Here is a 72,089-nt window from a genome sequence, read left to right on the forward strand (position 1 = left end):
GTTCCTTCAGTCTCTGGTGACCTCGGGGAGTGCAGTGTGGGGGCTGGGGTGGGAGAATAGGTGTGAATGACTCCATGTCACCTGCACATCCCCTAGAAGGTTCTAGTCTCTGGTTACCAGAGGGAGAGCAGTGTGAGGGCTGGGGTGGGGGCTATAGGTGCGAGTGACTCCATGTCTCCTGTTCATCCCCTATGAGGTTCCTTCAGTCTCTGGTGACCAGAGGGAGTGCAGTGTGAGTGCTGGGGTGGGGGGATAATTGTGAATGACTCCATGTCACCTGCACCTACCCTAGGAGGTTCCTTCAGTCTCTTGTGACCTCAGGGAGTGCAGTCTAAGGGCTGGTGTGGGGGGATAGGTCTGAATAACTTTGTGTCACCTGCAATCCCCTAGGAGGTTCCTTCAGCCTCTGGTGACCAGAGGGTGTTCAGTCTGAGGGCTGGGGTGGGGGAGGGGATAGGTGTGAATGACTCCATGTCACCTGCACATCCCCTAGGAGGTGCCTTCAGTCAGTCTCTGGTGACCAGAGGGAGTGCAGTGTGAGGGCTGGAGTGGGGGGTATAGGTACAGGTGACTCCATGTCACCTGCCATCCCCTAGGAGGTTCCTTCAGTCTCTGGTGACCAGAGGGAGAGCAGTGTGAGGGCTGGTGTGGGGGGGGAGAGGTGTGCATGACTCCATGTCACCTGCACATCCCCTAGGAGGTTCCTTCAGTCTCTGGTGACCTCAGGGAGTGCAGTGTGGGGGCTGGGGTGGGGGAATAGGTGTGCATGACTCCATGTCACCTGCTCATCCCCTAGGAGGTTCCAGTCTCTGGTGACCAGAGGGAGAGCAGTGTGAGGGCTGGGGTAGGGGGGATAGGTGTGAGTGACTCCATGTCACCTGTTCATCCCCTAGGAGGTTCCTTCAGTCTCTGGTGACCAGAGGGAGAGCAGTGTGAGTGCTGCGGTGGGGGGATAGGTGTGAATGACTCCATGTCACCTGCACATCCCCTAGGAGGTTCCTTCTTTCTCTGGTGACGAGAGGGAGTGCAGTGTGAGTGCTGGGGCGGGGGGGATAGATGTGGATGACTCCATGTCACCTGCACATCCCCTAGGTGGTTCCTTCAGCCTCTCGTGACCAGAGGGCGTGCAGTCTGAGGGCTGGGGTCGGGGAATAGGTGTGGATGACTCCATGTCACCTGCACATCACATAGGAGGTTCCTTCAGTCTCTGGTGACCAGAAGGAGTGCAGTCTGCATGCTGGTGTGGGGGAGGGGATAGGTGTGAAGGACTCCATGTCACCTACACATCCCCTAGGAGGTGCCTTCAGTCAGTCTCTGGTGACTAGAGGGAGTGCAGTGTGAGGGCTGGGGTGGGGGGTATAGGTACAGGTGACCCCATGTCACCTGCCATCCCCTAGGAGGTTCCTTCAGTCTCTGGTGACCAGAGGGAGTGCAGGGTGAGTGCAGGGGTGGGGGGATAGGTGTGAATGACTCCATATCACCTGTACATCCCCTAGAAGGTTGCTACAGTCTCTGGTGACCTCGGGGAGTGCAGTGTGAGGGCGGGGGAAGGGGGATAGGTGTGAATGACTCCATGTCGCCTACACATCCCCTAGGAGGTTCCTTCATTCTCTGGTGACCTCAGGGAGTGCAGTGCGGGGACTGGGACGGGAGGACAGGTGTGAATGACTCCATGTCACCTGCACATCCCCTAGGAGGTTCCTTCAGTCTCTGGTGACCAGAGAGAGTGCAGTGTGAGGGCTGGGGTGGGGGGATACGTGTGAATGACTCCATGTCACCTGCACATCCCCTAGGCGGTTCCAGTCTCTGGTGACCAGAGGGAGAGCAGTGTGAGGACTGGGGTGGGGGGATAGGTGCGAGTGGCTCCATGTCACCTGTTCATCCCCTAGGAGGTTCCTTCAGTCTCTGGTGACCAGAGGGAGTGCAGTGTGAGTGCTGGGGTGGGGGGAATATGTGTGAATGACTCCATGTCACCTGCACATACCCTAGAAGGTTCCTTCAGTCTCTGGTGACCTCAGGGAGTGCAGTGTGGGGGCTGGGGTGGGAGAATAGGTGTGAATGACTCCATGTCACCTGCACATCCCCTAGAAGGTTCCAGTCTCTGGTTACCAGAGGGAGAGCAGTGTGAGGGCTGGGGTGGGGGCTATAGGTGCGAGTGACTCCATGTCTCCTGTTCATCCCCTAGGAGGTTCCTTCAGTCTCTGGTGACCAGAGGGAGTGCAGTGTGAGTGCTGGGGTGGGGGGATAGGTGTGAATGACTCCATGTCACCTGCATATACCATAGGAGGTTCCTTCAGTCTCTGGTGACCTCAGGGAGTGAAGTCTAAGGGCTGGTGTGGGGGGATAGGTGTGAATAAATTTGTGTCACCTGCAATCCCCTAGGAGGTTCCTTCAGCCTCTGGTGACCAGAGGGCGTGCAGTCTGAGGGCTGGGGAGGGGGAATAGGTGTGAATGACTCCATGTCACCTGCACATCCCCTAGGAGGTGCCTTCAGTCAGTCTCTGGTGACCAGAGGGAGTGCGGTGTGAGGGCTGGGGTGGGGTATCAGTGTGAATAACTCAATGTCACCTGCACATCGCCTGGGCGGTTCCTTCAGTCTCTGGTGACCAGAGGGAGTGCAGTGTGAGGGCTGGGTGGGAGGATAGATGCAGGTGACTCCATGTCACCTGCCATCCCCTAGGAGGTTATTTCAGTCTCTGGTAACCTCAGGGCATGCAGTGTGAGGGCTGGGGTGGGGATATAGGTGCAGGTGACTCCATGTCACCTGCCATCCCCTAGGAGGTTCCTTCAGTCTCTGGTGACCAGAGGGAGTGCAGTGTGAGGGTTGGGGTGGGGGGATAGGTGTGAATGACTCCATGTCCCCTGCACATCCTCTAGGAGGTTCCTTCAGTCTCTGGTGACCTCAGGGAGTGCAGTGTGAGTGCTGGGGTGGGGGGTATAGGTATGAATGACTCCATTTCACATGCACATCCCCTGGGAGGTTCCTTCAGTCTCTGGTGACTTCAAGGAGTGCAGTGTGGGGGCTAGGGTGGGGGAATAGGTGTGAATGACTCCATGTCACCTGCACATCCCCTAGGAGGTTCCTTCAGTCTCTGGTGACCAGAGGGAGTGCAGTGTGAGGGCAGGGGTGGGGGGATAGGTGTGAATGGCTCCATGTCACCTGCACACCCCCTAGGAGGTTCCTTCAGTGTCTGGTGACCAGAGGGAGTGCAGTCTGCATGCTGGTGGGGGTGGGGGGATAGGTGTGAATGACTCCATTTCACCTACATATCCCCTAGCAGGTGCCTTCAGTCTCTGGTGACCAGAGGCAGTGCAGTGTGAGGGCTGGGGTGGGGTATAGGCGTGAATAACTCAATGTCACCTGCACATCGCCTGGGAGGTTCATTCAGTCTTTGGTGACCAGAGGGAGTGCAGTGTGGGGGCTGGGGTGGGGGGATAGATGTGGATGACTCCATGTCACCTGCACATCCCCTAGGGGGTTCCTTCAGTCACTGGTGACCTGAGGGAGTGCAGTCTGAGGGCTAGGGTGATAGGTCTGAATGACTCCATGTCACCTGCACATCCCCTAGGAGGTTCCTTCAGTCTCTGGTGACCAGCTGGAGTGCAGTGTGGGGGCTGCGGTGGGGGGATAGGTGTGAATGACTCCATGTCACCTGCACATCCCCTAGGAGGTTCCTTCAGTCTCTAGTGACCAGAGGGAGTGCAGTGTGAGGGCTGGTGTGGGGTATAGGTGTGAATAACTCAATGTCACCTGCCATCCCCTAGGAGGTTCCTTCAGTCTCTGGTGACCAGAGGGAGTGCAGGGTGAGTGCTGGGGTGGGGGGATAGGTGTGAATGACTCAATGTCACCTGCACATCCCCCAGGAGGTTCCTTCAGTCTCTGGTGACCTCAGGGAGTGCAGTGTGGGGGCTGGGGTGGGGGAATAGGTGTGAATGACTCCATGTCACCTGCACCTCCCCTAGGAGGTTCCTTCAGTCTCTGGTGACCAGAGAGAGTGCAGTGTGAGGGCTGGGGTGGGGGGATACGTGTGAATGACTCCATGTCACCTGCACATCCCCTAGAAGGTTCCAGTCTCTGGTGACCAGAGGGAGAGCAGTGTGAGGGCTGGGGTGGGGGGATAGGTGCGAGTGACTCCATGTCACCTGTTCATCCCCTAGGAGGTTCCTTCAGTCACTGGTGACCAGAGGGAGTGCAGTGTGAGTGCTGGGGTGGGGGGATAGGTGTGAATGACTCCATGTCCCCTGCACATCCTCTAGGAGGTTTCTTCAGTCTGTGGTGACCTCAGGGAGTGCAGTGTGAGTGCTGGGGTGGGGGGTATAGGTGTGAATGACTCCATGTCACCTGCACCTCCCCTAGGAGGTTCCTTCAGTCTCTGGTGACCAGAGAGAGAGCAGTGTGAGGGCTGGGGTAGGGGGGATAGGTGCGAGTGACTCCATGTCACCTGTTCATCCCCTAGGAGGTTCCTTCAGTCTCTGGTGACCAGAGGGAGAGCAGTGTGAGTGCTGCGGTGGGGGGATAGGTGTGAATGACTCCATGTCACCTGCACATCCCCTAGGAGGTTCCTTCTTTCTCTGGTGACCAGAGGGAGTGCAGTGTGAGTGCTGGGGCGGGGGGGATAGATGTGGATGACTCCATGTCACCTGCACATCCCCTAGGTGGTTCCTTCAGCCTCTCGTGACCAGAGGGCGTGCAGTCTGAGGGCTGGGGTCGGGGAATAGGTGTGGATGACTCCATGTCACCTGCACATCCCATAGGAGGTTCCTTCAGTCTCTGGTGACCAGAAGGAGTGCAGTCTGCATGCTGGTGTGGGGGAGGGGATAGGTGTGAAGGACTCCATGTCACCTACACATCCCCTAGGAGGTGCCTTCAGTCAGTCTCTGGTGACTAGAGGGAGTGCAGTGTGAGGGCTGGGGTGGGGGGTATAGGTACAGGTGACCCCATGTCACCTGCCATCCCCTAGGAGGTTCCTTCAGTCTCTGGTGACCAGAGGGAGTGCAGTGTGAGGGTTGGGGTGGGGGGATAGGTGTGAATGTCTCCATGTCACCTGCACATCCCCTAGGAGGTTCCTTCAGTCTCTGGTGACCAGAGGGAGTGCAGGGTGAGTGCAGGGGTGGGGGGATAGGTGTGAATGACTCCATATCACCTGTACATCCCCTAGAAGGTTGCTTCAGTCTCTGGTGACCTCGGGGAGTGCAGTGTGAGGGCGGGGGAGGGGGGATAGGTGTGAATGACTCCATGTCGCCTACACATCCCCTAGGAGGTTCCTTCATTCTCTGGTGACCTCAGGGAGTGCAGTGCGGGGACTGGGACGGGAGGACAGGTGTGAATGACTCCATGTCACCTGCACATCCCCTAGGAGGTTCCTTCAGTCTCTGGTGACCAGAGAGAGTGCAGTGTGAGGGCTGGGGTGGGGGGATACGTGTGAATGACTCCATGTCACCTGCACATCCCCTTGGCGGTTCCAGTCTCTGGTGACCAGAGGGAGAGCAGTGTGAGGACTGGGGTGGGGGGATAGGTGCGAGTGGCTCCATGTCACCTCTTCATCCCCTAGGAGGTTCCTTCAGTCTCTGGTGACCAGAGGGAGTGCAGTGTGAGTGCTGGGGTGGGGGGAATATGTGTGAATGACTCCATGTCACCTGCACATACCCTAGAAGGTTCCTTCAGTCTCTGGTGACCAGAGGGCGTGCAGTCTGAGGGCTGGGGAGGGGGAATAGGTGTGAATGACTCCATGTCACCTGCACATCCCCTAGGAGGTGCCTTCAGTCAGTCTCTGGTGACCAGAGGGAGTGCGGTGTGAGGGCTGGGGTGGGGTATCAGTGTGAATAACTCAATGTCACCTGCACATCGCCTGGGCGGTTCCTTCAGTCTCTGGTGACCAGAGGGAGTGCAGTGTGAGGGCTGGGTGGGAGGATAGATGCAGGTGACTCCATGTCACCTGCCATCCCCTAGGAGGTTATTTCAGTCTCTGGTAACCTCAGGGCATGCAGTGTGAGGGCTGGGGTGGGGATATAGGTGCAGGTGACTCCATGTCACCTGCCATCCCCTAGGAGGTTCCTTCAGTCTCTGGTGACCAGAGGGAGTGCAGTGTGAGGGTTGGGGTGGGGGGATAGGTGTGAATGACTCCATGTCCCCTGCACATCCTCTAGGAGGTTCCTTCAGTCTCTGGTGACCTCAGGGAGTGCAGTGTGAGTGCTGGGGTGGGGGGTATAGGTATGAATGACTCCATTTCACATGCACATCCCCTGGGAGGTTCCTTCAGTCTCTGGTGACCTCAAGGAGTGCAGTGTGGGGGCTAGGGTGGGGGAATAGGTGTGAATGACTCCATGTCACCTGCACATCCCCTAGGAGGTTCCTTCAGTCTCTGGTGACCAGAGGGAGTGCAGTGTGAGGGCAGGGGTGGGGGGATAGGTGTGAATGGCTCCATGTCACCTGCACACCCCCTAGGAGGTTCCTTCAGTGTCTGGTGACCAGAGGGAGTGCAGTCTGCATGCTGGTGGGGGTGGGGGGATAGGTGTGAATGACTCCATTTCACCTACATATCCCCTAGCAGGTGCCTTCAGTCTCTGGTGACCAGAGGCAGTGCAGTGTGAGGGCTGGGGTGGGGTATAGGTGTGAATAACTCAATGTCACCTGCACATCGCCTGGGAGGTTCATTCAGTCTCTGGTGACCAGAGGGAGTGCAGTGTGGGGGCTGGGGTGGGGGGATAGATGTGGATGACTCCATGTCACCTGCACATCCCCTAGGGGGTTCCTTCAGTCACTGGTGACCTGAGGGAGTGCAGTCTGAGGGCTGGGGTGATAGGTCTGAATGACTCCATGTCACCTGCACATCCCCTAGGAGGTTCCTTCAGTCTCTGGTGACCAGAGGGAGTGCAGTGTGGGGGCTGCGGTGGGGGGATAGGTGTGAATGACTCCATGTCACCTGCACATCCCCTAGGAGGTTCCTTCAGTCTCTAGTGACCAGAGGGAGTGCAGTGTGAGGGCTGGTGTGGGGTATAGGTGTGAATAACTCAATGTCACCTGCCATCCCCTAGGAGGTTCCTTCAGTCTCTGGTGACCAGAGGGAGTGCAGGGTGAGTGCTGGGGTGGGGGGATAGGTGTGAATGACTCAATGTCACCTGCACATCCCCCAGGAGGTTCCTTCAGTCTCTGGTGACCTCAGGGAGTGCAGTGTGGGGGCTGGGGTGGGGGAATAGGTGTGAATGACTCCATGTCACCTGCACCTCCCCTAGGAGGTTCCTTCAGTCTCTGGTGACCAGAGAGAGTGCAGTGTGAGCGCTGGGGTGGGGGGATACGTGTGAATGACTCCATGTCACCTGCACATCCCCTAGAAGGTTCCAGTCTCTGGTGACCAGAGGGAGAGCAGTGTGAGGGCTGGGGTGGGGGGATAGGTGCGAGTGACTCCATGTCACCTGTTCATCCCCTAGGAGGTTCCTTCAGTCTCTGGTGACCAGAGGGAGTGCAGTGTGAGTGCTGGGGTGGGGGGATAGGTGTGAATGACTCCATGTCCCCTGCACATCCTCTAGGAGGTTTCTTCAGTCTCTGGTGACCTCAGGGAGTGCAGTGTGAGTGCTGGGGTGGGGGGTATAGGTGTGAATGACTCCATGTCACCTGCACCTCCCCTAGGAGGTTCCTTCAGTCTCTGGTGACCAGAGAGAGTGCAGTGTGAGGGCTGGGGTGGGGGGATACGTGTGAATGACTCCATGTCACCTGCACATCCCCTAGGAGGTTCCAGTCTCTGGTGACCAGTGGGAGAGCAGTGTGAGGGCTGGGGTGGGGGGATAGGTGCGAGTGACTCCATGTCACCTGTTCATCCCCTAGGAGGTTCCTTCAGTCTCTGGTGACCAGAGGGCGTGCAGTCTGAGGGCTGGGGTGGGGGAATAGGTGTGAATGACTCCATGTCACCTGCACATCCCCTAGGAGTTTCCTTCAGTCTCTGGTGACCAGAAGGAGTGCAGTCTGCATGCTGGTGAGGGGGAGGGGATATGTGTGAATGACTCAATGTCACCTACACATCCCCTAGGAGGTGCCTTCAGTCAGTCTCTGGTGACCAGAGGGAGTGCAGTGTGAGTGCTGGGTTGGGAGAATAGGTGCAGGTGACTTCATGTCACTTGCACATCCCCCAGGAGGTTCCTTCAGTCTCTGGTGACCACAGCGGTTGCAGTCTGAGGGCTTGGGTGGGGTATAGGTGTGAATAACTCAATGTCATCTGCCATACCCTAGCACGTTCCTTAATTTTCTGGTGACCAGAGGGAGTGCAGGGTGAGTGCTGGGGTGGGGGGATTGGTGTGAATGACTCCATGTCACCTGCACATCCCCCAGGAGATTCCTTCAGTCTCTGGTGACCTCACGAGTGCAGTTTTGGGGCTGGGGTGGGGGAATAGGTGTGAATGACTCCATGTCACCTGCACATCCCCTAGGAGGTTCCAGTCACTGGTGACCAGTGGGAGAGCAGTGTGAGGGCTGGGGTGGGGGGATAGGTGCGAGTGACTCCATGTCACCTGCACATCCCTAGGAGGTTCCTTCAGCCTCTGGTTACCAGAGGGCGTGCAGTCTGAGGGCTGGGGAGGGGGAATAGGTGTGAATGACTCCATGTCACCTGCACATCCCTAGGAGGTTCCTTCAGTCTCTGGTGACCTCAGGGAGTGCAGTGTGGGGGCTGGGGTGGGGGAATATGTGTGAATGACTCCATGTCACCTGCACATCCCCTAGGAGGTTCCTTCAGTCTCTGGTGACCAGAAGAAGTGCAGTCTGCATGCTGGTGTGGGGGAGGGGATAGGTGTGAATGACTCCATGTCACCTACACATCCCCAGGAGGTGCCTTCAGTCTCTGGTGACCAGAGGGAGTGCAGTGTGAGGGATGGGGTGGGGTATAGGTGTGAATAACTCAATGTCACCTGCCATCCCCTAGGAGGTTTCTTCAGTCTCTGGTGACCAGAGGGAGTGCAGTGTGAGTGCTGGGGTTGGGGGATAAGTGTGAATGACTCCATGTCACCTGCACATCCCCTTGGAGGTTCCCTCAGTCTCTGAAGACCTCAGGGAGTACAGAGTGGGGGCTGGGGTGGGGGAATAGGTGTGAATGACTCCATGTCACCTGCACATCCCCTAGGAGGTTCCTTCAGTCTCTGGTGACCAGAGGGAGTGCAGTGTGAGGGCTGGGGTGGGGGGGATAGGGGCGAGTGACTCCATGTCACCTGTTCATCCCCTAGGAGGTTCCTTCAGTCTCTGGTGACCAGAGGGAGAGCAGTGTGAGGGCTGGGGTGGGGGGATAGGTATGAGTGACTCCATGTCACCTGCACATCCCCTAGGGGGTTCCTTCAGTCTCTGGTGACCAGAGGGAGTGCAGTGTGGGGACTGGGGTGGGGGGATAGGTTTGAATGACTCCATGTCACCTGGACATCTCCCAGGAGGTTCCTTCAGTCTCTGGTGACCTCAGGAGGTGCAGTCTGAGGGCTGGGGTGGGGGCATAGGTGCAGTTGACTCCAAGTCATCTGCCATCCCCTAGGAGGTTCCTTCAGTCTCTGGTGACCAGAGGGAGTGCAGTGTGAGTGCTGGGGTGGGGGGGATAGGTGTGAAGGACTCCATGTCACCTGCAGATCCCCTATGAGCTTCCTTCAGTCTCTGGTGACCTCAGGGCGTGCAGTGTGAGGGCTGGGGGTGTAGGTGCAGGTGAGTCCATGTCACCTGCCATCCCCTAGGAGGTTCCTTCATCTCTGGTGACCTCAGGGAGTGCAGTGTGGGGGCTGAGGTGGAGGATAGGTGTGAATGACTCCATGTCACCTGCACATCCCCTAGGAGGTTCCTTCAGTCTCTGGTGACCTCAGGGAGTGCAGTGTGGGGGCTGGGGTGGGGGAATAGGTGTGAATGACTCCATGTCACCTGCACATCCCCTAGAAGGTTCTAGTCTCTGGTTACCAGAGGGAGAGCAGTGTGAGGGCTGGGGTGGGGGCTATAGGTGCGAGTGACTCCATGTCTCCTGTTCATCCCCTATGAGGTTCCTTCAGTCTCTGGTGACCAGAGGGAGTGCAGTGTGAGTGCTGGGGTGGGGGGATAGGTGTGAATGACTCCATGTCACCTGCACCTACCCTAGGAGGTTCCTTCAGTCTCTGGTGACCTCAGGGAGTGCAGTCTAAGGGCTGGTGTGGGGGGATAGGTGTGAATAACTTTGTGTCACCTGCAAACCCTAGGAGGTTCCTTCAGCCTCTGGTGACCAGAGGGTGTTCAGTCTGAGGGCTGGGGGGAGGGGATAGGTGTGAATGACTCCATGTCACCTGCACATCCCCTAGGAGGTGCCTTCAGTCAGTCTCTGGTGACCAGAGGGAGTGCAGTGTGAGGGCTGGAGTGGGGGGTATAGGTACAGGTGACTTCATGTCACCTGCCATCCCCTAGGAGGTTCCTTCAGTCTCTGGTGACCAGAGGGAGAGCAGTGTGAGGGCTGGTGTGGGGGGGAGAGGTGTGCATGACTCCATGTCACCTGCACATCCCCTAGGAGGTTCCTTCAGTCTCTGGTGACCTCAGGGAGTGCAGTGTGGGGGCTGGGGTGGGGGAATAGGTGTGCATGACTCCATGTCACCTGCTCATCCCCTAGGAGGTTCCAGTCTCTGGTGACCAGAGGGAGAGCAGTGTGAGGGCTGGGGTAGGGGGGATAGGTGCGAGTGACTCCATGTCACCTGTTCATCCCCTAGGAGGTTCCTTCAGTCTCTGGTGACCAGAGGGAGAGCAGTGTGAGTGCTGCGGTGGGGGGATAGGTGTGAATTACTCCATGTCACCTGCACATCCCCTAGGAGGTTCCTTCTTTCTCTGGTGACCAGAAGAAGTGCAGTCTGCATGCTGGTGTGGGGGAGGGGATAGGTGTGAATGACTCCATGTCACCTACACATCCCCAGGAGGTGCCTTCAGTCTCTGGTGACCAGAGGGAGTGCAGTGTGAGGGATGGGGTGGGGTATAGGTGTGAATAACTCAATGTCACCTGCCATCCCCTAGGAGGTTTCCTCAGTCTCTGGTGACCAGAGGGAGTGCAGTGTGAGTGCTGGGGTTGGGGGATAAGTGTGAATGACTCCATGTCACCTGCACATCCCCTTGGAGGTTCCCTCAGTCTCGGGAGACCTCAGGGAGTACAGTGTGGGGGCTGGGGTGGGGGAATAGGTGTGAATGACTCCATGTCACCTGCACATCCCCTAGGAGATTCCTTCAGTCTCTGGTGACCAGAGGGAGTGCAGTGTGAGGGCTGGGGTGGGGGGATAGGGGCGAGTGACTCCATGTCACCTGTTCATCCCCTAGGAGGTTCCTTCAGTCTCTGGTGACCAGAAGGAGAGCAGTGTGAGGGCTGGGGTGGGGGGATAGGTATGAGTGACTCCATGTCACCTGCACATCCCCTAGGGGGTTCCTTCAGTCTCTGGTGACCAGAGGGAGTGCAGTGTGGGGACTGGGGTGGGGGGATAGGTGTGAATGACTCCATGTCACCTGGACATCCCCCAGGAGGTTCCTTCAGTCTCTGGTGACCTCAGGAGGTGCAGTCTGAGGGCTGGGGTGGGGGCATAGGTGCAGGTGACTCCAAGTCATCTGCCATCCCCTAGGAGGTTCCTTCAGTCTCTGGTGACCAGAGGGAGTGCAGTGTGAGTGCTGGGGTGGGGGGGATAGGTGTGAAGGACTCCATGTCACCTGCAGATCCCCTATGAGCTTCCTTCAGTCTCTGGTGACCTCAGGGCGTGCAGTGTGAGGGCTGGGGGTGTAGGTGCAGGTGAGTCCATGTCACCTGCCATCCCCTAGGAGGTTCCTTCATCTCTGGTGACCTCAGGGAGTGCAGTGTGGGGGCTGAGGTGGAGGATAGGTGTGAATGACTCCATGTCACCTGCACATCCCCTAGGAGGTTCCTTCAGTCTCTGGTTACCTCGGGGAGTGCAGTGTGGGGGCTGGGGTGGGGGAATAGGTGTGAATGACTCCATGTCACCTGCACATCCCCTAGAAGGTTCTAGTCTCTGGTTACCAGAGGGAGAGCAGTGTGAGGGCTGGGGTGGGGGCTATAGGAGCGAGTGACTCCATGTCTCCTGTTCATCCCCTATGAGGTTCCTTCAGTCTCTGGTGACCAGAGGGAGTGCAGTGTGAGTGCTGGGGTGGGGGGATAGGTGTGAATGACTCCATGCCACCTGCACCTACCCTAGGAGGTTCCTTCAGTCTCTTGTGACCTCAGGGAGTGCAGTCTAAGGGCTGGTGTGGGGGGATAGGTGTGAATAACTTTGTGTCACCTGCAATCCCCTAGGAGGTTCCTTCAGCCTCTGGTGACCAGAGGGTGTTCAGTCTGAGGGCTGGGGTGGGGGAGGGGATAGGTGTGAATGACTCCATGTCACCTGCACATCCCCTAGGAGGTGCCTTCAGTCAGTCTCTGGTGACCAGAGGGAGTGCAGTGTGAGGGCTGGAGTGGGGGGTATAGGTACAGGTGACTCCATGTCACCTGCCATCCCCTAGGAGGTTCCTTCAGTCTCTGGTGACCAGAGGGAGAGCAGTGTGAGGGCTGGTGTGGGGGGGGAGAGGTGTGCATGACTCCATGTCACCTGCACATCCCCTAGGAGGTTCCTTCAGTCTCTGGTGACCTCAGGGAGTGCAGTGTGGGGGCTGGGGTGGGGGAATAGGTGTGCATGACTCCATGTCACCTGCTCATCCCCTAGGAGGTTCCAGTCTCTGGTGACCAGAGGGAGAGCAGTGTGAGGGCTGGGGTAGGGGGGATAGGTGCGAGTGACTCCATGTCACCTGTTCATCCCCTAGGAGGTTCCTTCAGTCTCTGGTGACCAGAGGGAGAGCAGTGTGAGTGCTGCGGTGGGGGGATAGGTGTGAATGACTCCATGTCACCTGCACATCCCCTAGGAGGTTCCTTCTTTCTCTGGTGACCAGAGGGAGTGCAGTGTGAGTGCTGGGGCGGGGGGGATAGATGTGGATGACTCCGTGTCACCTGCACATCCCCTAGGTGGTTCCTTCAGCCTCTCGTGACCAGAGGGCGTGCAGTCTGAGGGCTGGGGTCGGGGAATAGGTGTGGATGACTCCATGTCACCTGCACATCCCATAGGAGGTTCCTTCAGTCTCTGGTGACCAGAAGGAGTGCAGTCTGCATGCTGGTGTGGGGGAGGGGATAGGTGTGAAGGACTCCATGTCACCTACACATCCCCTAGGAGGTGCCTTCAGTCAGTCTCTGGTGACTAGAGGGAGTGCAGTGTGAGGGCTGGGGTGGGGGGTATAGGTACAGGTGACCCCATGTCACCTGCCATCCCCTAGGAGGTTCCTTCAGTCTCTGGTGACCAGAGGGAGTGCAGTGTGAGGGTTGGGGTGGGGGGATAGGTGTGAATGACTCCATGTCACCTGCACATCCCCTAGGAGGTTCCTTTAGTCTCTGGTGACCAGAGGGAGTGCAGGGTGAGTGCAGGGGTGGGGGGATAGGTGTGAATGACTCCATATCACCTGTACATCCCCTAGAAGGTTGCTTCAGTCTCTGGTGACCTCGGGGAGTGCAGTGTGAGGGCGGGGGAGGGGGGATAGGTGTGAATGACTCCATGTCGCCTACACATCCCCTAGGAGGTTCCTTCATTCTCTGGTGACCTCAGGGAGTGCAGTGCGGGGACTGGGACAGGAGGACAGGTGTGAATGACTCCATGTCACCTGCACATCCCCTAGGAGGTTCCTTCAGTCTCTGGTGACCAGAGAGAGTGCAGTGTGAGGGCTGGGGTGGGGGGATACGTGTGAATGACTCCATGTCACCTGCACATCCCCTAGGCGGTTCCAGTCTCTGGTGACCAGAGGGAGAGCAGTGTGAGGACTGGGGTGGGGGGATAGGTGCGAGTGGCTCCATGTCACCTGTTCATCCCCTAGGAGGTTCCTTCAGTCTCTGGTGACCAGAGGGAGTGCAGTGTGAGTGCTGGGGTGGGGGGAATATGTGTGAATGACTCCATGTCACCTGCACATACCCTAGAAGGTTCCTTCAGTCTCTGGTGACCTCAGGGAGTGCAGTGTGGGGGCTGGGGTGGGAGAATAGGTGTGAATGACTCCATGTCACCTGCACATCCCCTAGAAGGTTCCAGTCTCTGGTTACCAGAGGGAGAGCAGTGTGAGGGCTGGGGTGGGGGCTATAGGTGCGAGTGACTCCATGTCTCCTGTTCATCCCCTAGGAGGTTCCTTCAGTCTCTGGTGACCAGAGGGAGTGCAGTGTGAGTGCTGGGGTGGGGGGATAGGTGTGAATGACTCCATGTCACCTGCACATACCATAGGAGGTTCCTTCAGTCTCTGGTGACCTCAGGGAGTGAAGTCTAAGGGCTGGTGTGGGGGGATAGGTGTGAATAAATTTGTGTCACCTGCAATCCCCTAGGAGGTTCCTTCAGCCTCTGGTGACCAGAGGGCGTGCAGTCTGAGGGCTGGGGAGGGGGAATAGGTGTGAATGACTCCATGTCACCTGCACATCCCCTAGGTGGTGCCTTCAGTCAGTCTCTGGTGACCAGAGGGAGTGCGGTGTGAGGGCTGGGGTGGGGTATCAGTGTGAATAACTCAATGTCACCTGCACATCGCCTGGGCGGTTCCTTCAGTCTCTGGTGACCAGAGGGAGTGCAGTGTGAGGGCTGGGTGGGAGGATAGATGCAGGTGACTCCATGTCACCTGCCATCCCCTAGGAGGTTATTTCAGTCTCTGGTAACCTCAGGGCATGCAGTGTGAGGGCTGGGGTGGGGATATAGGTGCAGGTGACTCCATGTCACCTGCCATCCCCTAGGAGGTTCCTTCAGTCTCTGGTGACCAGAGGGAGTGCAGTGTGAGGGTTGGGGTGGGGGGATAGGTGTGAATGACTCAATGTCCCCTGCACATCCTCTAGGAGGTTCCTTCAGTCTCTGGTGACCTCAGGGAGTGCAGTGTGAGTGCTGGGGTGGGGGGTATAGGTATGAATGACTCCATTTCACATGCACATCCCCTAGGAGGTTCCTTCAGTCTCTGGTGACCTCAAGGAGTGCAGTGTGGGGGCTAGGGTGGGGGAATAGGTGTGAATGACTCCATGTCACCTGCACATCCCCTAGGAGGTTCCTTCAGTCTCTGGTGACCAGAGGGAGTGCAGTGTGAGGGCAGGGGTGGGGGGATAGGTGTGAATGGCTCCATGTCACCTGCACACCCCCTAGGAGGTTCCTTCAGTGTCTGGTGACCAGAGGGAGTGCAGTCTGCATGCTGGTGGGGGTGGGGGGATAGGTGTGAATGACTCCACTTCACCTACATATCCCCTAGCAGGTGCCTTCAGTCTCTGGTGACCAGAGGCAGTGCAGTGTGAGGGCTGGGGTGGGGTATAGGTGTGAATAACTCAATGTCACCTGCACATCGCCTGGGAGGTTCATTCAGTCTCTGGTGACCAGAGGGAGTGCAGTGTGGGGGCTGGGGTGGGGGGATAGATGTGGATGACTCCATGTCACCTGCACATCCCCTAGGGGGTTCCTTCAGTCACTGGTGACCTGAGGGAGTGCAGTCTGAGGGCTGGGGTGATAGGTCTGTATGACTCCATGTCACCTGCACATCCCCTAGGAGGTTCCTTCAGTCTCTGGTGACCAGAGGGAGTGCAGTGTGAGTGCTGGGGTGGGGGGATAGGTGTGAATGACTCCATGTCACCTGCACATCCCCTAGGAGGTTCCTTCAGTCTCTGGTGACCAGAGGGAGTGCAGTGTGGGGGCTGCAGTGGGGGGATAGGTGTGAATGACTCCATGTCACCTGCACATCCCCTAGGAGGTTCCTTCAGTCTCTAGTGACCAGAGGGAGTGCAGTGTGAGGGCTGGTGTGGGGTATAGGTGTGAATAACTCAATGTCACCTGCCATCCCCTAGGAGGTTCCTTCAGTCTCTGGTGACCAGAGGGAGTGCAGGGTGAGTGCTGGGGTGGGGGGATAGGTGTGAATGACTCAATGTCACCTGCACATCCCCCAGGAGGTTCCTTCAGTCTCTGGTGACCTCAGGGAGTGCAGTGTGGGGGCTGGGGTGGGGGAATAGGTGTGAATGACTCCATGTCACCTGCACCTCCCCTAGGAGGTTCCTTCAGTCTCTGGTGACCAGAGAGAGTGCAGTGTGAGGGCTGGGGTGGGGGGATACGTGTGAGTGACTCCATGTCACCTGCACATCCCCTAGAAGGTTCCAGTCTCTGGTGACCAGAGGGAGAGCAGTGTGAGGGCTGGGGTGGGGGGATAGGTGCGAGTGACTCCATGTCACCTGTTCATCCCCTAGGAGGTTCCTTCAGTCTCTGGTGACCAGAGGGAGTGCAGTGTGAGTGCTGGGGTGGGGGGATAGGTGTGAATGACTCCATGTCCCCTGCACATCCTCTAGGAGGTTTCTTCAGTCTCTGGTGACCTCAGGGAGTGCAGTGTGAGTGCTGGGGTGGGGGGTATAGGTGTGAATGACTCCATGTCACCTGCACATCCCCTAGGAGGTTCCTTCAGTCTCTGGTGACCTCAGGGAGTGCAGTGTGGGGGCTGGGGTGGGGGAATAGGTGTGAATGACTCCATGTCACCTGCACATCCCCTAGGAGGTTCCTTCAGTCTCTGGTGACCAGAGGGAGTGCAGTGTGAGGGCAGGGGTGGGGGGATAGGTGTGAATGACTCCATGTCACCTGCACATCCCCTAGGGGGTTCCTTCAGTCTCTGGTGACCAGAGGGAGTGCAGTCTGCATGCTGGTGGGGGTGGGGGGATAGGTGTGAATGACTCCATTTCACCTACATATCCCCTAGGAGGTGCCTTCAGTCTCTGGTGACCAGAGGCAGTGCAGTGTGAGGGCTGGGGTGGGGTATAGGTGTGAATAACTCAATGTCACCTGCACATCACCTGGGAGGTTGATTCAGTCTCTGGTGACCAGAGGGAGTGCAGTGTGGGGGCTGGGGTGGGGGGATAGGTGTGGATGACTCCATGTCACCTGCACATCCCCTAGGAGGTTCCTTCAGTCACTGGTGACCTGAGGGAGTGCAGTCTGAGGGCTGGGGTGATAGGTCTGAATGACTCCATGTCACCTACACATCCCCTAGGAGGTTCCTTCAGTCTCTGGTGACCAGAGGGAGTGCAGTGTGGGGGCTGGGGTGGGGGGATAGGTGTGAATGACTCCATGTCACCTGCACATCCCCTAGGAGGTTCCTTCAGTCTCTGTTGACCAGAGGGAGTGCAGTGTGAGGGCTGGTGTGGGGTATAGGTGTGAATGACTCCATGTCACCTGCACATCCCCTAGGAGGTTCCTTCAGTCTCTGGTGACCAGAGAGAGTGCAGTTTGAGGGCTGGGGTGGGGGGATAGGTGTGAATGACTCCATGTCACCTGCACATCCCCTAGAAGGTTCCAGTCTCTGGTGACCAGAGGGAGAGCAGTGTGAGGGCTGGGGTGGGGGGATAGGTGCGAGTGACTCCATGTCACCTGTTCATCCCCTAGGAGGTTCCTTCAGTCTCTGGTGACCAGAGGGAGTGCAGTGTGAGTGCTGGGGTGGGGGGATAGGTGTGAATGACTCCATGTCCCCTGCACATCCTCTAGAAGGTTCCTTCAGTCTCTGGTGACCTCAGGGAGTGCAGTGTGAGTGCTGGGGTGGGGGGTATAGGTGTGAATGACTCCATGTCACCTGCACATCCACTAGGAGGTTCCTTCAGTCTCTGGTGACCTCAGGGAGTGCAGTGTGGGGGCTAGGGTGGGGGAATAGGTGTGAATGACTCCATGTCACCTGCACATCCCCTAGGAGGTTCCTTCAGTCTCTGGTGACCAGAGGCAGTGCAGTGTGAGGGCAGGGGTGGGGGGATAGGTGTGAATGACTCCATGTCACCTGCACATCCCCTAGGAGGTTCCCTCAGTCTCTGGTGACCAGAGGGAGTGCAGTCTGCATGCTGGTGGGGGTGGGGGGATAGGTGTGAATGACTCCATTTCACCTACATATCCCCTAGGAGGTGCCTTCAGTCTCTGGTGACCAGAGGCAGTGCAGTGTGAGGGCTGGGGTGGGGTATAGGTGTGAATAACTCAATGTCACCTGCACATCACCTGGGAGGTTCATTCAGTCTCTGGTGACCAGAGGGAGTGCAGTGTGGGGGCTGGGGTGGGGGGATAGATGTGGATGACTCCATGTCACCTGCACATCCCCTAGGAGGTTCCTTCAGTCACTGGTGACCTGAGGGAGTGCAGTCTGAGGGCTGGGGTGATAGGTCTGAATGACTCCATGTCACCTACACATCCCCTAGGAGGTTCCTTCAGTCTCTGGTGACCAGAGGGAGTGCAGTGTGGGGGCTGGGGTGGGGGGATAGGTGTGAATGACTCCATGTCACCTGCACATCCCCTAGGAGGTTCCTTCAGTCTCTGTTGACCAGAGGGAGTGCAGTGTGAGGGCTGGTGTGGGGTATAGGTGTGAATAACTCAATGTCACCTGCCATCCCCTAGGAGGTTCCTGCAGACTCTGGTGACCAGAGGGAGTGCAGGGTGACTGCTGGAGTGGGGGGATAGGTGTGAATGACTCCATGTCACCTGCACATCCCCCAGGAGGTTCCTTCAGCCTCTGGTGACCTCAGGGAGTGCAGTGTGGGGGCTGGGGTGGGGGAATAGGTGTGAATGACTCCATGTCACCTGCACATCTCCTAGGAGGTTCCTTCAGTCTCTGGTGACCAGAGGGAGTGCAGTCTGAGGGCTGTGGCGCAGGGATACCTGTGAATGACTCCATGTCACCTGCACATCCCCTAGGAGGTTCCAGTCTCTGGTGACCAGAGGGAGAGCAGTGTGAGGGCTGGGGTGGGGGGATAGGTGCGAGTGACTCCATGTCACCTGTTCATCCCCTAGGAGGTTCCTTCAGTCTCTGGTGACCAGAGGGAGTGCAGTGTGATTGCTGGGGTGGGGGGATAGGTGTGAATGACTCCATATCACCTGCACATACCCTAGGAGGTTCATTCAGTCTCTGTTGACCAGAGGGAGTGCAGTGTGGGGGCTGGGGTGGGGGATGGGTGTGAATAACTCCATGTCACCTGCACATCCCCCAGGAGGTTCCTTCGGTCTCTGGTGACCTCAGGGGTTGCAGTCTGAGGGCTGGGGTGGTTGGATAGGTGTGAATGACTCAATGTCACCTGTACATCCCCTAGGAGGTTCCTTCAGCCTCTGGTGACCAGAGGGAGTGCAGTGTGAGTGCTGGGGTGGGGGGATAGGTGTGAATGACTCCATGTCACCTGCCACCCCCTAGGAGGTTCCTTCAGCCTCTGGTGACCAGAGGGAGTGCAGTCTGAGGGATGGGGTGGGGGGATAGGTGTGAATGATTCCATGTCACCTGCACATCCCCTAGGAGGTTCCAGTCTCTGGTGACCAGAGGGAGTGCAGTGTGAGGGCTAGGGTGGGAGGGTAGGTGCAGGTGACTCCATGTCACCTGCACATCCCCTAGGAGGTTCCAGTCTCTGGTGACCAGAGGGAGAGCAGTGTGAGGGCTGGGGTGGGGGTGGTGAGGTAGGTATGAATGACACCATGTCACCTCTTCATCCCCTAGGAGGTTCCTTCAGTCTCTGGTGACCAGAGGGAGTGCAGTGTGAGGGCTGGGGCGCGGGGATACGTGTGAATGACTCCATGTCACCTGCACATCCCCTAGGAGGTTCTTTCAGCCTCTTGTGATGAGAGGGCGTGTAGTCTGAGGGCTGTGGTGGGGGAATAGGTGTGAATGACTCCATGTCACCTGCACATCCCCTAGGAGGTTCCTGCATTGATGGGGCCCCAACAGGCAGAAGCCGTCACCTGAATACAAAGTGCTGTGAGGACCTTCTCCATTCCCGCCTCCCTACAAGGCCCTGTAACTCCCCCCCACTCCATGAGAGGCCCTGGCAACTCCCCCCTAACACTCCCTGAGAGGCCCTGACAACTTCCCCCCCTCCATGAGAGGCCCAGGCAACTCCCCCCGAACACTCCCTGAGAGGCCCTGACAACTTCCCCCACTCCCATAGAGCCCTGGCAACTTCCTCCACTCCCTGAGAGGCCCTGGCAACTTCCCCCTCTCCCTGAGAGGCCCTGACAACTTCCCCCACTCCCTGAGAGGCCTGGCAACTTCCCCCACTCCCTGAGAGGCCCTGGCAACTCCATCAACACTCCCTGAAAGGCCCTGGCATCCCCCCATCCCCCCAACACTCCCTGAGAGGCCCTGACAACTTCCCCCCACTCCCTGAGAGCCCTGGCAACTTACCCCACTCCCTGAGAGACCCTGGCAACTCCCCCCCCAACACTCCCTGAGAGGCCCTGACAACTTCCCCCCCTCCATGAGAGGCCCAGGCAACTCCCCCCGAACACTCCCTGAGAGGCCCTGACAACTTCCCCCACTCCCATAGAGCCCTGGCAACTTCCTCCACTCCCTGAGAGGCCCTGGCAACTTCCCCCACTCCCTGAGAGGCCCTGACAACTTCCCCCACTCCCTGAGAGGCCTGGCAACTTCCCCCACTCCCTGAGAGGCCCTGGCAACTCCATCAACACTCCCTGAAAGGCCCTGGCATCCCCCCATCCCCCCAACACTCCCTGAGAGGCCCTGACAACTTCCCCCCACTCCCTGAGAGCCCTGGCAATTTACCCCACTCCCTGAGAGACCCTGGCAACTCCCCCCCCCCCAACACTCCCTGAGAGGCCCTGACAACTTCCCCCACTCCCCGAGAGCCCTGGCAACTTCCCCCACTCCCTGAGAGGCCCTGGCAACTTGCCCCCACTCCCTGAGAGGCCCTGGCAACATCCCCCACTCTGTGTGATGCCCTGGAGACAATAGCTCTCTACTCCACCTACCCCTGCCCCACCCATTGCCCCCCACATACTACCAGCAGAATTTACACTGCAGGCCCCTCTTGGGCATCAAGATACTTACCAATCTCTTTGTTATGGAAAGAACATTTAAAAGGGGACACTGTGGGCTCTTTGGAGTAACTGCTGTTTCCGGCAAGACCCAATTACGTTTCAACACATGCGACAAGAAGTGTCTGATGGGCGCAGGTTTCCTTGTTTAAAAAAAGCATGCCAAGCTCAATTTAGCTTCCCCAACCTGTGCCTTCACTCAAATACTATTGAAATTGGTCACAAAAAAACATATTCTCCCTAAATTTCATGTATCCTTATTTAAGACACCAAACGCATTTGCTTTCTAGTGGAACTTCACATGTTCTTCACATCATGTATGTAGCATGTCTCTATCGAACACAACTGCAACCAGGTCACCTTGTGACACAGCATGTTTTGCTGTATCGCTTTAAGTCTTGAAAGTACATTTGCAAACTACCAGTACCATGGTTTTCAACTAAGGCCACTTTGCATTCTGGAGTTTGTAGTCTTCCATTGAAGAAAACATATCTATATTGGCCAGAGGGGTTTATTTCATTTGTGGATTTGTGAAGGCATGACTTGAGAAGATATGTGGTCAAGTGTCTAAGTTGCCAACTGGTCTTAAATCCTAGCTTCACCCCCTACAAGTCTGACCCTGTGCAAACCATTCTATCTAACCTTGCAGTACCTGCAAAAGTGACTAGAAGTGATTGAGTTCACACTGTGCACTGTTCACAAAGCACCACTGGTGATATTGCTCCATAAATAGGAACAGTGACTGCTTATATCCTGAACATCACACAGTGTTTCTCTTTGCTTAATCATGGCAGCTTCTTGTAATGCTACTTCCCATGATCCCCTTGAGTCTGAACGACTCATGTCACTCCCTGTGACATCATTTCCTATGATGTCATGGTGATCTGTTTGGGGACGTAGGTCTTTGGCTGCACGTGGCCTTGCAAATCCTAGGACCGACCCTGTAACGCACCTGACAAGTATCTGTGTATTGCGAGCCCAGGACAGGTGATGTAGCGCCCCCTGACATGGAGTCAGCTGATCCCGCCTCCCTTTAGGTTGAGGGGTCACGGGTCATGTTCCTCAAAGTGTTAATTGCACTGAGGGGAGCCTCAATTTGCGTTTCTGGGCTCCTCTTTGGAGTGTGCCTAATTTCCATCACATAGTGGAAATGGTAAGAGTACAACAGATTAAATAGCGCTTACTCTGCACTTTTCCACTCAGCATTCATAGAAAAGCTTAAATGCCTACCGCAATCTCACGATTGCAGGCGGCATTTAAAGTGGTTTCCAATGGAATCCACCTGCTTATACCAGGTGGTAATTTCAGGCAGAGTCCAGGAAAATCCATTGCATTACTGTCAGCTTGAAAATACATGCAGGCGGTAATGCAGGCGTATTTGCCTTGCAGAGTTGGTGCAGAAAGCGTCCGCAGAATTTCACTTTCCCCAACTGAGGGCCCGATTCTGAGCTCATGATGAAAAGAGTGTGGATATCCAACATGCTCCCCTGCAGTCTCCAGCACCATAATTCTGAGGTGGGTGATGAAGAGTGTGGAAATACGACATTCTCCCCTGCAGTTTCCAGCACCATCATTCTGAGGTGGGAGATGAAAGAGTGTGGACATCCAACATTCTCCCCTGCAGTTTCCAGCACCATCATTCTGAGGTTGGACATCTGACATTCTCCCCTGCAGTTTCCAGCACCATCATTCTGAGGTGGGTGATGAAAGAGTGTGGACATCCAACATTCTCCCCTGCAGTTTCCAGCACCATCATTCTGAGGTGGGCGATGAAAAGAATGTGGACATCCAACATTCTCCACTGCAGTTTCCAGCACCATCATTCTGAGGTGGGTGATGAAGAGTGTGGACATCCAACATTCTCCCCTACAGTTTCCAGCACCATCATTCTGAGGTGCAGAGGCGTTGCTAGGGGGGGGGCTAAGGGGGCTAGAGCCCCTGGTCTTTTGGTTGTAGCCCCGGATAGAATCTCAGGAGCTACAGCCAAAAGGCTCTCTAGCCCCCAGTCCCGACAGTTGCGACATTAGCGTAGCCCCGGGTCTTTTCCAGACTTAGCAACACCCCTGCTGAGGTGGGTGATGAAGAGTGTGGAAATACGACATTCTCCCCTGCAGCTTCCAGCACCATCATTCTGAGGTGGGTGATGAAAAGAGTGTGGACATCCGACATTCTCCCCTGCAGTTTCCAGCATCATCATTCTGAGGTTGGACATCCGACATTCTCCCCTGCAGTTTCCAGCACCATCATTCTGAGGTGGGTGATGAAAGAGTGTGGATATCCGACATCCTCCCCTGCAGTTTCCAGCACCATCATTCTGAGGTGGGTGATGAAAGAGTGTGGATATCCGACATTATCCCCTGCAGTCTCCAGCACCATCATTCTGAGGTGGGTGATGAAGAATGTGGACATCCGACATTCTCCCCTGCAGTTTCCAGCACCATCATTCTGAGGTGGGCGATGAAAAGAGTGTGGAAATAAGACATTCTCCCTGCAGTTTCCAGCACCATCATTCTGAGATGGGTGGAAATATTGGAGGAGATGTCATGCCTTCCTGCAGCAAAAGCTGCTCAAATCTCTCCTTGTGGGGGAAACATGTGCTCCAGTGGCAGTGCGAGCATTTCTTGAAATACTGCCACTTTTCTAATTTAAGAAAATGTTCTTAAACTTTAAATACACTAGAATAGTAGATCTGCCGCATAGGCAATGCTACTTTTATAAGGGGGAAAAGTGTGCAGTGCAGTTTAACGGCACACCTCAAAGGTGCAGTATTTTAACTCCTTTTTGTCGTGCTAAACCAGTGCAGCTTGGAGGAGAAGCCCCTCCATCTGGCTGCTCTGCTCTGCACTCCTGATGGTTGCTAGGGCTGTCCTGCACTCCTGATGGTTGCTAGGGCTGCTCTGCACTCCTGATGGTTGCTACGGCTGCCCTGAACTCCTGTTGGTTGCTAGGGCTGCTCTGCATTCCTGATGGTTGCTAGGGCTGCTCTGCACTCCTGACGGTTGCTAGGGCTGCCCTGCACTCCTGATGGTTGCTAGGGCTGCTCTGCATTCCTAATGGTTGCTAGGGCTGCTCTGCACTCCTGATGGTTGCTATGGCTGCCCTGCACTCCTGATGGTTGCTAGGGCTGCCCTGCACTCTTGATGGTTGCTAGGGCTTCTCTGCACTCCTGATGGTTGCTAGGGTTGCTCTGCACTCCTGATGGTTGCTAGGGCTGCTCTGCATTCCTGATGGTTGCTAGGGCTGCCCTGCACTCCTGATGGTAAAAGCGCACCCATGTGAGATGTGGGGGCGGGGGAGGGGCTGATCCTGCCCTGTTGTCTTTATGGCAGCAGTTCTAGGAACTCTGCAACACAAAAGCCACACTAGTGCTTATAACTAAAGTGGACTGTCAGGTGCCCCCGCCCAGCCCCCACTTGCTTCTAGCAGATTCTGCCTGTGCTGTCAATCATGGAACAGCGCTTCCCACAATGCTTTGCAGCGGGAGTGAAACTGGAAGCAGTCATTATGAAACAGAAACAGGGGCACGCTTTGCATTTCCTAGCAGGCACCGTGCACTAAACTCTGATGATGCACCGTAACTCCCACGTGACTGGAAAGCCCTCACCCGCCCCAAGCGCCCCCCCCCCGCCCCAAGCGCCTCCCCCCCACTGCAGCACCTCGGCGCCCTTTCTGGGAAATCAGGCCATCTCCCGGCAGAGATGCGCGTCCTGTCCAGCAGAGGGCAGCAGAGCCCTGCAGATGGGCCACAGGGGGCGCTGTGCCAGCAGCAGGGGCGGGCAGGGGGGCCTGTGCCAGCAGCAGGGGCGGGCGCAGTGCCAGCAGCAGGGGCGGGCACAGGGACTTTCCAAGCACCACAAACAGTGCACTTTGACCAACAACACAGGAGCCAAGAGCAGCACCAGAGAGGGTGGGGGAGGGGAGAGGGCGCTGGAGATGTGCAGCCTGCACTGTAGAGCCGCAGCAGTGAGAGCAAGCATTGCCAAAGCCAACGCAGGAGCCAAGAGCAGCACCAGAGAGGGTGGGGGAGGGGAGAGGGGCTGGAGATGTGCAGCCTGCACTGTAGAGCCGCAGCAGTGAGAGCAAGAATTGGCAAAGCCAATCATTCTGGTTTTTGTATAGGCATGGGCAGTGGATTAAGGATGCTAAATCGAGGGGGACGGGGTCCCTCATTAGGGGCGTGGCCTTAGTATGTGTGTACTTAATGTGGTGTCACGTGACCTGCGGCATGACGCGTAACATCATGACGTGGGGCCAAGAATAAAGAGGCCAATTTCACGCCCGGAACCGGGACAGTCAACCACCAACATCGTGTCTGTGTCTCATTGTGCATCATGCTGCGCCACGTGCCCAGGCCGCACAGAGCCCCAAAACACTTAGGCCACACCCCCCTGATCAATGGGGGAGGGGGCCTGGTGAAAGCTGGGGCGCACTGGCATTGTTACCTTTGCTACGCCCTGGTCGAGTAATTGAAAGGACTGCCTGCTACACATCTAAACATATGGAGAGCAGCTCATTAGGATGATCAGACTTGAAGCCAAGCTACACGTCTAAATGTCTGCAGAGCAGCTCATTATGATGATCAGACTTGAGGCCAAGCTACACGTCTAAATGTTTGCAGTGCAACTCAGTAGGATGATCAGACTTGAAGCCAAGCTACACATCTAAAAGTCTGCAGAGCAGCTCATGAGGATGATCTGAGTAGAAACCAAACTACGCATCTAAAATTCTGCAGAGCAGCTCATGAGGATGATCCGAGTAGAAGCCAAGCTACACATCTAAAAGTCTGCAGAGCAGCTCATTGGGATGATCAGACTTGAAGCCAAGCTACACATCTAAAAGTCTGCAGAGCAGCTCATTAGGATGATCCGAGTAGAAGCCGAGCTACACATCGAAAAGTCTGCAGAGCAGCTCATGAGGATGATCCGAGCAGAAGCCGAGCTACACATCTAAAAGTCTGCAGAGCAGCTCATTAGGACGATCAGACTTGAAGCCAAGCTACACATCTAAAAGTCTGCAGAGCAGCTCATGAGGATGATCCGAGTAGAAGCCAAACTACGCATCTAAAATTCTGCAGAGCAGCTCATGAGGATGATCCGAGTAGAAGCCGAGCTACACATCGAAAAGTCTGCAGAGCAGCTCATGAGAATGATCCGAGCAGAAGCCGAGCTACACATCTAAAAGTCTGCAGAGCAGCTCATTAGGTCGATCAGACTTGAAGCCAAGCTACGAATCTAAAAGTCTGCAGAGCAGCTCATGAGGATGATCCGAGTAGAAGACAAGCTACGCGTCCAAAAATCTGCAGAGCAGCTCATAAGGATGATCCGAGTAGAAGCCAAGCTACGCGTCTAAAAGTCTGCAGAGCAGCTCATGAGGATGATCCGAGTAGAAGCCAAGCTACGCGTCTAAAAGTCTGCAGAGCAGCTCATTAGGATGATCAGACTTGAGGCCAAGCTACATGTCTGAATGTCTGCAGCGCAACTCATTAGGATGATCCGAGTAGAAGACAAGCTACGCGTCCAAAAATCTGCAGAGCAGCTCATAAGGATGATCCGAGTAGAAGCCAAGCTACGCGTCTAAAAGTCTGCAGAGCAGCTCATGAGGATGATCCGAGTAGAAGCCAAGCTTCGCATCTAAAAGTCTGGAGAGAAACTCATTAGGATGATCACACTTGAAGCCAAGCTACGCATCTAAAAGTCTGCAGAGCAGCTCATTAGGATGATCCGAGTAGAAGCCAAGCTCTGCATCTAAAATTCTGCAGAGCAGCTCATGAGGATGATCCGAGTAGAAGCCGAGCTACACATCGAAAAGTCTGCAGAGCAGCTCATGAGGATGATCCGAGCAGAAGCCGAGCTACACATCTAAAAGTCTGCATAGCAGCTCATTAGGACGATCAGACTTGAAGCCAAGCTACGAATCTAAAAGTCTGCAGAGCAGCTCATGAGGATGATCCGAGCAGAAGCCGAGCTACGCATCTAAAAGTCTGCAGAGCAGCTGATTAGGATGGTCAGACTTGAAGCCAAGCTACACATCTAAAAGTCTGCAGAGCAGCTTATCAGGATAATCAGACTTGAGGCCAAGCTCAGTCGAAGTGTACGAAAAGAAGTAGTGGAACTATGTTCCCTGCTAGCCTACACCCCCTCCCCACAAACCCCATTACCACAACGCCTCCCACGCACAATACACACCCCCAAACACATGCCCCTGCTGTTTAAGGGAACGTTCAGTTCAGCGAAAGTGCAAGTTTCAACCGCTTCCTACACTTTTATTTTAAAACGAAACCATTCCGGAATGGTTTTAAAAATAAATAAAAGTATAGGAGCAGCAAAACTTAATTTAAAAAAGTAGAGAAGCACCGCTCCCAACCGCTCCCACTCACTTCGACCACTGGCCAAGCTACACATGTAAAAGCCTGCAGAGCAGCTCATGAGGATGATCCGAGTAGAAGACAAGCTACGCGTCCAAAAATCTGCAGAGCAGCTCATGAGGATGATCAGACTTGAGGCCAAGCTACATGTCTAAATGTCTGCAGCGCAACTCATTAGGATGATCAGACTTGAAGCCAAGCTACACATCTAAAAGTCTGCAGAGCAGCTCATGAGGATGATCCGAGTAGAAGCCAAGCTACGCGTCTAAAAGTCTGCAGAGCAGCTCATTAGGATGATCAGACTTGAAGCCAAGCTACACATCTAAAATTCTGCAGAGCAGCTCATCTAAAAGTCTGCAGAGCAGCTCATGAGGATGATCCTAGCAGAAGCCAAGCTACGCATCTAAAAGTCTGCAGAGCAGCTCATTAGGATGATCAGACTTGAGGCCAAGCTACGCATCTTAAAGTCTGCAGAGCAACTCATTAGGATGATCAGACTTGAGGCCAAGCTACACATCTAAAAGTCTGCAGAGCAGCTCATGAGGATGATCCGAGTAGAAGCCAAGCTACATGTCTAAAAGTCTGCAGAGCAGCTCATGAGGATGATCAAACTTGAAGCCGCCCAGCTACACATCTAAAAGTCTGCAGAGCAGCTCATGAGGATGATCCGATTAGAAGTCAAGCTACACGTCTAAAAGTCTGCAGAACAGCTCATGAGGATGATCAGACTTGTGTCATGACCTACAGAACACTCTCTTTTGGACTTCCTGGTCCTTGTCTCAACGGGGCTTACACTCCCTTGTACTCCCAATATGGCCGTCCACTGTGAAACATCTTCCTCGCTCTACACGTTGGACGTAGCGTGTTCTATTAATAGACCACGCCTCCCGCGGCTCCGCACGTCTCAATGCTATTGTGAAGTAGCGACCAGACGTGTGCTCCATAGCTCGCGATATTGTTTTCCTTGGTTCTTTCCAGCCAACCCCATTCCTAGTCCCTTTCCTTCCTTTCTTGATTCCTGGACTTGTCTGCTAGTAGCGCACTCTGTATATTTCCGGGATTCCTGGATCTTTGCATCCCGGAACTTTGAACACACGCTGGAGTCGAAAGAGACTCGTGCAGCCTTATTCAAGACCTGATCCGTCCGCAAGAAGGCATCGACCAAGAAATCCAGCAAAGATCGAACTCAGGTGAGAAGGGGGGAACTCCTTGACAGTTTGAGACGCCACCCGACCGAACTCGATATGGACATGGAAGCGGCCACCCAGGACCTGATGCGTGGCATGCAAGAGCTATCAACCGAGGTGCAGAATCTAAAGGCGGAAAATGCCGCTCTCAAACAATTAGTTCTATCCCGTGATTCTGCCACAAAAGAAAGTGGCCCTCATTACGACCCTGGCGGAAAGGGGTTTACGCCGGCGTAAACCATGGCGCCCCTTTCCGCCTGACTACGAGTTCCCGTAGCGCCATGGTGATTTTTACGCCTGCTTTTTGCAGGCGGAAAAATCCATGGCGCTACGGGACTTGTTGTTAATTACGCTACCGTAATTTACGGTGGCGTAATTAACGCCTTCCCCACTCCCATTATACCCTATGGGGCAAAAATGGGAATGGGGAAGGGTAAATGGGGATTGGGGACTTACCGCCCCGCCAAGGTCGGAATGGGGCGGTAAGTCCGCCAACCACCATGGCGGAGTTGGCAGCTTAGCGCCATGGACCATGATGCAAATTGCACCATGGTTCTCCGCCAGGGTCGTAATGAGGCCCAGTGTGTTGTTGGGCGGCATAGTGGATAAATACGATGGGTCGGCAAAAACCCTTCGCGGATTCCTGGATTCATGTTTGGTCCACTTTACTTTTAAGCCCTACTACTTTTCAACTCCCAGGGCTAAGGTGGGGTTCATAATTTCCCACCTTTCAGGAAACGCCTTAACCTGGGCTATGCCCCTCGTTAATTCCGGCGATGCTCTCCTAGATGACTATGAGGGCTTCATACAAGCCCTTGAGACCATTATTTGACCGTCCAGAGCAGGTCTATAGTGCTCAGGAACACCTGGGAGACTTTCAGCAAGGATCCCAGGATATGCTCACCTATGTTACCCGATTCAAGCAATTAGTCAAGGAAGCTGATTGGTCCCCTGAGGCGAGTTTTACCCTTTTCAGGAGAGGACTGAATGAGGAGATGAAGGATGAGTTGGCCAGAGTGGCTTGCCCAAACTCATTCCAGGCACTAATGGACATTGCCATGCAAATAGATTTCTGTATCCAGGAAAGGAAGGCAGAGAAGAAGAAATCCAGAGGTAATCCTCCGAAAGTGTCCTTTGAGAGTACCACCAAGACGGACACAAACCCAGGCTCAGTCTCTGAACTAGAACCCATGCAGATAGGAGCCTTCCGTGGACCTATATCCCAGAAAGAAAGGATGAGAAGGATTCATACGAGGTTGTGCATGTATTGTGCCTCAGACAAACACTTGGTTAGGGAGTGTCCTCTAGCCCCTCCTCTGCGTTCGGGAAACGCCAGCTCCCGATCCTACATGGAGCAGAGCTTCGGTAGAGATATGTTTGCTGCACATCAATTCCATCCTTGAACGCTCCTGGACAAAACAATCTGGTGATACTACAGGCCTTCCTGTCGCCCTCCAAGAATAAGACCTATCCCATTCTGGCCTTGGTAGACTGCAGAGCTATGGGAATTTTCATTGATCAAGACTAGGTTGTTAGTCATCATATTCCATACGAGACACGAAGCACCATGCAGCCGGTGGACGCAATCGACGGAAGACCCCTCACTTCAGGACCCATAAGCCTGCAGACAAAAGAGATCCAGCTTTCTATAAACCATCACCAAGAGCGGATTACATTCGACATCATTAAGTCAGCCCATTACCCCATGGTATTGGGTATGCCCTGGTTACAGAAGCACAATCCGTATATCAATTGGACAGCAGGATCACTATTCCTAGGCTCAGAGTTTTGTATGTCTCACTGTCTATTCCTGGATCCCTCCTCGACACCCCCTAAAGAACCACTAAGAGACCAGCAAACACCACTCATGGTTTCCAATATCATACAAGTCCCAGAGGCCTATCAGGGATATGCTGATATATTTTCAACTGCTATAGTCCAGGCCTTACCCCCTCACAGACCTGAAGACTGTGCCACAGATACAGATCCCTCAGCAGTGATTCCCTTCGGCAGAATGTTCATCCTTTCTGAACCAGTGAAAAAGGCCCTCCGAGAATACCTGGATACCAACTTTGAAAACGGCACCATAAGACCCTCAAAATCTCCAGCGGGTGCTTTGTTGTTCTTTGTTCCGCAAGAAGGACACCAAGGAACTCAGACCTTGCCTCGACTATCGTGGCTTAAATCAATGCACCCTCAAAGATCGGTACCCACTGCCCCTGATGTCGGATATCCTGGAAGCTGTGAGAGGTGCCGTAATATTCACAAAGTTGGATCTCCGGGGTGCCTACCATTTGATCCGTGTCCGGGAAGGAGATGAATGGAAAACAGCCTTTAGAACACCCTTTGGTCACTATGAATATCTAGTCATGCCCTTTGGACTAGCTAATGCCCCCGCAGTTTTTCATCGTTTTATGGATAGGGTGTTTTCTGACATGCTATTCCTCTTTGTCATTGTCTATCTGGACGACATATTGATCTTTTCCAAGGATCATCTAAAGTATGAAGAACATGTAAAGGCAGTATTACAACGACTCCGTGAACACAAACCTTTAGCCAAACCCGAAAAATGCTTGTTTCACGTTACTTCTGTTCATTACCTAGGATTCATCCTTAGCCCAGAAGGAATTGGTATGGACCCTTCAAAGGTAAAGGCCATACTGGCATGGCCCGCTCCCACGTCCGTGAAACAAGTTCAATCCTTCCTGGGGCTTGCCAACTTCTACCGGAAGTTCATTTCTACCTTTTCCGAGATCGTTCAGCCGATCGTTGCCCTCTTGAAGAAAGACACCCCCTTTATCTGGTCTACACCGCAAGATAAGGCATTCCAACGTTTAAAGACAGAGTTCACGCAAGCCCCCATCTTGGCCCAACCCGACATAAATCGGCCATTCCTAGTGGAAACGGATGCCTCTAACTACGCCATAGGAGCGGTCTTGAAGCAGGAACTTGAGGATAAACTGGAACACCCCATTGCTTACTTCTCACGAACCCTGGCTCCCAGTGAGACACATTACTCTGTCCTGGAAAAGGAACTGTTAGCCATCCGCCAAGCCTTCACTGAATGGCGACATCTACTTCTGGGTGCTAGATATCCAGTTCAGGTCCGCACGGACCATCGGAATCTTCAAATTCTACAGTCATTGGAGTGCAGGAACAGTCATCAGGCGCGTTGGGCCTACTTCTTTGCCCAGTACCAGTTCCACATCACTCATGTTCCCGGATCACAAAACCTGATTGCTGACGCCTTGTCTCGACGTCCTGACTATGTAGCTGCTGAAGACAGGGCCTATCCTAAGATGTTTCCCCACACGATCTTTGTAGCTCAAGCAGCCAACCTCCTGGAAGAAATTTGAGTGCAAACCCAATCCTCAGACCTCTGGAAGGATATTTCAAGGAAGAATCCATGGAACCTAAGAGTTAAGGAAGGATATTTATTCAAGAACAATGCACTGGTCATTCCTACACAGAAATTACAACAAAGAATAATAAACCTCTGTCATGATACCCTTCACTTCGGACATCGTGTCAGGAACGGAGAATGGAAGGTTTGGAAGCGCTGGAAGCATTGACTTGCGAGCGCTCTAGTCCTCATTCAATATGGTGGCCGTAACTTTAAATTCTGACTCCTCCCCCAAACCGGTGCTTTGTATCTGTACACATCGCTCCGGTTCGTGTGGAACTTCGTTCTTGGATATTTCCTCCTTGTCGACCATCCTTGCAGCTACCTTTTGCCTTCCTTGTGCCTACCTTCTGTGCTCTGCATAATTTCTTCCCTTGTTACCTGTCTCCTGGGTCTTGCTACTTCTGCGAGTGTTTCTTTGCCTCTCCTCGTCTGTTCTACAGCTCCGCCTCGCTTGAGCTTCTATACTACACCTCTTGGTTTCCGCCGAAGCATTTCAGTTTAGTTGTTCGGTGTTTTCTGCCTTTCGTCTTCTCTGCACTCTCGTTTCTCGTTTGCAGACTTACTGCACTCTGCAGGCGTAATTCTACTTTCTTATGGTTACCTGCACACAATCTCTTACTTAGCACTGTCATTTACGGGCATTTCTATCTGTTCTGTCTTCGCCCTACTGTCATCGCAGAGCTTAACTGCTCTCTCCACCGGAGTTGTTGGTCAACTTCATTAGTCGTCAGCTGCAGCCAGACTTCAATTACTTATGAAAGGAATTCTCAACTCCTTATTAGAACCCATCTGGAAACAGGGTTTTTTCTGCCTTCGTGCTTTTTCCCTGATCTAGGTCTGACCCCCTGGGGGTCCCTGCGGACAGGGTTCTATCTCTGCCACGGTGGCCTCCGGAGGGGCCCGACCCTATTTGCACAAAAAGAAAGCCAAGACATCAAAGGACAAGACTCCTGTAAGGAGGAAGGACCGTAAGAAGACAGAGTCGAATCCAGAGGAATCCGCCACAGAAGATTTTGGTGAGGAGGAAGGGGATAAGGCCTCCAATCTTGACAGTATACAACGCCCAATATCTATCATGGCATCGTTAGAACAATATCAAGAATTGGTAGCAGCGATGCAGAACATTACTATGGAGGTCCAGGCTTTGAGAACAGAGAACATAGCCCTCCGACAACAGGTTGTGTTGCATCGTGATGACAGGGGAGACCTGCCTACAATGCCACTCTCCTTTGGCAAATATGATGGTCACCCGGGAGGGCTGAAGGACTTTCTTGACGCATGTAAGGTGTATTTTGCCTTTCGACCTCATGCTTCTGAGACTGCTAGATCTAAGGTCGGGTTTATCATTGCAAACCTAATGGGTAATGCACTCTCATGGGCTACACCGTTTGTCACCGGAAACGACCCGATTTTGGGTGACTATGATCGTTTTACGGAGGTGTTTAAAGAACGTTTCGACCGACCAGAAGTCTTCTATTCCTCTCTAGAAGCTATCCTAGATGTCAGCCAGGGAAACAATGACGTACAAACCTATCTGTCTCGTTTCCAGAGGCTGGCAGCCAAGGCAGATTGGCCTGATTCCGCTCAGCAAATCATCTACAGATGTGGCCTTCGTGATGAAATCAAGGATGAGCTGGCCCGAGTGGCGAGACCTGCGTCCTTTCAAGATCTGGTTACATTATCTCTTCAGATTGAGTTTCGTCTACAAGAGAGACGATTAGAAAGAAGACGAACCAGAGGCGTTCCACAGCCAACCGGCCTCCCCTCTCCTGTCCCTCCCACCAGAGCTACTCATCCTCCTGAAGAACCTATGCAGATAGGGGCGGCCCGAGGACCTCTAACTCAAGAAGAAAAAAGAAGAAGAAGAGAGGCTGGACTGTGTATGTATTGTGGCTCCTCGAAGCACTTATTGAGAGACTGTCCTGAGGTGCCACCTCGAAGACAGGGAAACTTCAACACCAGATCTACAGCAAGGGAGGTTTCGGGGGAAGTAACAAGCACCCTTGCAACTACACAAGAGCAGTAACCACTCCGGATGACAACAGTCTAATGGTGTTTCGAGTTGACTTATGGCTGTCTGATGCAGGTCCCACAGAGGTACTCGCCATGCTTGACTGTGGAGCAGCAGGGAATTTCATCGACTCCAAGTGGGCTGCAGAACATTTTGTTCCCACAATATCTAAGGCCACTCCCATTCCGGTGGAAGGGGTGGACGGAAGACCCTTATCTTCGGGACCGATTACCAAGGAGACCACTCCGTTGAGAATGAGGTTAGGCCATCACGAGGAGTTCCTGGTATTTGACCAAATCAGAGAAGCTCATTTTCCGTTGGTCATTGGCATTCCTTGGTTAAGGAGGCACAACCATCAAATTGATTGGACGGCTAACAAGGTAGTCTTCAACTCTACATTTTGTAAATCACACTGCATGAGCTTGTCCTCGACGTCCAACACTCTAGCATATGACCGAAACAGTACTCCAGTTCCAATCACAGTGGCATCAGTTCCCATCCATTATCAAGAATTCTCAGAGGTGTTCCTGGATGCCGTTCCCCGTCAACTCCCGCCTCATAGAACAGAGGATTACGGTATAGACTTGATACCTGAGGCGGTGGTTCCCTTTGGGAGGATGTACCCGTTGTCTCTACCAGAGAGGAAGGCTCTGAGACAATACCTCGACGCAAATCTTCAAAACGGACTCATCCAAGAGTCCAGATCCTCCTGTGGGGCTTCCTTGTTCTTCATTCCTAAAAAGGACTCAGCAGAGCTATGCCCTTTTATAGACTACAGGGGGCTCAACAAGGTTACCATTCGAGATAGGTATCCTATGCCTTTGATCCGGGACATCTTGGAGGCCGTACATGGGGCGGTGTTCTTTACCAAGCTTGACTTGAGAGGGGCGTACCACCTCTTGAGGATCAAGAAAGGGGACGAGTGGAAGACAGCGTTCCGTACCCCTTTTGGACTCCTCGAATACCAAGTGATGCCATTTGGTCTTGTGAATGCACCGGCCATTTTCCAAAGGTATATGGACAAGATATTCACAGATATGCTGTTTGTGTCGGTGGTAGTGTACCTGGACGACATCCTCATTTTTTCCAAGACTCTATCGGAGCACAGGTCACTGGTCAGACTAGTCTTACAGCGTCTGCAATTCCATCAACTACTGGTAAAGCCGGAGAAATGCTCATTTGAAGCTACGTCTGTGTCCTATCTAGGATATATCTTATCCAAGGAAGGTATCGAGATGGACCCCAGTAAGGTGAAGGCTATCAGAGAATGGAGAAATCCTGGCAATGTCAAAGAACTCCAAAGCTTCCTAGGATTGGCCAATTTTTATCGAAGGTTCATTCCCAACTTTTCTAACAAGGTACTTCCACTGACCTCTATATTGAAGAAAGGAGTCAAGTTCGTATTTGATGAAGGGCCCCAAAAAGCCTTCTGTTTTCTAAAAGAATGTTTTTCCACAGCCCCCATTCTGGTCCAACCGGATCAGAATCGACCCTACATTCTGGAAACAGACGCTTCTACAGGGGCGGTGGGAGCAGTTCTGCTTCAAAGGTCAGATGACGACTATGAACATCCGATAGCTTATTACTCCAAAACACTTACCTGTGGTGAACGCAACTACTCTGTGATAGAAAAGGAGCTATTGGCTATCAAACTGGCCTGTCAAGAGTGGAGACATCTTTTACAGGGAGCTACTCATCCGTTTACTATTCGAACAGACCATCGTAACCTTCGGGTTTTACAACAGTTGGAATGTTCCAACGCCAGGCATGCCAGATGGGCATAATTTTTTTTACAATATGATTTTGTAATTACATACTTACCTGGTACAGAGAACATGAAGGCTGATGCCTTGTCAAGAAGTCGCGGGGATACCTCTGGCTCCTACACGGGACACAAATTGGTTTTCCCTAATCTCAAGGTATTGGCTTCAACTGTTTCATTTCTTCAAGACCTAATTCCACAGTATCAGATGGGCACCGAGCTTCCGTCAACTGTCATTCAAGATAAGGACGGATTGTATTATCATGAAGGAGCTCTCTATGTTCCCACTAAGAAGCTACAAATTCAGATAATTTCCTGGTGTCATGACACTCCTTTATCTGGACATCCCGGAATCAGGAAGACATTGGATCTGCTACGGAGGGGTTTCTGGTGGCCGACCTTAAGAAGAGACGTAAGCCAGTACGTTTCCACTTGTTCGGTTTGTGCTTCTAACAAACACCGAACGGGAAGACCTCTGGGGCTACTGCAGCAAGAACCCTTACCGGACAATCCTTGGGAACACATCTCTACTGATTTTATTGTAGACCTCCATCCATCATATGGCATGACTACGATTATGGTGACAGTTGACTCATTTAGCAAGCTCGCCCATTTTTCGGCCTTTAAACAGGTTCCTTCAGCCTCCGAAATGGCCGCAACCTTCCTTCAGGATATAGTCCGTCTACATGGTTTGCCCAGGACCATAGTGTCGGACAGAGGACCCCAATTCACCTCCAAGTTCTGGGCTTCTCTCTACCAAGTTCTAGGGATTCACAAGGCACTCTCTTCTGGATACCACCCACAGAGCAATGGCCAAACTGAAAGATTAAATGCCAGCCTAGAACAGTACCTCAGGTGTTTTTGCAGTCCGCAACAAGAAGAATGGTATGGTTTCCTCCCACAGGCAGAATTTGCCTACAATAACTCTCTCCATACCTCGATCCAGATGAGTCCTTTCTATTGTACCTACGGATATCATCCTCAACCTTTACCCTGGCTCAATCCTCCTTCTACCAAAATTCCGGCGTTGGATGGGGTTCTACAGGACCTACAGGAGATACACAGACTCGCTAAGGAAGCACACCAAGCGAGTCAACTTTCACACAAGAAATGGGCAGACAAGGGTCGTACTGCCAATCCGAGCTGGAAGATAGGGCAGCTTGTCTGGTTGTCCACCAGATTTCTACCCAGATGGGTTCATGAGGGGAAGTTCTCCTCTCGTTTCCTTGGGCCATTTCCCATTCTTCAACAGATCAACCCTGTTGCATATAAGATCAAGCTACCACAATATCTCAGAAAGGTACATCCCGTCTTCCATGTCTCCCTTCTCAAGGAACATAAGGAGGACCCTTTTAAGAGACCTGTGTTCAAAATGCGTGCTCAGGTGAGTCCTACGCCAGAAGAATATGAGGTGTCTCGTCTTGTTGATTCCAGATACCACAAGGGACGGTTGCACTATTTGGTTCATTGGAAGGGTTATCCAGTGGAAGAGAGGACATGGGAACCTGTGAGCCATATACATGCCAAACGCCTTGTGCAGAGGTTCCATCGCCTTCATCCGGGCAAACCAGGGAGTCCCCCGAGAAGACGGGGGTATACTGTCAGGAACGGAGAATGGAAGGTTTGGAAGCGCTGGAAGCATTGACTTGCGAGCGCTCTAGTCCTCATTCAATATGGTGGCCGTACCTTTAAATTCTGACTCCTCCCCCAAACCGGTGCGTTGTATCTGTACACATCGCTCCGGTTCGTGTGGAACTTCGTTCTTGGATATTTCCTCCTTGCCGACCATCCTTGCAGCTACCTTTTGCCTTCCTTGTGCCTACCTTCTGTGCTCTGCATAGTTTCTTCCCTTGTTACCTGTCTCCTGGGTCTTGCTACTTCTGCGAGTGTTTCTTTGCCTCTCCTAGTCTGTTCTACAGCTCCGCCTCGCTTGAGCTTCTATACTACACCTCTTGGTTTCCGCCGAAGGATTTCAGTTTAGTTGTTCGGCGTTTTCTGCCTTTCGTCTTCTCTGCACTCTCGTTTCTCGTTTGCAGACTTACTGCACTCTGCAGGCGTAATTCTACTTTCTTATGGTTACCTGCACACAATCTCTTACTTAGCACTGTTATTTACGGGCATTTCTATCTGTTCTGTCTTCCTCAAAATTTACTTATTGGTTATTTGGGTTCCTGTATCTTTCCTCTGTGTGTTTCGCCCTACTGTCATCGCAGAGCTTAACTGCTCTCTCCACCGGAGTTGTTGGTCAACTTCATTAGTCATCAGCTGCAGCCAGACTTCAATTACTTATGAAAGGAATTCTCAACTCCTTATTAGAACCCATCTGGAAACAGGGTTTTTTCTGCCTTCGTGCTTTTTCCCTGATCTAGGTCTGGCCCCCTGGGGGTCCCTGCGGACAGGGTTCTATCTCTGCCACGGTGGCCTCCGGAGGGGCCCGACCCTATTTGCACGAAAAGAAAGCCAAGACATCAAAGGACAAGACTCCTGTAAGGAGGAAGGACCGTAAGAAGACGGAGTCGAATCCAGAGGAATCCGCCACAGAAGATTTAGGTGAGGAGGAAGGGGATAAGGCCTCCAATCTTGACACATCATGGCATAACCAACACCCTCCGTCTCATACAAAGACAGTTTTGGTGGCCTGGAATGAAGACCAACCTACAGCAGTACATCAAAGCTTGTACTATCTGTAGTCAAAATAAACATGATAACAAGAGACCGGCGGGTCTTCTACTGCAACCTACACTGCCAACAAGGCCATGGGAATTCATTGCTACAGACTTCATTGTGGAATTACCACCTTCCCGAGGATACACGACCATCATGGTTACCATAGACTTGTTCACTCATATGGCTCATTTTACACCCCTGTATAAACTACCATCCTCGTCCGAGCTTGCTGGAATCTTCCTGGAACACATATTCCGTCTGCATGGACTTCCTTCAAAGATCATGTCTGATCGAGGATGTCAAGTTTAATAAGGAGATAGGGTTTCAACCCCCTCTCCCGAACCACAGAAGCCGAATAGATCGACCCTCCCGCCGTGGTTGGCACGGGCCTCTCAATGGAAATACACAGATAACCACGTGGCAGCCAATGGGGGGAAGACGGAGTTAGGGAAAGGGGGTGGAATGACAAAGGAAAGGTAGGGAACAGACAACATGCATTTGCAATACAATACTTAATCCTGAACCAAAAAATATAGTCTAGTACTTCCTACTTGATACTACCTGTTTTACTAGCCTCCTAAGCGCTTAGGGTTCTTAATTACCCTATACCATGACCATACTTATGACCGTGTAATATAACATGTAGCTAACACATAGCGAACAAGAGCGATACGAACTACATGGCACATACAAGAGAAACTCCCTTACATGAAGTCAACATACACATGGCCCCAAGGGCTGACAATGAACATGAGCAAACAGAAGCAGTAACATAACCCAGGTTTTCCCTTCAGAATCGAAATGAACAGTTTTGCCCTTAATCTCTCAGGAGAAATGTTCCTGCGGTAAGTATTGCCTCATACTTTTCCAGGAGATAATGTTACAAACAACTTGTGGACTTGCCAAACTTAATTGAGTATTTTAACGTATCAAGTAAACATAATTCTTGCCAATATAAACAAACACTTATCAGGATACTTATCTTCGAGTCCGGGTGACTCACAAGTACACCCGGACGATCTGATATGATGCCGTGAAAACACCGCCGCCCCGTGGAGCAGCTGCCGCGTATAGAAGCGAAGGCAGCAGTCTGACAGGAAGGAATTGTTCACCGCTGCGTCCCGAGAGGTATGGGGAGAGCTGCGCAAATGCTCGCGTTGCCTCCCAAATTAACCAGCAAGGTTAACCATGCTCGGACCAGACGCTCTCCTTACTGCCGAACGCCTTCGTCCGCCTTCCTGGACATAAATCATTCGCTCTTCCTCCTGCGTTCCTCACACACGCCAACATGGCCGCCCGTGCTGCACAACATTAATTATCAGCACCTGTGCCAGGGCGGTTAATGGCTAAATACACCAGTAATGAACTCCAGCTGTCCCTTAGCGCGAATCCAGGACTACATTGCGCCTCTAAGCATGCTGGGAATCGTAGTCTTTTCCCTATTTCCTACAATATTGTCGTCTAGGCTTGCCCCAGACCCTATTCCTGACAGAGGACCTCAATACGTCTCTCAATTCTGGACACATCTCTGTCGCATTTTGGGAATCCAACGCGCCCTTTCATCTGGTTATCATTCCCAAACCAATGGGGCCACAGAACGTGCTAATCAGACCCTGGAGCAGTATTTTTGATATTTCGCCACCAAGGTTTAGGATGACTGGTCGCTCTTGATACCCGTGGCTGAATTCGCCTACAACAATTCCGATCATTCAGCACTTAAGACCAGTCCCTTTTATTGTAGCCAAGGTTTCCATCCATCGGTTCTACCCTCTGTTCTCCCTACACCAGTACCTACTGTCGACTCCTGGATAGAAACCCTCATCAACGTACACCAGGAGGCCAAAGAAAACTTAGAGAAGGCCAGAACACAGACTAAGAGGTATGGGGATTCCAAAAGAAGACCAGGTCCTTCTTATGCAATTGGTGATCAAGTCTGGTTGTCCTCGCAATTACTACCCCGACATCTACGGCCAAACAAGTTGGCCCCTCGGTACTATGGTCCATTTCCCATCAAGGAAATTATCAATCCAGTTTCACACCAGATCAGACTACCAGACTCCTGGAAGAAAATCCGCCCAGTATTTCACACATCCTTATTAAAACCCTACACCCAATCCTCCCGGAAATCCTGCCGGCTTCCTCCTCTGCTGGTCGACAACCAATTGGAATATGAAGTATCCCGAATATGTGACTCCAGGTATACAGAGGATCAGCTTCAATACCTGGTTGAATGGAAAGGATATCCTCCTAGTGAAAGAACCTGGGAACCACTTTCTAATCTCAAGGCCCCTCGACTGCTCAGAAGATTTCACTTTATACACCTGGGCAAACCCAGAGGAACGGGTCTTCGGAGGAGGCATGCTGTCATGACCTACAGAACACGCCCCTTTTGGACTTCCTGGTCCTTGTCTCAACGGCGCCTACACTCCCTTGTACTCCCAACATGGCCATCCACTGTGAAACACCTTCCTCGCTCTACACGTTGGACGTAGCGTGTTCTATTAATAGACCACGCCTCCCGCGGCTCCACGCGTCTCAATGCTATTGCGAAGTGCGACCAGACGTGTGCTCAGTAGCTCGCGGTATTGTTTTCCTTGGTTCTTTCCAGCCAACCCCATTCCTAGTCCCTTTCCTTCCTTTCTTGATTCCTGGACTCGTGTGCTAGTAGCGCACTCTGTTAAATTTCCGGATTCCTGGATCTTTACATCCCGGAACTTTGAACGTGCGCTAGTGTCGGAAGAGACTCGTGCAGCCTTATTCAAGACCCGATCCGTCCGCAAGAAGGCATCGACCAAGAAATCCAGCAAAGATCGAAGTCAGGTGAGAAGGGGGGAACTCCTTGACAACTTGAAGCCAAGCTACGCATCTAAAAGTCTGCAGAGCAGCTCATGAGGATGATCCGAGTAGAAGCCAAGCTACACATCTAAAAGTCTGCAGAGCAGCTTATGAGGATGATCCGAGTAGAAGCCGAGCTACACATCTAAAAGTCTGCAGAGCAGCTCATTAGGATGATCAGACTTGAAGCCAAGCTACGCATCTAAAAGTCTGCAGAGCAGCCCATGAGGATGATCCGAGTAGAAGCTGAGCTACACATCTAAAAGTCTGCAGAGCAGCTCATTAGGATGATCCGACTTGAAGCCAAGCTACGCATCTAAAAGTCTGCAGAGCAGCTCTTGAGGATGATCCAAATAGAAGCCAAGCTACGCATCTAAAAGTCTGCAGAGCAACTCATTAGGATGATCAGACTTGAAGCCAAGCTACACGTCTAAAAGTCTGCAGAGCAGTTGATTAGGATATGATATGATATGATATGGCATTTGTAACGCGCCTATACACAAGTGTTTCAAGGCGCGACGAGGGGGTGGGGAACAAGGGGAAGACAGACAACGATCCTACTAGGCCAGGTGACATTCAGATCGCGCAAGTGCAAGGGTAAAAGGGAAGGGAAAAGTGCAGGGCGAAAGGGAGAGGGGAAAGTGCAGTACAGTGTTAGTAGAATACAAGATAAATAATAAGGGCCCGCTGGTGGCAAGTGCAAGGTAAGTGCAGACAAGTGCTGGGAGGGGGGGCTGAAGGGATACAGAGACAGTCCCACAGTGCAGAGGTTGCCAGGGAGGCAATGCAGGGAAGAGTGGCTGGGCCAAGGACCGAGATCGGTGAGTGGCCCAGTTGCAGATTCAGTGCAGTTTCAGTGATTTTAGCAGAGGAGAGGGGTGTTGCCGGCCACCAATGGGTTAACTTGTTTAGCCCCTGCCGTTGGAGAGGCGGAGTTTAGAACGGGGAGTTGGGGAACGAAGGGAGTTCTGGGTAAGGCGCGAGAAGCGCCAGTTACTGTTTGTGAAAGTGAAATAAAGACGTGTTGAGAAACCCCTCCGTGTGCGCGTCCTCCTTTCAGGCCTCGTAGAAGGCAACACTGGCGACGAAGGCTGTCCGTGCCCACAACGGAGTCCTCCTTTGGCAATCCGCCAGATCCTCGCTCGGATGACCGCCGAGTCTCCTCCTACTCCTCCTCCTCCAGTACGAGTAACGGCAATCCGCCGCGTGCGCGTGGGCGTCTGCCTACACGCCGAACTCCTCTCCTCCTCCATCGTCACGCCTGGTACGGCGTGCCAGACAGCTGCGTGAGCACTGGGAAGTGCGCATTGGGTCCTGTCAGTCCGCCAGATCCTCTCCAGCGACGTGTGCCGTTGATCCCACCCACGCCCTCTGGCTGCAAGCTCCAGCCCTCCTCTCCTAAGGGCCCATTCCTGTCACCGGACTCTCAAGTGAGTGCAAGTCCACGCTCACCTGCTGCATTCGGACTGATTGTATGCCCGCGGTCTCCCACCGCCCAGCAACATGAGCAGCCCTGTGTCCAATCCTGGATCCCCCCCAACTCGCCCGCGAGACAAAACCAATACAGCTGCGGTTACCCCCGCCATTCACCATGGTGCCCCAAGCCACCAAGGGGCCGAGATGGACTGACTGGATGAAAGACTTTCAGCACTACGTGAGGGGATCTGGTGACGGCGACTCCCCCAACATCAGGGACATCTTCCTCAATTTGGTGGGGGGGGGAATAAAGACAGTTGTGAAAACGATCCCCGCAGCTCAACAAAATACGTTCACAAACCTGATTGGGGCTTTAGACAAACTCCTCATCATCGAAGTCAACCGCGACTACGAGCGGTATCTATTTAACAAATGCACCCAATTGCCACAAAAGACAGTCGACAAATACATAACCCGCTTAAGAGTGAAGAGAGCAAACTGCCAGTTCGACGCATTTTCTCTAGAAGAAGCGATAAGGCTGAGGGTCATAGAAGGGTGCCTGTCCCCTGCACTCAAGAAACAGCTACTGAAAAAAACCCTCACCATCCCAGAGGTCAGTGAGCTTGGTCGCATACATGAGAGGGTTGATGCCCAACCTCATCCATGGGCAACGCAGGCAACCCCAAACAAGACACCAATGAACTTGTCGCAGCCATACAGCCCCCTCGTCAAGGCGACAGAGGGTCGCAACCATACAGAGCACAAGCTACGCAGGTTCCGCGCCAACAGAGACAATACTACCGCTGTGGGATGCCCTTCCCACACTCTGGGTCATGCCCAGCTCTATCCCAACGATGCACAAACTGCGGAAGAGAGGGACATTTTCACTCTGTATGTAGAGAAGGCATACCATTTCCTCCAATGCGCCCCCAAGCGCCCGCCAGGACGCCTCTCCGCTCGCCGTCCCCACAATACAATCAACCCAGATACTACCAGCAAGGGCAAGGACAGAGGCGATACGTCAGAGCCATTGATGATTACCAAGCACAGGGGTAACCACCACAGCTAGACCAGGCCGACCAAACCAGATATTTCACGGATGAGTATGATTACCCACCGGCAGAATATAGGCCTGAAACATTCTACCATGACGAGCAGGAAGCAGCATACAACACGCCATATGATCAGTATGACCAGGACGAGTACGTCAATCTCATACTTGACAATAAAGAGGCCAGGGAGGCCCCCAAAATCCCAATCAAAATGGGGAACTGCCAATTCCAATTCATGGTCGACTCTGGCGCTACTGTTAATATCAGGGCGAACAGGACTACGCTAAAATACCAAACCCGCCGACGCTCGAACCATCACACTCAAGAATTTTTCAATGGGGAGCTGCCACCCCCCTGCAGACAGTGGGGCGTTTCACACAACGTCTCCTCCTGAATGGTCGGCAAGTGGACACAACCATTCACATCATCCGTTCACTTGCCAGAAGCCGATGCCTACTCAGCTATCATACGGCATCCCGCCAAGGATTGATTGAGATACACGTGAAGGCGGGAGAAACCATTACCGCAACCTCGAACAGACTGAATCCGAGAGACTCTGTCGGCACTATAGCATGCTACCAATCACAAAACCTCATCACACAAGATGATATCACAAGAAAATTCCCCAACCTATGCACAGGGCTGGGTAAACTCAAGGCCCCTCCCATCAGACTCCACATCGACCCCTCGGTGAGACCGGTGCCACAACACCCAAGAAGAGTTGGGTTCCACATGCAAGCGGCAGTGTCAGAAGCCCTCCAACAACTGCTTTCCGATGGTATCATCGAACTGGCAACGGGGTCAACGCCATGGGTATCCCCTCTCGTGGTCATGCCCAAGGAAGGAGGCAAGATCCGGTTGTGTGTGGACATGAGGGTAGCAAACACCGCCATTCAACGGGAGAGGCATCCTGGTTCGTGCATTGAGGACATGATTGTGCAACTAAACAATGCTCGGATGTTCTCCAAGCTCTACCTCATCGAAGGCTACCATCAGCTGGAGCTGCATCCTGACTCCAGGCCCATCACAACGTTTGCGACGCAGGACGGACTCTTCAGATACCGGAGACTGAATTTTGGTATCTCGTCCGCCGCAGAGATTTTCCAGGAAGCCATACGCCAGGTCATCAGACCCATAAGGGGCACTCTGAACTACAGTGACGACACCCTCGTTTTTGGGTCTTCAAAGGAGTCCCACGACAAAGCACTACACGCCACTTGTGCAGCGCTTCAGGAGGCGGGCCTCACACTCAACATCACCAAGTGCCGATTCAGCAAGACAAAACTAAAATTATTTGGACACATCTTCTCCAGTGAAGGGATGATGCCAGATCCCGACAAGGTCGACACAATCACCAACCTCGGTGAACCACAGCAGGTTGCGGATGTCCGCTCCTTCCTCGGCATTGTGGGATACTGTGCGAGGTACATACCCCATTATGCCTCTCTCACTGACCCGTTGAGGAAGCTACTGCAAAAAGACTCAACCTTTGAGTGGACCCCCGCATGCCGCCAGGCTTTTACCAGCATCAAACATGCCCTAACGGAAGCTCACCGCCTTGCGTACTTCAATCCCTCGTGGCACACAGAAGTGGTGGTAAACGCGAGCCCAGTTGGCCTTGGCGCCATTTTAGCCCAAACCAGCGGCGCAGACATCAACCCCAGACATGTGGTTGCTTATGCAAGCAGGGCATTGTCAACCCCAGAACTGGCCTATTCCCAGGCGGAGAAGGAGAGTTTGGCAGCGGTCTGGGCATGTGAGCATTTTCAAAACTTCCTCATTGGGAAACGGTTCAATTTGATCACTGATCACCAGGTGCTGCTGTCGTTGTTCGGGAACCCAAGGATTGAGCGGTCGGGCATTCGTCTACAGGAATACAACTATGACATTATACATCGTCCCGGGGGTGACCTCAACCCCGCTGACTATCTGTAGCGACATCCAGTCGGATCCCCACTGACCCGGAAAGGTGATGTCGCCTATGTGCAGTACGTAGCATCCAACTTGTTACCACCGGCTCTATCCCTTGAGATGGTTGCCACCGCATCAGCTACTGACCCTATGACAGCCCTCGCTATCAGCCTCATGTTGACCAATAAGTGGAAAGACCATCACAGAGCAATGCTGGTACACCCGGGAGTGAGCAGACAGGAGATCGAAAGACTGGCAAGGGTGCACAAGGAACTGGCTGTCAAGGACAACAATATTCTTCTCAGAGGGTGCAGGATTGTCATCCCCGCCACATTAAGGAGTGAGGTTGTCCGAACGGCCCATGAGGGGCACAGCGCAGCCGAAAACACCAAAAACAGTTGAGGTGCCATGTGTAGTTCCCTTTCTTAGATGCAGCAGTAGAGGAATGGGTGAAGAACTGTCATGCCTGCCAGTGCACGGCCCCGGCTGAAAACCCACCCCCACTACAGCATACGCAGATACCCGATCGCCCGTGGGAGCGAGTAGCCATGGACTTCTATGGGCCCACGGAAGCGGGTGACTATCTCCTGCTGCTAATAGACGAACATTCAAGATTCCCGATTGTCAAACTGGTTACCACCACAGCGTTTCCCCAAGTAGCAGCGGCACTGGAGGAAGTATTCAGCGAGTGGGGAATCCCCAAAACAGTCAAATCTGACAATGGACCACCGTTCTGTGGCCACGAGTTCCGGGCACTGGCAAAGCATCTGGGTTTCACACATATGAAGATAACCCCCCGCCACCCGCAAGCGAACGGAATGGCAGAACGCTTCATGGCGTCAATTAAAAAGACGATACAGAGGGCCAGAGTCGAAGCAGTCAATCCCCACCAGGCACTGTGTCGACTCCTACGAGACTATAGAAACACACCCCATGAAGCCATGAACAAGACACCCGCCGAGCTAATGCTCTGCTACGAAGTGCGAACCCGCATACCACGCAACCTGTCAAGCGATGAGCCGCCGGACATGGACATACTCCAAAAGGATGCAGAAGCCAAAGAGAGAGCAAGACGAGACACTGACACTCGCCACCATGCAGTGACAAAAGATTTCCACATAGGAGATGAAGTTCTCGTCCAACAGCCAACGCCCAGAAAGACAGATCCGCGGTTTGCCCCAAGTCCCATGAGGGTAACCGCAGTGAAAGGTACGATGGTGACAGCCGAAGATCAAAACAGAGCTGTCACCAGGAACTGTCAGCAATTCAGATACTATGTCAGGCGAGAGGGAACGGAGCTACCTCAGAGACCGTTTTCCCCAGAACCGCGAGAGCCGCGAGACGACCTGTGGAGCCCTCCGATAGGAGATCCTGGAGGGACAAGCCATGAAGCAGGAACTCAGGAAACGTTAGGGCCAGTTGCCCAAGTTGAGAGACCACGGCGAACCATTAAGAAACCTATGTTTCAGGGAGGCAGGGAGGCTGTTCCAGAGGGAGGCCCCTGCTGCGGAGAGAGATCTACCCCCAACTCGTTGCTTGGAGAAGCGGCTGACCATGAGGGAGTTGGAGGCAGATGAGTGAAGATCTCGAGAAGGAAGATATTTAGGTAGAGTTGAAGGTATTTTGGCCCAAGGCCCCAGAAGGCCTTGTGGACAATACAGAGGGTTTTGAACTTAATCCTCGCAGCCACTGGGAGCCAGAGTAGTGATTTCAGTCCTGGAGAGATACGGTCCCTGGGCTTGAGGCCAAGGACAAGTCTTGCAGTCCTGTTCTGGATGAGTTGCACAGGGCGGAGAGTAGAGGCAGGCAGATTTAGATAGAGGCTGTTACAGAAGTCCAGCTTCGAGAGAACCAGGGCTCTAGAGACAGTGAGCTTCTGGGGGAAGGAGAGGAAAGGAAGGATACCTCTGAGGAGGTGTAGCTGGTTGTGTGATTTCTTAGAGAGGTCAGATATGTGAGGAGAGAAAGAGAGTGTGGAGTCGAAAATGACCCCAAGGTTTTTTGCCTTGCAGGTAGGAGCAGGAAGGAGGCCAAGAGAGGCCGGCCAGAGAGCTGCAGGGAAAAAGGGAGTGGGTGTGCCGATGAGTAGAATCTCAGTCTTACTGGCATTAAGGCAGAGGTCTTTGGCGGCACACCATTCATGGATAGCAGAAAGACAGTCAGAGAGGAACGAAGGGGAAGAGGAGGCCGAGGGTAGCCTGAAAATGAGCTGGGTATCATCCGCATAGCACTGAAAGTTGGGGCAGAGAGCGGCGATGCGGTGGGCAAGAAGTGCCAGATACTGGTTGAACAGCCAGGTCAGAGAGGAAGGACCCCTGGGGGACCTGGGAGGGTCGATTGGAGAGGAAAGAGGTCAACCACACCAGAGCCTGACCAGTGATACCCAGGTTATCACGGGGACGGTTGAGCAGGATGGTATGGTTGACAGTATCAAAGGCAGAAGAGAGATCAAGCAAAATGAGAACACACAGAGTGTTAGAGTCAAGGTTCGAGAGCAGGTCCTCACGGATGTTCAGGAGAGCAGTTTCCGTGCTTCTGGCAGCTCTGAAGCCAGACTGATGGTCATGAAGACTACCAACATATTCAGCATGGAGATTAAGCTGGGAGATGGCCAGGTGCTCCAGGAGCTTGCCCAGGAAGGGAGTGATAGAGATTGGGCGATAGTTAGCCAGGCAGGAAGGGTCGGAAGAGGGTTTCTTAAGGAGGGGGTGCACAAGGGAGTGCTTGAGGGGGGATGGGAAGACTCCAGAGGCGAAGGAGTGATTGCAGAAGTCAGCCAGGGCAGGAGCCAAGGAGTCAATGTGGTCCTTGATAGTTTTAGAGGAACAGGGGTGGACCTGTTTTGACGAGACTTTCATAGATCGGACTTGTCTTGAAACCTTGTCAGCAGAAAAAAGGGGAAAGGCAGAGAAGGAGGGAGGAAGGGTGGCCACAGAAGGGCCAGATAAAGAGCAGGGAACAGAGGGGGGGAGGTGATAGGAGGAGAGTGAGGACAGGATGTCCTGAGTTTTTGAGAAGAAGTGAGAGGCCAGTGTCGTGCAGAGGACCTGGGAGGGGACAGGAGAGGTAGAGACTGTAGCAGGGTTGGCCAGCTCCTTTCAGATTTTAAAAAGCTCGGCCGAGTTGTTAGATGCCGCAGAGATGCGGGCTTGGAAAAGGGCTCACTTCTTGGTGAGAACAGAGCAGGCGGCAGGCCAATTTGTCAGAGGATGAACATGAAGCACGCCATTTCATCTCTGCCACCCTGCACTTGCATTTAAGGGTGACGAGATCCAAGTCATACCAGGAGTTACATTTGGCTTTTGGCTTCAGGCGGATTCTCATGACAGGGGCAAGGATATCAAGAGTATCAGATATAGCAGAGTGTAGAGTGGAGAGGGCTGTGTCTGGGTGGGAGTCTGCCGTAGGGGAGGGGGGGCGAGAAGGTGGCAGCGAAAGCCTCAACTGACACGCGCTTCATGGGTCGGATGAACGAGAAGAGCAGTGATGAGGGTGGCTTTGCCTGTGGGGTGGGGAAGATGAGGTGGGAGTATAGGAGAAAGTGATCACTCCAAGAGAGAGGAGTGGAGAGAGGGACAGAGAGGGGAAGGTCAGAAGAGATCAGAGCATCAAGAGTGTGCCCTGCAGAATGAGTCGGCCCAGACAGGAGAATAGAGAGTGAGAGAGAGTCGCAGAGGTCGCAAAAGAGTCCAGATGGAGGACAGGAGGCATCCAGGTGGATATTGAAGTCTCCAAGAAAGAGGAATTGAGTGGTTGAGGACAGGAGTGAGGAGGAGAGGTCCGCCCACTTGGAGAGGAAGGTGGAAATTTGACCAGGTGGCCGATAGATAGTAGCCACGGTAAGGGAATGGCTAGGAGAGGGAGAGAGTCGTCAGACAAGGCATTCAAAAGAGGAGTAGGTCTGCGTAGGAGTGACAGTGACAGGAATCCACTCAGGGAAGATAAGGGCCACACCCCCACCCGCACGGTTGGGCCTGGGCACGGAGAGGATCTTGTAACCGTCAGGTAGGAGTGTGTCAAAGCTGGTGACAGAGCTGGCTGTGAACCATTTCTCAGTGAGACTGAGGATGTCAAGGTCCAGTTCCTCAAGAAGGCGACAGATATTAGAGGAATGTTTGACGGCAGAGCGAGAGTTAAGAGTGGCAATATAGAGAGGGTTGCTATCCTTGAAGGACTTCCAGGGAGGGGTACAGATCAGAGGTACGCCCTGCGGAGGTGAAGAAGAAGGAGCCCGAGGGGGGGCAGGGTGGGAGGGTGGAGGCAAGGTAGCCGAGGACAGAGGAGGGGGATAGCAGGAGAGGAAAAGAAGTTGATGAGGCGTGGGAAGCGTCTATCAAAGAGGTGGAGGATGGCCTGAGGGCCTTGGACCAAGACGGTCCCATTAGCGTAGACATTAATGATGGCCTTAGAGGAGCGGAAGGGAGCCAAGAGGACATCCCAGCGGGTGCCACCATTAATGGGAGAAGAGGAGAAAGGAGATAGCACCGAGACCATATGAAGAGTCCATAGGTCAGGAGAAGGCACGAAAAAGAGGATGTCAGTAAGAGTTTCCTTGGAGGAGGCACTAGTGTAGGTGTCAGCGATAGGGAGGCCTGGGTTGGAGGATGATCAGACTTGAAGCCAAGCTACACATCTAAAAGTCTGCAGATCAGCTCATGAGGATGATCCGAGCAGAAGCCAAGCTACGCATCTAAAAGTCTGCAGAGCAGTTCATTAGGATGATCAGACTTGAGGCCAAGCTACATGTCTAAATGTCTGCAGCGCAACTCATTAGGATGATCAGACTTGAAGCCAAGCTACGCATCTAAAGGTCTGCAGAGCAGCTAGTGAGGAGGATCCGAGTAGAAGCCAAGCTACGCATCTAAAAGTCTGCAGAGCAGCTCATGAGGATGATCAGACTTGAAGCCAAGCTACGCATCTAAAAGTCTGCAGAGCAGCTAGTGAGGATGATCCGAGTAGAAGCCAAGCTACGCATCTAAAAGTCTGCAGAGCAGCTCATGAGGATGATCCGAGTAGAAGCCAAGCTACACGTCTAAAAGTCTGCAGAGCAGCTCATGAGGATGATCTGAGTAGAAGCCAAGCTACGCATCTAAAAGTCTGCAGAGCAGCTCATTAGGATGATCAGACTTGAGGCCAAGCTACATGTCTAAATGTTTGCAGCGCAACTTATTAGGATGATCAGACTTGAGGCCAAGCTACATGTCTAAATGTCTGCAGCACAACACATTAGGATGATCAGACTTGAAGCCAAGCTACGCATCTAAAAGTCTGCAGAGCAGCTTATGAGGATGATCCGAGTAGAAGCCGAGCTACTCATCTAAAAGTCTTCAGAGCAGCTCTTTAGGATGATCAGACTTGAGGCCAAGCTACGCATCTAAAAGTCTGCAGAGCAGCTTGTGAGGATGATCCGAGTAGAAGCCGAGCTACACATCTAAAAGTCTGCAGGGCAGCTCATGAGGATGATCCGAGTAGAAGCTACATTGTACACTTCACTGTGTCATGTATGCAGCCACCCTGTGTCCCTGTTAGGCAGAAACCTGTGCAGTTCCCTTGGGGACCACTGCAAAAGATTTAGGACTACAGGTGTTGGCAGTAAACCAACTTGGTAGCAGTCTGTACCACCCAGATTTACCTGGTAGCTATGGCTGAGCAGTCAGACTTCCCTCAAGAAGAGTTAGGCAGTATGTAAAGTATACACAATAGGCACTCAGATACAATAGCACATGCAAACACTGACCAGAGCTTTGGTATCAAGGTATATAATTATTTATTTAAAAACACACTTATTGAAACACTCTAGAACTAAGATTGTAAATCACTCTAAACACAATATATACATCCCTTATTCCTTATCAGACAAGTCTTACTTAACACCACTTATTTCCAGACAGAGGTGAGCACTTACCTATAGATGGCACTCCAATAAGTTAACGAAAAAGGGAGGGAAAACGGCAGAATGTAGGAAAATACACCACACTAATACGTAGGAACTCTTAAGCAAGGCAGGACAGTCAAAAGTTACTTGTGAGCCAAAGTCCATAGGCCGGGCCCACTCTTGGAGAGAGCAGGGCACAAATGTACCCAAGATCACACAATGACAACAGGCTTAAAAAGTCTTGCAGGGAGTTCAGAGAGGTTTTAGTTAGGCTCAGAAAAGTTTAGCCAGGGTGTCCCAGGCTAACCCAGGTTCGAAAGCCGGGGGCTAAATCTACCCCGTACAGTCGGTTGCAAGGGAAGCCAGGTGGAACACGGTACCTTAGGTGGAAAGGATCCTCCAGCGGGGGCGTCGTCCAGAGGAAGAGAAGATCTCGACGTGGAGGAAAGATGAAGGTCGTTTCACTGCCAGGGAAGAAACCAGCCGCGGAGTTTTCCGGTTAAAGGTACTACCCTTTAATTTGCGGTAGTGGTAAAACGTGGTATCCCGGTTGCCGGGGTGCTTGGCACAGGCAAGGCAACCACGAGTTGTTCCAGGAAGCGAAAAAAGGAAGCAGACTGGTTATCCCCACCAGTCGAAGGAAGAAGACTCTCCAGGCTGGAGATCTCCTCTGTCGTTGGGAAAAGTGGTGAGACGGTTCAGCAGGGCTCCACCGGTGGTGTCGTCGTAGCAGGTTGGCTCAGCTTCTCCCTCATCGGATTCTTAGGTCCTGTGGTGACTTCTAAAGTTCCAGTCCCCAAAGCCCTGCTTTTATGCAGAAAACCCCCATTCACTCAGCCTAGCTGTCACTCAAACATGCTAAGTGGTGAGCCGGCCGGCTCACCACTTGGGCCAATCAGGACGGAGTGCGACTTGAGTTGCCTAGGCAACTCAGTCCAGGGTGCCTAAATCCCCCTCCACCCCTCCTAAGTACCCCAGACAGAGTGGCACCACTTTGGAGGGCTTCTGTGGAAAAGCCCGTCAAAAAGTGGAACAAAGGGCTCAACTTGGGTTGGAGTCACAGAAGCGAACACAAATGCCATTTTAGAACCGAGTTCTGGCAAAAAATACAAACCGGAGAATTAATATTAAGTAAATAAACCGGCGGTATGTTCGAGGCTATAGGAATTAAATAATTGAAGTTGGTAGCCTCGAACAATGGGAAATCCCATAGGGATATATTCGCGGTCGAATATAAAAAGTAGTATCCACTGCCACCAGCCAAAACTCGATCAGGGGGGACGGAGACGTGCCCCCTCGACTAACAGACCCCGGGGCAATCGAATTGCCCCGGCCAGTACGTCCACAATATGATGGTTTGTACTGGTTCTGTTCAGAATTTGAGACTAGTAAAGTCAATGGTGACTTTACATGCCCTGGGAGACAGTAGTCAGTCCCAGGGTATGGAGTCTATACGGGGGGGTCACTATGACACCCCTGTGTTACGGCACTGAGGGTGCGGTGTAACACACATCACAAAAACACATGAAGCCCTATGGAGTAAAAGACCCCATACTCCATTAAACACATCTAGAGTCAAAGAAACACACTCAAATCATGTCCAAGAGTAAGGGTAAAAGAGTCTCACTCTTGGCAGGAGAAAAAAATAAACCCCAGAAATCCAGCAAAGCTGCTGGGGGACTCACTAGGTTAGGAAATTCAGCCTAAACAGAGAATTCTCCCTAACACTCGCCACCCCCCAGACTAAGGGACAGGAGGATTTAATCCACTCCTGGATGAACCTCATACCTCTAGTCGATGACATACATCCTAGAGAGTCCATCAGCATTTTGATGGTGACACCCTGACCTGTGCTCAATGGTGAAATCAAACCCTTGAAGGCAGATTGACCATCTCAATAGTTTTGGATTTTCCCCTTTCATTTGCATCAACCATCTCAAGGGTTGGTGGTCAGTCTGAATGACAAAAGTAGAACCATACAAGTATGGCCTAAACTTCTTCAGTGCCCACACAATAGCAAAGCATTCTCTTTCGATTGTTGCCCACCTTGTCTCAGGATCCTTCAGTTTACGGCTGATGAAGCAAATGGGGTGCTCCCTACCCTTCTCATCCAGTTGGCTAAGGACTGCACCTATACCTACATTGGAAGCATCAGTCTGTACAATGAAAGTTTGGTGGTAGTCAGGAGCTCTTAGTACTGGTGCTTTGCACAGAGCTTTCTTCAGGTTTTCAAATGCCTGATTTCACTCCTCATTCCATTTTACATTTTAAGGGAATTTAGGAGAGGAGATTACATTCAGTGGAGAGGCTATGGTCCCATAGTTCTCTATGAAATTCCTGAAATACCCAGTGAGGCCTAGGAAGGCTCTCACTTGGGTTTGAGTAGTAGGTGTTGTCCAATTCTGCACAGCTTCAATCTTGCTGAGCAGAGACCTTATTTCTCTACCTCCTACCTCATGCCCAAGGTAGACCACTTTACTCTGTCCAATTTGGCATTTACTTGCCTTTATGGTCAGATGGGCCTGCTCAAGAGCCTGCAAAACATGTCCCAAGTGGTTCACATGTTCCTCCCAGGAGTGGCTGAAGACTTCATCCAAGTATGCCATGCAGAAGTCCTCCATCCCAGCTAGAACTTGGTTTACCATCCTTTGAAATGTAGCAGGTGCATTTTTCAGTCCAAAAGGCATAACCTTGAATTGGTATAAGACAACTGGGGTAGAAAATGCAGTTGTCTCCTTGGCATGGTCTGTCAGGGCTATTTGCCAATAGCCTGACGTAAGGTCAAATGTGCTGAGGTACTTGGCTCCGCCAAGCCTATCCACCAACTCATCTGTCCTTGGCAAAGGGTGGGCATTAGTCTTGGTGACTGCATTAAGAGCTCTATAGTCCACACAGAATCTCAACTCTTTGGATCCTGCCTTTGGTACTAACACAACTGGGCTAGACCATGGACTAGTAGAGGGCTCTATTACCCCGAGATCAAGCATCTTCTTGACCTCACCTTTGATGTGGGTTCTGACATGTTCTGACATTCTGTACCCTCTGTTTTTGACTGGCAGACAGTCACCAGTGAGAATATCATGCTGGCCCCAAGGGGTCAAGCCTGGTGAAAGTGAGAACAGGGAGGCAAACTGATTTAACATAGATTTGCACTCCTCTTGTTGCTCAGGTGTCAGATCTGAAGAGAGATTGACTCCTTCAACCTTTTCGTCCAAAGGTAACCCTCTAAGGAGGTCAGGTAGAGCTTCACTCTCCTCCTCCTCTTCCGATTAAAGCTAGAAGCAAGGCTCCTACTTCAGGTCTAGAGACATAGGCTTTGAGGCGGTTGGTGTGGAAGACTCTGGGAGCTTCCCTAGGTCTGCCCAGATCTACCAGATAGTTGACCTCTCCAAGTTTTCCCACAACCTTGAAGGGTCCCATCCATTTGTCTTGCAAGGCCCTCTGCCTTATTGGGAGCATAACGAGAACTAGCTGGTCTTGGGTGAACTCAACCATGTTAGCCTTCTGATCATGCCAATGCTTGTCCAGAGCTTGTCCAGCTTTCAAGTTGTCACTTGCTTCTGCCATCATGTGTGACATTCTCCGTCGGAGACGTATCACATAGTCAGTCACTCTGACTGGCTTGGGGGAAGGAGCACTCTCCAACCCCTCCTTGATCAGGGCCAATGGACCTCTGACCGGATGGCCATAAAGAAGCTCAAAGGGAGAATAACCTACTCCCTCCTGAGGGACTTCTCTATAAGCAAAGAGAAGGCATGGCAGTAGAAGGTCCCACTTTCGTTTAAGGGGTTCCTCTAAAGCACCTATCATGCTCTTCATGGTTCTGTTAAACCTTTCTACCAATCCATTTGTCTGAGGGTGGTATGCGGTTGAGAACTTGTAAGTAACTCCGCAGGTTTTCCACTTGGCTTTCATGTAGTGGGACCTAAATTTTGACCCCCTGTCAGAGATTACTTCCTTAGGAAACCCAACCTTGGTAAAAATACCAAGGAGGGCCTTAGCCACAGCCGGAGCTGTAACAGTTCTCATAGGAATTGCCTCAGGGTACCTAGTAGCATGGTCTACTACAACAAGGATAAACCTGTTGCCTGAGGAGGTTGGGGTATCAAGGGGACCAACAATGTCAATCCCTACCCTCTGAAATGGGACTCCCACAACTGGGAGAGGCACTAAAGGTGCCACATTCTTGGAACCAACCTTATCAGAAGTCTGGCAGGTACAGCAGCTCTTACAGTACTTATCTACTTCACCTCCCATTTTTGGCCAATAAAAGTAGAGAGAGAGCCTTTCCTTGGTCTCCTTGAAACTCAAGTGACCAGCCAAAGGTATCTCATGGGCTAGTTGTAAGAACTGTTGTCTGTTTTCTTGAGGTACTACAAGGCGCTTGTAGTCTCCAGGTTCAGACTCAGTTGGTTCACTGTAGAAGAGGCCATCTTCCCAGTGTAACCTGTACTTCCCAGGCTCTTGCCCATCAGCCTGAGAAGTTGCCTGTTGGCGGAGACCTTCCAGAGTTGGACATTCTCTTTGGCCCTTACGGAAAGCTGATCTGCTGGGTCCACCTTCTGCCAGTAAAGACTGCAGTTCAGGATGGTCAGCTGGATCTAAATCTCCAATAAGGTCTTGGCCTCTTACTAGCTCTTCTTCAGAGTCTAGTTCAACCACACAGGGTTCAACCACCCTCTCAGCCTCCGCTGGAGGGGGAGTTACTGGTGTAACTTTGGACAACCTAGGGGAAGTCCTTGTTGGAAGCACTGGAGTGTTTGCTGCTGGGTTTTTCCTTGGAGTCTTGGGTTGCCCCTTGGCTCCTGATCTGGTTGAGACTGCAGTAGTTTGCTCCAGTGGAGGAGGAGTGATATCTTTTTTCATCATCTCCTGAGAAGGACCTCTCAAGGTTTTCTCTCTTGTAGGTTTAGTGAGCTCCTGTAACCTTTTACTAGGAGGTCTGGGGGTATGTGACACAACTCCAAGAGCTTTCAGGTCATTACCCGACAGAGCCCTTCCTGGCACCTCGCATTGTACACTGACAGGTATCTTTACAGTCATACCATTGCACTGGATGAGAACTGGTAACCGGGGACACATCTGCACAGGCCCTCCAGCTAACTTGGTGAGGCATTTGGGTGCCTTAGCAACATCCTCTGCCTTGAAAAATGATTTATCCACCACAGTTATGCTGGCCCCAGTGTCCCTAATGGCAGGAGTCTCCTGACCATTCACTTGGACACTGTCCTTGTAATACTCTTTAGTATTATCCGGGATAGAATTATACACATCTAAATTCTGTTGTTCCCACAACCCCAGAGAGACTAAAGAAACACTGGCTGAGACTCCCATGGGTTCATCAGCCAGCAGTAGAAAGTTTCCACTTGCCATTGGGACTTCCTCTTCTGGAGCGAAGGCTAAGGAGGCAAGTTGGATCCCTGAAGGTTTACCCTTACATCTGGGATCTCCTTTCACATGGTCAGTGGCCTTACAAACATAACAAGAGCCAAAGGCTCTCTGGAATGGAGGCTTGTTCTGACCCCCTTCTGGTCTGGGACCAGAAGGTATACTAGCCTGATTCGGTTTCCCTTGTGGCTTACCCTTATGGTTTTGTTTGGGGCCCTCTTTGGAATTTGCATTATTAGAATTCTCTTTGGAGTCCTTTTTTGGCTGTTTCCCCTCATCCTTTTTCTGAGTTACCCCAGAATCCTTGTGAGTGGCCCTGTTGGCAACCCACAAGTCAGCAGCCTTAGCTAGTTTTCTGGAATCTAATTCCTTTGAATCAGCCAAGTGCTGTCTGAGCTCAGGAGAGCAGGCATCATAAATTGACTCCAACATAAACACATTTCTCATACCTTCATAAGTGTTCACTTTGTAACCCTTAATCCATCCCTCTAAGTTTTTCAACCCTTCACTCACCCAGGTAGCCCAAGGGGTACCATCACGCTTTTGAGGCTCCTAAACCCCTTCAGATACTGGGAAGGGGTCTTCCCAAATCTAGCTATCAAAGCTAGTTTCACACATACATAATCCTTCTTACCCTCCTCCCCCATTTCCATTATCACATCAGTTGCAACAGGGGGAAGCCTAGAGAACAACCAGGTGAGTAAGTCATTTCCTGTGATGTTCTGGAGCCCATGATTATATTCAAACAGAGACAACCAATCCAACACATCCAACTTAGGCTCATACATACCAATCAATTCCTTAGGCATCCAGGTCTTTTAGGACTGGAACTTGTAGAGGAGTCAGAGAGAGAAGCATTGTCTACAGATAATTTCTTCATTTCTAGCTCATGCTTGAGCTCCATTTCCCTTAGTCCGAGTTCTTGATTCAGTTCCTGGTGTCTTTGTTCAGCCTGAGTGTTTAGTCTCTTGAATTCTAATTCAAGTTTCATTTTCTCTAGCTCAAGATATTGAGGACTAAGTGTGGGACCTGGCAAAGGTACAGCTGGCAGAGCAGGCAGAGGCCTAGGGGGGACAGTCACAGCAGCCTCACCCTCCTCTTCTGACTCTTCCTCAAGATTATCAACATTTTGATCAACATCAATCTCTATACTGTTATCTACTGTTTCTGGCATGGTAGGTTCCTCTGAACCATCATCCAGACTTTGGTTAGCTAACAACCTTTCTATTAATTCCATGTTCTTGCCTTTAGTCAGGAGATTCTTATGCTTACAGAGAACTCTTAAACACCCAGCAGTTTTTGGAGCAAGGGACTCTTGACTATAATTTTCCATAGTTGACATGTTAGGAAGATTACTTTTTCAGTGCTAAGCTTTGTGGTTAGTTGCACTAAGGTACCCTAAAGCACTCTAAAGTGTATACTTAATACAGATCCCACTGCTGTACACCAGTGCTAGGCAGAAACCTGTGCAGTTCCCTTGGGGACCACTGCAAAAGATTTAGGACTACAGGTGTTGGCAGTAAACCCACTTGGTAGCAGTCTGTACCACCCAGATTTACCTGGTAGCTGTGGCTGAGCAGTCAGACTTCCCCCAAGAAGAGTTAGGCAGTATGTAAAGTATACACAATAGGCACTCAGATACAATAGCACAAGCAAATACTGACCAGAGCTTTGGTATCAAGGTATATAATTATTTATTTAAAAACACACTTATTGAAACACTCCAGCACTAAGATTGTAAATCACTCTAAACACAATATATACATCCCTTATTCCTTATCAGACAAGTCTTAGTTAACACCACTTATTTCCAGACAGAGGTGAGCGCTTAACTATAGATGGCACTCCAATAAGTTAACGAAAAAGGGAGGGAAAAAGGCAGAATGTAGGGAAATACACCGCACTAATACGTAGGAACTCTTAAGCAAGGCAGGAAAGTCAAAAGTTACTTGTGAGCCAAAGTCATAGACCGTGCCCACTCCTGGAGAGAGCAGGGCACAAATGTACCCAAGATCACACAATGACAACAGGCTTAAAAAGTCTTGCAGGGAGTTCAGAGAGGTTTTAGTTAGGCTCAGAAAAGTTTAGCCAGGGTGTCCCAGGCTAACCCAGGTTCGAAAGCCGGGGCTAAATCTACCCCGTACAGTCGGTTGCAAGGGAAGCCAGGCGGAACACGGTATCTTAGGTGGAAAGGATCCTCCAGCGGGGGCAGTTCTTCCAGGCAGCGGGTGCAAGTCGCGGCGTCGTCCAGAGGAAGAGACGATCACGACGTGGAGGAAAGATGAAGGTCGTTGCACTGCCAGGGATGAAACCAGCCGCAGAGTTTTCCGGTTAAAGGTACTACCCTTTAATTCGCAGTAGTGGTAAAACGTGGTATCCCGGTTGCTGGGGTGCTTGGCACAGGCAAGGCGACCACGAGTTGTTCCAGGAAGCGAAAAAAGGAAGCAGACTGGTTATCCCCACCAGTCGAAGGAAGAAGACTCTCCGGGCTGCAGATCTCCTCTGTCGTTGCGAAAAGTGGTGAGACGGTTCAGCAGGGCTCCACCGGTGGTGTCGTCGTAGCAGGTCGGCGCCGCTTCTCCCTCATCGGATTCTTAGGTCCTGTGGCGACTTCTAAAGTTCCAGTCCCCAAAGCCCTGCTTTTATGCAGAAACCCCCCATTCGCTCAGCCTAGCTGTCACTCAAACATGCTAAGTGGTGAGCACTGCCACCAGCCAAAACTCGATCAGGGGGGACTGAGACGTGCCCCCTCGACTAACAGACCCCGGGGCAATCGAATTGTCCCAGCCAGTACGTCCACAATATGATGGTTTGTACTGGTTCTGTTCAGAATTTGAGACTAGTAAAGTCAATGGTGACTTTACATGCCCTGGGAGACAGTAGTCAGTCCCAGGGTATGGAGTCTATACTGGGGGGTCACTATGACACCCCTGTGTTACAGCACTGAGGGTGTGGTGTAACACACATCACAAAAACACATGAAGCCCTATGGAGTAAAAGACCCCATAGCCCATAAACACATCTAGAGTCAAAGAAACTCACTCAAATCATGTCCAAGAGTGAGGGTAAAAGAGTCTCACTCTTGGCAGGAGAAAAAAATAAACCCCAAAAATCCAGCAAAGCTGCTGGGGGACTCACTAGGTTAGGGAATTCAGCCTAAACAGAGAATTCTCCCTAACAGTCCCTCAGCAGTTTCCATGGGGATTGTCAGAGTTTATTGGTAACGTTTCTCTTTAAGCACCTTTATTTATCCATACACCCTAGTCATTCATGCAGTACTAGTAGTCTTTTTGCCAAGTTTTATACATCACAATACTGGTGCCATAAATGGCGCAAAATCAGTCTGTGATTGATGGATTTGTTTGAGAAGAAAATATTGTGTATGGGTCATTAGGATGATCAGACTTGAAGCCACACTACGCATCTAAAAGTTTCCAAAGCAGCTTATTAGGATAATCAGACTTGAAGCCAAGCTACGCATCTAGACGTCTGCAGAGCAGCTCATTAGGATGATCAGACTTCAAGCCAAGCTAGACATCTAAACATATGCAGAGCAGCTCATTAGGATGATCAGAAATGAAGCCAAGCTATGCATCTAAAAGTCTGCAGAGCAGCTCATTAGGATGATCAGACTTGAAGCCACGCTACACATCTAAAAGTTTCCAAAGCAGCTTATTAGGATAATCAGACTTGAGGCCAAGCCAAGTTACACATGTAAAAGTCTGCAGAGCAGCTCATGAGGATGATCCGAGTAGAAGCCAAGCTACGCATCTAAAAGTCTCGAGAGCAACTCATTAGGATGATCAGACTTGAAGCCAAGCTACACCTCTAAAAGTCTGCAGAGCAGTTCATGAGGATGATCATACTTGAAGCCAAGCTATTCATCTAAAAGTCTGCAGAGCAGCTCATAAGGATGATTCGAGTAGGAGCCAAGCTAGGCATCTAAAAGTCTGCAGAGCAGCTCATTAAGATAATCAGACTTGAGGCCAAGCTACGCATCTAAAAGTCTGCAGAGCAGCTCATGAGGATGATCAGACTTGAAGCCAAGCTACGCATCTAAAAGTCTGCAGAGCAGCCCATGAGGATGATCCGAGTAGAAGCCAAGCTACACATCTAAAAGTCTGCAGAGCAGCTCATGGGGATCATCAGAGTAGAAGCCAAGCTATGCATCTAAAAGTCTGCAGAGCAGCTCATGAGTATTATAGAAGCCAAGCTACACGTCTAAATGTCTGCAGAGCAGCTCATGAGGATGATCCGAGTAGAAGCCAAGCTACACATCTAATAGTCTCCAGAGCAGCTTATGAGGATGATCCGAGTAGAAGCTGAGCTACACATCTAAAAGTCTGCAGAGCAGCTCATTAGGATGATCAGACTTGAAGCCAAGCTACGAATCTAAAAGTCTGCAGCGCAGCTCATGAGGATGATCTGAGTAGAAGCCGAGCTACACATCTAAAAGTCTGCAGAGCAGCTCATTAGGATGATAAGACTTGAAGCCAAGCTACGCATCTAAAAGCCAAGCTACACGTCTAAAAGTCTGCAGAGCAGCTGATTAGGATGATCAGACTTGAAGCCAAGCTACACATCTAAAAGTCTGCAGAGCAGCTCATAAGGATGATTCGAGTAGAAGCCAAGCTACGCTTCTAAAAGTCTGCAGAACAGCTCATTAGGATGAACAGACTTGAGGCCAAGCTACATGTCTAAATGTCTGCAGTGCAACTCATTAGGATGATCAGACTTGAAGCCAAGCTACACATCTAAACGTCTGCAGAGCAGCTCATGAGGATGATCAGAGTAGAAGCCAAGCTACACATCTAAAAGTCTGCAGAGCAGCTCATTAGGATGATCAGACTTGAGGCCAAGCTACACGTCTAAATGTCTGCAGTGCAACTCAGTAGGATGATCAGACTTGAAACCAAGCTACACATCTAAAAGTCTGCAGAGCAGCTGATTAGGATGATCAGACTTGAAGCCAAGCTACACATCTAAAAGTCTGCAGAGCAGCTCATGAGGATGATCTGAGTAGAAACCGAGCTACACATCTAAAAGTCTGCAGAGCAGCCCATGAGGATGATCCGAGTAGAAGCCAAACTACGCATCTAAAATTCTGCAGAGCAGCTCATGAGGATGATCCGAGTAGAAGCCGAGCTACACATCGAAAAGTCTGCAGAGCAGCTCATGAGGATGATCCGAGCAGAAGCCGAGCTACACATCTAAAAGTCTGCAGAGCAGCTCATTAGGACGATCAGACTTGAAGCCAAGCTACGAATCTAAAAGTCTGCAGAGCAGCTCATGAGGATGATCCGAGTAGAAGCCAAGCTACATATCTAAAAGTCTGCAGAGCAGCTCATTGGGATGATAAGACTTGAAGCCAATCTATGCATCTAAAAGTCTGCAGAGCAGCTCATGAGGATGATCAGACTTGAAGCCAAGCTACATGTCTAAAAGTCTGCAGAGCAGCTGATTAGGATGATCAGACTTGAAGCCAAGCTACACATCTAAAAGTCCGCAGAGCAGCTCATAAGGATGATTTGAGTAGAAGCCAAGCTACGGATCTAAAAGTCTGCAGAACAGCTCATTAGGATGAACAGACTTGAGGCCAAGCTACATGTCTAAATGTCTGCAGCGCAACTCATTAGGATGATCAGACTTGAAGCCAAGCTACACGTCTAAAAGTCTGCAGAGCAGCTGATTAGGATGATCAGACTTGAAGCCAAGCTACACATCTAAAAGTCTGCAGAGCAGCTCATGAGGATGATCTGAGTAGAAACCGAGCTACACATCTAAAAGTCTGCAGAGCAGCTCATGAGGATGATCCGAGTAGAAGCCAAGGTACGCATCTAAAAGTCTGCAGAGCAGCTCATGAGGATGATCCGAGTAGAAGCCGAGCTACACATCTAAAAGTCTGCAGAGCAGCTCATTAGGACGATCAGACTTGAAGCCAAGCTACGAATCTAAAAGTCTGCAGAGCAGCTCGTGAGGATGATCCGAGTAGAAGCCGAGCTACACATCTAAAAGTCTGCAGAGCAGCTCATTAGGATGATAAGACTTGAAGCCAAGCTATGCATCTAAATGTCTGCAGAGCAGCTCATGAGGATGATCAGACTTGAAGCCAAGCTACATGTCTAAAAGTCTGCAGAGCAGCTGATTAGGATGATCAGACTTGAAGCCAAGCAACACATCTAAAAGTCTGCAGAGCAGCTCATAAGGATGATTCGAGTAGAAGCCAAGCTACGCATCTAAACGTCTGCAGAGCAGCTCATTAGGATGATCAGACTTGAGGCCAAGCTACATGTCTAAATATCTGCAGCGCAACTCATTAGGACGATCAGACTTGAAGCAAAGCTACACATCTAAAAGTCTCCAGAACAGCTCATGAGGATGATCCGAGTAGAAGCCAAGCTACGCACCTAAAAGTCTGCAGAGCAGTTCATTAGGCTGATCCGACTTGAGGCCGAGCTACATGTCTAAATGTCTGCACTGCAACTCATTAGGATGATCAGACTTGAAACCAAGCTACACGTCTAAAAGTCTGCAGAGCAACTCATAAGGATGATCAGACTTGAAGCCAAGCTATGCATCTAAAAGTCTGCAGAGCAGCTCATTAGGGGGATCAAACGTGAAGCCAAGCTACACATCTAAAAGTCTGCAGAGCAGCTCATGAGGATGATCCGAGTAGAAGCCAAGCTACGCGTCTAAAAGTCTGCTGAGCAGCTCATGAGGATGATCCGAGTAGAAGCCAAGCTACGCATCTAAAAGTCTGGAGAGCAACTCATTAGGATGATCAGACTTGAAGCCAAGCTACGCATCTAAAAGTCTGCAGAGCAGCTCATGAGGATGATCCGAGTAGAAGCCAAGCTACGCATCTAAAAGTCTGCAGAGCAGCTCATTAGGATGATCAGACTTGATGCCAAGCTACGCATCTTAAAGTCTGCAGAGCAACTCATTAGGATGATCAGACTTGAGGCCAAGCTACACATCTAAAAGTCTGCAGAGCAGCTCATGAGGATGATCCGAGTAGAAGCCAAGCTACGCATCTAAAAGTCTGCAGCGCAGCTCATTAGGATGATCAGACTTGATGCCAAGCTACGGATCTAAAAGTCTGCAGAGTAGATCATTAGGATGATCAGACTTGAGGCCAAGCTACGCATCTTAAAGTCTGCAGAGCAACTCATTAGGATGATCAGACTTGAGGCCAAGCTACGCATCTTAAAGTCTGCAGAGCAACTCATTAGGATGATCAGACTTGAAACCACGCTACGCATTTAAAAGTCTGCAGAACAGCTCATGAGGATGATCTGAGTAGAAGCCAAGCTACACGTCTAATTGTCTGCAGAGGAGCTCATGAGGATGATCCGAGTAGAAGCCAAGCTACACATCTAAAAGTCTGCAGAGCAGCTCATGAGGATGATCTGAGTAGACGCCGAGCTACACATCTAAATGTCTGCAGAGCAGCTCATGAGGATGATCCGAGTAGAAGCCAAGCTACACATCTAAAAGTCTGCGGAGCAGCTCATTAGGATGATCAGACTTGAAGCATAGCTATGCATCTAAAAGTCTGCAGAGCAGCACATTAGGATAAGACTTGAAGCCAAGCTACGCATCTAAAAGTCTGCAGAGCAGCTCATGAGGATGATCAGACTTGAAGACAACCTACACGTCTAAAAGTCTGCAGAGCAGCTGATTAGGATGATCAGACTTGAAGCCAAGGTACACATCTAAAAGTCTGCAGAGCACCTCATGAGGATGACCCGAGAAGAAGCCAAGCTACACATCTAAAAGTCAGCAGAGCAGCACATTAGGATAAGACTTGAAGCCAAGCTACGCATCTAAAAGTCTGCAGAGAAACTCATTAGGGTGATCAGACTTGAGGCCAAGCTACACATCTAAAAGTCTGCAGAGCACCTCATGAGGATGATCCGAGTAGAAGCCAAGCTACACGTCTACAAGTCTGAAGAGCAGCTCATGAGGATGATCAGACTTGAAGCCGCCCAGCTACGCATCTAAAAGTCTGCAGAGCAGCCCATGAGGATGATCCGAGTAGAAACCAAGCTACACATCTAAAGTCTGCAGAGCAGCTCATGAGGATGATCCGGGTAGAAGCCAAGCTACGCATCTAAAAGTCTGCAGAGCAGCTCATGAGGATGATCCGAGTAGAAGCCAAGCTACACGTCTAAATGTCTGCAGAGCAGCTCATGAGGATGATCCGAGTAGAAGCCAAGCTACACATCTAAAAGTCTGCAGAGCAGCTCATGAGGATGATCTGAGTAGAAGCCGAGCTACACATCTAAAAGTCTGCAGAGCTGGTCATTAGGATGATCAGACTTGAAGCCAAGCTATGCATCTAAAAGTCTGCAGAGCAGCACATTAGGATAAGACTTGAAGCCAAGCTACGCATCTAAAAGTCTGCAGAGCAGCTCATGAGGATGATCAGACTTGAAGACAACCTACACGTCTAAAAGTCTGCAGAGCAGCTGATTAGGATGATCAGACTTGAAGCCAAGGTACACATCTAAAAGTCTGCAGAGCACCTCATGAGGATGACCCGAGAAGAAGCCAAGCTACACGTCTACAAGTCTGCAGAGCAGCTCATGAGGATGATCAGACTTGAAGCGGCCCAGCTACGCATCTAAAAGTCTGCAGAGCAGCCCATGAGGATGATCCGAGTAGAAGCCAAGCTACACATCTAAAAGTCTGCAGATCAGCTCATGAGGATGATCCGAGTAGAAGCCAAGCTACGCATCTAAAAGTCTGCAGAGCAGCTCATGAGGATGATCCGAGCAGAAGCCAAGCTACACGTCTAAATGTCTGCAGAGCAGCTCATGAGGATGATCCGAGTAGAAGCCAAGCTACACATCTAAAAGTCTGCAGAGCAGCTCATGAGGATGATCTGAGTAGAAGCCGAGCTACACATCTAAAAGTCTGCAGCGCAGCTCATGAGGATGATCCGAGTAGAAGCCGAGCTACACATCTAAAAGTTTGCAGAGCAGCTCATTAGGATGATCAGACTTGAAGCCAAGCTATGCATCTAAAAGTCTGCAGAGCAGCACATTAGGATAAGACTTGAAGCCAAGCTACGCATCTAAAAGTCTGCAGAGCAGCTAATAAGGACGATCAGACTTGAAGCCAAGCTACGAATCTAAAAGTCTGCAGAGCAGCTCGTGAGGATGATCCGAGTAGAAGCCGAGCTACACATCTAAAAGTCTGCAGAGCAGTTCATTAGGATGATAAGACTTGAGGCCAAGCTATGCATCTAAAAGTCTGCAGAGCAGCTCATGAGGATGATCAGACGTGAAGCCAAGCTACATGTCTAAAAGTCTGCAGAGCAGCTGATTAGGATGATCAGACTTGAGGCCAAGCAACACATCTAAAAGTCTGCAGAGCAGCTCATAAGGATGATTCGAGTAGAAGCCAAGCTACGCATCTAAACGTCTGCAGAGCAGCTCATTAGGATGATCAGACTTGAGGCCAAGCTACATGTCTAAATATCTGCAGCGCAACTCATTAGGACGATCAGACTTGAAGCAAAGCTACACATCTAAAAGTCTGCAGAACAGCTCATGAGGATGATACGAGTAGAAGCCTAGCTACGCACCTAAAAGTCTGCAGAGCAGTTCATTAGGCTGATCCGACTTGAGGCCGAGCTACATGTCTAAATGTCTGCACTGCAACTCATTAGGATGATCAGACTTGAAACCAAGCTACACGTCTAAAAGTCTGCAGAGCAACTCATAAGGATGATCAGACTTGAAGCCAAGCTATGCATCTAAAAGTCTGCAGAGCAGCTCATTAGGGGGATCAAACTTGAAGCCAAGCAACACATCTAAAAGTCTGCAGAGCAGCTCATGAGGATGATCCGAGTAGAAGCCAAGCTACGCGTCTAAAAGTCTGCTGAGCAGCTCATGAGGATGATCCGAGTAGAAGCCAAGCTACGCATCTAAAAGTCTGGAGAGCAACTCATTAGGATGATCAGACTTGAAGCCAAGCTACACGTCTAAAAATCTGCAGAGCAGCTCATAAGGATGATTCGAGTAGAAGCCAAGCTACGCATCTAAAAGTCTGCAGAGCAGCTCATCTAAAAGTCTGCAGAGCAGCTCATGAGGATGATCCGAGTAGAAGCCAAGCTACGCATCTAAAAGTCTGCAGAGCAGCTCATTAGGATGATCAGACTTGATGCCAAGCTACGCATCTTAAAGTTTGCAGAGCAACTCATTAGGATGATCAGACTTGAGGCCAAGCTACACATCTAAAAGTCTGCAGAGCAGCTCATGAGGATGATCCGAGTAGAAGCCAAGCTACGCATCTAAAAGTCTGCAGCGCAGCTCATTAGGATGATCAGACTTGATGCCAAGCTACGGATCTAAAAGTCTGCAGAGTAGATCATTAGGATGATCCGAGTAGAAACCAAGCTACACATCTAAATGTCTGCAGAGCAGCTCATGAGGATGATCCGGGTAGAAGCCAAGCTACGCATCTAAAAGTCTGCAGAGCAGCTCATGAGAATGATCCGACTTGAGGCCAAGGTACATGTCTAAATATCTGCAGCGCAACTCATTAGGACGATCAGACTTGAAGCAAAGCTACACATCTAAAAGTCTGCAGAGCAGCTCATGAGGATGATCCGAGTAGAAGCCAAGCTACGCATCTAAAAGTCTGCAGCGCAGCTCATTAGGATGATCAGACTTGATGCCAAGCTACGGATCTAAAAGTCTGCAGAGTAGATCATTAGGATGATCAGACTTGAGGCCAAGCTACGCATCTTAAAGTCTGCAGAGCAACTCATTAGGATGATCAGACTTGAGGCCAAGCTACGCATCTTAAAGTCTGCAGAGCAACTCATTAGGATGATCAGACTTGAAACCACGCTACGCATTTAAAAGTCTGCAGAACAGCTCATGAGGATGATCCGAGTAGAAGCCAAGCTACACGTCTACAAGTCTACAGAGCAGCTCATGAGGATGATCAGACTTGAAGCCGCCCAGCTACGCATCTAAAAGTCTGCAGCGCAGCCCATGAGGATGATCCGAGTAGAAGCCAAGCTACACATCTAAAAGTCTGCAGAGCAGCTCATGAGGATGATCCGAGTAGAAGCCAAGCTACGCATCTAAAAGTGTGCAGAGCAGCTCATGAGGATGATCTGAGTAGAAGCCAAGCTACAAGTCTAATTGTCTGCAGAGCAGCTCATGAGGATGATCCGAGTAGAAGCCAAGCTACACATCTAAAATTCTGCAGAGCAGCTCATGAGGATGATCTGAGTAGAAGCCGAGCTACACATCTAAATGTCTGCAGAGCAGCTCATGAGGATGATCCGAGTAGAAGCCAAGCTACACATCTAAAAGTCTGCGGAGCAGCTCATTAGGATGATCAGACTTGAAGCCAAGCTATGCATCTAAAAGTCTGCAGAGCAGCACATTAGGATAAGACTTGAAGCCAAGCTACGCATCTAAAAGTCTGCAGAGCAGCTCATGAGGATGATCAGACTTGAAGACAACCTACACGTCTAAAAGTCTGCAGAGCAGCTGATTAGGATGATCAGACTTGAAGCCAAGGTACACATCTAAAAGTCTGCAGAGCACCTCATGAGGATGATCCGAGTAGAAGCCAAGCTACACGTCTACAAGTCTGCAGAGCAGCTCATGAGGATGATCAGACTTGAAGCCGCCCAGCTACGCATCTAAAAGTCTGCAGAGCAGCCCATGAGGATGATCCGAGTAGAAGCCAAGCTACACATCTAAAAGTCTGCAGATCAGCTCATGAGGATGATCAGAGTAGAAGCCAAGCTACGCATCTAAAAGTCTGCAGAGCAGCTCATGAGGATGATCCGAGCAGAAGCCAAGCTACACGTCTAAATGTCTGCAGAGCAGCTCATGAGGATGATCCGAGTAGAAGCCGAGCTACACATCTAAAAGTCAGCAGAGCAGCACATTAGGATAAGACTTGAAGCCAAGCTACGCATCTAAAAGTCTGCAGAGAAACTCATTAGGGTGATCAGACTTGAGGCCAAGCTACACATCTAAAAGTCTGCAGAGCACCTCATGAGGATAATCCGAGTAGAAGCCAAGCTACACGTCTACAAGTCTGCAGAGCAGCTCATGAGGATGATCAGACTTGAAGCCGCCCAGCTACGCATCTAAAAGTCTGCAGAGCAGCCCATGAGGATGATCCGAGTAGAAGCCAAGCTACACATCTAAAAGTCTGCAGAGCAGCTCATGAGGATGATCCGGGTAGAAGCCAAGCTACGCATCTAAAAGTCTGCAGAGCAGCTCATGAGGATGATCCGAGTAGAAGCCAAGCTACACGTCTAAATGTCTGCAGAGCAGCTCATGAGGATGATCCGAGTAGAAGCCAAGCTACACATCTAAAAGTCTGCAGAGCAGCTCATGAGGATGATCTGAGTAGAAGCCGAGCTACACATCTAAAAGTCTGCAGAGCAGGTCATTAGGATGATCAGACTTGAAGCCAAGCTATGCATCTAAAAGTCTGCAGAGCAGCACATTAGGATAAGACTTGAAGCCAAGCTACGCATCTAAAAGTCTGCAGAGCAGCTCATGAGGATGATCAGACTTGAAGACAACCTACACGTCTAAAAGTCTGCAGAGCAGCTGATTAGGATGATCAGACTTGAAGCCAAGGTACACATCTAAAAGTCTGCAGAGCACCTCATGAGGATGATCCGAGTAGAAGCCAAGCTACACGTCTACAAGTCTGCAGAGCAGCTCATGAGGATGATCAGACTTGAAGCCGCCCAGCTACGCATCTAAAAGTCTGCAGAGCAGCCCATGAGGATGATCCGAGTAGAAGCCAAGCTACACATCTAAAAGTCTGCAGATCAGCTCATGAGGATGATCCGAGCAGAAGCCAAGCTACTCGTCTAAATGTCTGCAGAGCAGCTCATGAGGATGATCCGAGTAGAAGCCAAGCTACACATCTAAAAGTCTGCAGAGCAGCTCATGAGGATGATCTGAGTAGAAGCCGATCTACACATCTAAAAGTCTGCAGCGCAGCTCATGAGGATGATCCGAGTAGAAGCCGAGCTAAACAACTAAAAGTCTGCAGAGCAGCTCATTAGGATGATCAGACTTGAAGCCAAGCTATGCATCTAAAAGTCTGCAGAGCAGCACATTAGGATAAGACTTGAAGCCAAGCTACGCATCTAAAAGTCTGCAGAGCAGCTCATGAGGATGATCAGACTTGAAGGCAACCTACATGTCTAAAAGTCTGCGGAGCAGCTAATAAGGATGATCAGACTTGAAGCCAAGGTACACATCTAAAAGTCTGCAGAGCACCTCATGAGGATGATCCGAGTAGAAGCCAAGCTACACGTCTACAAGTCTGCAGAGCAGCTCATGAGGATGATCAGACTTGAAGCCGCCCAGCTACGCATCTAAAAGTCTGCAGAGCAGCCCATGAGGATGATCCGAGTAGAAGCCAAGCTACACATCTAAAAGTCTGCAGAGCAGCTCATGAGGATGATCCGAGTAGAAGCCAAGCTACGCATCTAAAAGTCTGCAGAGCAGTTCATGAGGATGATCCGAGTAGAAGCCAAGCTACACGTCTAAATGTCTGCAGAGCAGCTCATGAGGATGATCCGAGTAGAAGCCAAGCTACACATCTAAAAGTCTGCAGAGCAGCTCATGAGGATGATCTGAGTAGAAGCCGAGCTACACATCTAAAAGTCTGCAGCGCAGCTCATGAGGATGATCCGAGTAGAAGCCGAGCTATACATCTAAAAGTCTGCAGAGCAGCACATTAGGATAAGACTTGAAGCCAAGCTACGCATCTAAAAGTCTGCAGAGCAGCTCATGAGGATGATCAGACTTGAAGCTAAGCTACACATCTAAAAGTCTGCAGAGCAGCTCATGAGGATGATCTGAGTAGAAACCGAGCTACACATCTAAAAGTCTGCAGAGCAGCTCATGAGGATGATCCGAGTAGAAGCCAAACTACGCATCTAAAATTCTGCAGAGCAGCTCATGTGGATGATCCGAGTAGAAGCCGAGCTACACATCGAAAAGTCTGCAGAGCAGCTCATGAGGATGATCCGAGCAGAAGCCGAGCTACACATCTAAAAGTCTGCAGAGCAGCTCATTAGGACGATCAGACTTGAAGCCAAGCTACGAATCTAAAAGTCTGCAGAGCAGCTCATGAGGATGATCCGAGTAGAAGCCAAGCTACGCATCTAAAAGTCTGCAGAGCAGCTGATTAGGTTGGTCAGACTTGAAGCCAAGCTACACATCTAAAAGTCTGCAGAGCAGCTCATAAGGATGATTCGAGTAGAAGCCAAGCTATGCATCTAAACGTCTGCAGAGCAGCTCATTAGGATGATCAGACTTGAGGCCAAGCTACATGTCTAAATGTCTGTAGCGCAACTCATTAGGATGTTCAGACTTGAAGCAAAGCTTCACATCTAAAAGTCTGCAGAACTGTCATGATCTCTGCTTCCAAAAGGTCAGGGTTTTCCCAACTCCCTTGGAAGCAGATCCATAACCCAGGTTCCGAGGGCCAACCAGTCCCAATTGGGACCTTTTGGACCCAGTCCTGGCGCCAGTGGCACCAGGCTCATAAATATGCCCAGTCCCAGCGCTGGAAGCGCCGGTCTCATAATGCTTGGGTGGACTTACCTGCAGCAGACCATGCTGCTTACTTGCCTGCCAGTTGAGCCTCTGATCCTCTTCTGTTTGGAACTACTTTTCCTGTTGGGTGGGGCAGGAGCCACTCCCTAGGTTCAGAACACTGGAACTCTTCTGGAAAGCAGGAACTCTTTTCTTACCTAGGCGTGGCTGTGGAAGGAGACACCTAAGCACTACAGGAGGCTATTTAAACCACACCCGATGGATGAATCTTGCTTTGCGTTATTCTGCATCCTCTGCAGCAGAACGCTCATCGTGTCTTCTGCATCTGATCCTGGGCCTAAGGAAAAAGGCTTACCATCCTGAGTCCAGTCTTCAGCAACACCTATAAAGACAAGAAAGAACAGGTTAGCATTACGGTCTTCAGTGACAGCGCTTCATTTACCTGGTCCATCGGCTGTCATCAACGCCTCGCGCTGCATTCCGGCATCTGAAAGACAAAGGCTTACCTACTCTTCGTGCGCTCCGGAGGTCTTCGCACTGCATTCCGGCATCTGAAAGACAAAAGCTCACCAACTCTTCGCACGCTCCGGAGGCCTTCGGCGCTGCATCCCGCATCTGAAAGACAAAACAAGGTGCGTTTAAAGACATTGGGGAACTTTAATACTCACGTGCCATTACTCCTTTCCACATCTAACCCAGTGGGTATTCCGGCACCCGCAAGCCGCTCCGAAATTGTACCTGCAAAATAAAAAGACAGTTAGAGCGCATCGTGAAGCAGGCAACAAGCGCTTACTTAGGTGCTTCCAGGCGCTTCTATTCATCACACGGGCT

This window comes from Ambystoma mexicanum, chromosome 13, assembly GCF_040938575.1.
Source record: "Ambystoma mexicanum isolate Mex_15411 chromosome 13, UKY_AmexF1_1, whole genome shotgun sequence".
NCBI lineage: Eukaryota > Metazoa > Chordata > Amphibia > Caudata > Ambystomatidae > Ambystoma > Ambystoma mexicanum.